The sequence below is a fragment of the Pieris rapae genome, chromosome Z, assembly GCF_905147795.1.
Source record: "Pieris rapae chromosome Z, ilPieRapa1.1, whole genome shotgun sequence".
NCBI lineage: Eukaryota > Metazoa > Arthropoda > Insecta > Lepidoptera > Pieridae > Pieris > Pieris rapae.
In genome coordinates this window covers 9303299-9373893 of record NC_059534.1, presented here as the reverse complement: position 1 = coordinate 9373893, position 70595 = coordinate 9303299, and the positions used below count along the sequence as shown (strand labels likewise).

Below are 70595 nucleotides of genomic sequence, written 5' to 3'. Positions count from 1 at the left end.
TGCTAAAAGGTGCGCTCCATGATGAAATAGTCAAAGTACATTTTATAACAGTGTGGATTGGAAAATTTTATTACTATTTTAAAAATTGTATACACATTTTAAATTCCGCTAGAGCGCTTTCTTTCTGACGCGCAACTGATTGGAACATGTTCTCCCGGTGTAATATTACGATACTATTAGGAACATCCCTCTACTATATTGGATTGGAGTTTCGTTTATCAAACCCTCGAAGCCGCCATTATAATTACCAAGCCGGTTATCCTCTTTTGTAGTGTTTTAGTACCTCAACGTAAACATTATGCTAGCCGCCATTGGAAAATACATTGATCTAGTCTAGTGACTATTTAAGCAAAATAAGCGCTGAGGTATTTGCAAATTTTTGTGTAGAGATTTGTTTAAGATAGCTCCGTTTTTTTGACGCTCTTCTCTGACGAGTTCGGTAATATGTACTGACCACAATTCCATAAAAAATATGTTTTCATTTATATAAAAAATTTAGAATCAGTATGTCTGTTCATCTTTACTTGCCATTAAAATGTAAACAATATATTAATGTAATTAAAATATTTGTTTTGTATTATATGTAATTAGTTAAACTCTAGTTAATAGTAAAAATGTGTTTTTTAGATAGTAGTCATAAGTAAATTAATTTTAGGCACACGAAACTACTCTGTGTAAAACTTGTTAACAACAATAAAGGCTTTATTATTATTATTATATGTAATTGATCCGTCGTATTGAATCCGAGTAAGCGTCAACAAGTGACAATAAGTCAGATATGGTCAACGCATCCTTATACAATCGTTAATAAAAAGCCTAAAGGTAAATATTTCTGTTTAATTGATTACACAAAAAGTCGGCACAAATGAATGTTAACTTCACTATGTTCAACTCAATTCGGCAATGAGGCCATTAACATAAAAATTATTAAACAAAACATTGCGGAAAGTTGAAATAAATTACGACACATGACTTATCCGGATAAAATAAACCATAATAAGGCTCATTAAAAGATTCGACACCTTCGGGCCGTGGCCGGAGGCTTTGGTATAATTAACGGCGGAATCAGTGAGACCCGTCCGCGTCCAACGGACAATGAAGAGGAGGGCACAATGTGTCATCTGCTTTCAACATAATTAAAATCACTTTAAATAACGCCACTAAGCGGCCAACCCTGCGAAGGTTTTATTTTACAAAGTGCTATTAGCATTAAATTTAGTTTTGTGGATGATTATGTCCCGTTCAGGCGAGGGATATTAACCGCGAGCGCTTTTTGTGAATTATCGTTGGGCACCTACTCCCTCGCCTTTTATAACACGCTTGCTCCAATTTTTCACTACTCAGGGTGTTAACTCGAAGGGAGGTCGGGTGGAATAGGAAATCAAAAGAAATTTAATGATGCGCGGAAAGTGGCTCCGTTTTAAAGGACCGAAGCTGAGGATTAGAGCATGCATTCCTTTTATTTGTCCCCCGATCACTCATTGTCCGTTGTTTTAACGCAATATATTTTTTACGCTAATGATTTCATTCGTTTGAATACAAGTAGCAGTTACACCGCTGTACAGTTTTAATTAAGTTTTTCATGAATAATTTTGTCTCGAAACATGTACAAAGGATTCAAAAGAACTTGACTACTGTTTCAATGATTTGTAATTATGATTGAGTGCATTCATAGCAATTTGTTTCATGCGAAATATTCATATAAAAACGCGTACAACCCGCTGGTATATAAATAAACCGCTCTATGCCGTTTTTATATTACGATATAAATCTAATACACCAAAGACTCACTCTTAATTAAGGGTAAATTATAAAAGTGTAATAAAGCCAGAGAGTAATTAAAATTACACGATAAAGCCGAACACGCGAGTGCTACCTACACAGAGTACACACATACCGACAAGGATACATAAAGTTCGTTGAGAACAAGCTTTATCTGAATTATCGGTGGCTAAGATCTGCAAAGAAAAACAATCGAGACCCGGTTGGATTCCTTTAATTTATCTGTCGCTGCTTCAAGACCGTGTTAAGATTCACTGGTTGTAGCATTTTTTCAATTATCGCATCTCATCTTCGCGACTTTGCGACGTTCCCGCTACTGCCCCCAACACGACAGGGGAAAAAAACGTTTAATTCGTTGGTCGTTTTTTCAATACTGACTTATTTAACACCTAACTTTGATGTTAATTTAGAGTTGCCCGAAGTCGAGGTTAAGCGATTGCTAAAGGAAATATGTTTGGATTTTACTGTACGAGAAACGATTTATGTGTGTTGTCATCATTACTATTGTAATTATATATGATCTGCAAACAGATCAGTTCTTAAATTATGTATAAAATCGGCGGTATTCGGAAGGCAATCTTATCTATTGCCTACTAGTAAAATGTCTTATTTTTAATAGATTGGTACCGAATTACATTAAGTATTATAACGATCTATTGTATGGTGTATGTGTATGATGAAAAAAATTTTTTTTTAATATTATAGTTGCTATAACTACTGGTTTAATGTGTTTTGCCAAAATTTGAATTAAGAACTCACTCGAAGTGCGTGACTAAATGATTCTAAGTGCTTCAAACATAAATTATTTTGAAAAACGGCATTTCTATGTCCTTAATGTGCAACTTTCTAGACAAACGTTGAACGGTAAACATTTTTGAAAATTAAATTATATTTTGCATAATAAAATCCTTCGCGAAATTTCACAAAACCTTTTGCGTCCAAATTTTTTCCGGTGATTAAATTAGACGGTGTTAAACTAAATGCGATATAAACAATTGAATTTTTATAAGGAGGTCGTAATTGCGTTAGTTTACCATAGTTAGTTTAATTTAAAGTAATCATTAGAATACTATTACCCCGTAGAGCAAATATTTTAAATATGTTTTGATTAATAAAAAATTTGGAGAATAAAGATATGAGCTTTTTATGTCCATACAGTGGCCTTATGGTCCCGGTAGTGAATCATGCGGCCGTGAGATGGCCTTAGTGGGTATAGCTCACCCGGTACTCTGAATAGCAGTGTCAAACATACCCTTTAGCGCCAAGGATGCGTCAATAGTATTTTAAGTTATATTATATTAGAATTTTGTTTTTCTATGGCTATTATATTCTTGTCTTTCCATGGGCACTCAGGAAGACAGCCGCTAAATCACTTACAGTGAAATTCGCATTTACAGTGTAAATTAGTTCTTCCTCACTTTTAAAAACATCGAAACGTCTACTACGTGGACTGTACATGCCTATGAACGAAAAAGAAATGGTTAAACTCTTTTTATTTACCAAAGAATCGTGCAGTCAGTTATTTATAGAAAAATGGGCAAATGGAATGATTATTATTATTTATTTATTATTAATACCTGATGTTCAGTGATACTCATGGACACTCTAAATGCCAGAGGGCTCGCGAGTGGGTTTCCGGCTTATAAAGAATTGATACACTCTTTTCTAGAAGGACCCTCAGTCGAATTGGTCCTAATACTATTGGTTTCTGAAATACTTTAGTGGGAGCTGGTTATAGAACTGAGTAAAATACTTATATAAGTATTTATGACTCTATTGCATCTCAAACTCGCTTAACATCGAAGCATCATTGATTCCAAATATTAGTTTTCTTTCCTCAGATGTGATGGGCGTAGATCGGGCAAGAAGAACTGGCAAGAAACTTTCCGCCACTATTTGTGGACTCTATTGCATCTCAAACTCGTCTAACATCGAAGCATCATTGATTCCAAAAATTAGTTTTCTTTCCTCAGATGTGATTACTTTTAAAGTATGCTATCGACTCAATTTGATTTATGACCAGCGTCTGTTCCATTTCAGATTGCTGATAACGCTATAATCACTTAGCATTAAACAAAATTTGATTACAGTAGCACTAAAGGTAATTAAACAATGGGTCTGCCCCCTTCAATTACCAACAAGCGGTGCTTAACACATTTGGATAATCGCACTAAATCTGTATAAGCTAGCACGGGACGCAACTTAATTTTGTTCAACATTTGGACCGCTATCGGGGTTACGTTGATTAGAGGATTTGTTATGATACGAAATTAATATATGGAAATAAGGCGTCTATTGTCCACTGACAACTCAAATACCACTGTATAAGAGTTTTGATTAAAGAAATTGGTAAAGTGCAATGACTTTTGTTATAAAAATGCATGTCTCGAATTATTTAAAGAGGTAACAATGTAGCGATTTACAATAATACGTGTATGTATTAATATTAGTTAATGAAATCTTAATGTTGTATTACCCATTATTTCCTACTTATGTTTAATTTTTAAAATACTGTTTAAAAGGAGAGTAGTTATAAGAATTTAAAGTAAATAAGGTTCAACATTAAAATATTAAGAGGCATTAAATTATGAACTTTTCAGCAATTTGCTGTAAAGGTCATAAGAAAAGTTACAAGAAATAGGCATCTATTTAATACCTCCGATGACTGAATAGTCGGGGAATTATCTAGAAAATATTTATAAAAAAAACATAAGATTTGATATAAATTATAAATAACATTTATTCTTATTATGTCGTTGTGATTAATTATTATTATGACATTTGAATGAGTAGGTATTTTAATATGGCTCATTGTGCGATTTTTACCACTCTCATTACAAATAAACAATTTACTATTATTATTACGTCAATAATTTTTTTTATGGTACAGGAGGCAGGCGGGCATTAGTTTCACCTCATGTTAAGTGATACCGCGGCCCATGGACACTCGCCGTGGCCACTCGTCCGTTTAAGAATCTGTATATATAATTTTTGTATATAATAAAAACCCAACCTCAATTTCTAAATGTAAGATAAATTAATATTTAAAACCGCAGTTCATTTCTAACACTAGGTATCCTGTTCACTCAACCCAAACCTCAGATTTTTCTTATTACTTTCCCATCGACAATTCATTATAGTTCATTGTAGGACATCAAGGCAGAATACAAAATATCACCTCGACGTCTGTCGTTCCACAACTAAGCGTTTCTAAAAGCAGTTTTTGCCGCGCAACACCACAATGGTACCAGAAACCAAACGTACCAAAGAAAAGAGCGTACCAGTTCTTAGAAGGCGGCAACGCACTAGCGAGCCTTCTGGTAATGTGAGTGTACATAGACGATGGTATCATTCAACATCTGATGAGCCTCTTGATCGTTTGTCTCGTATTACTAAAAAAACCTTTTTACTAATTATAAAGCCGAATTAATATTATTCGAATTGAAAAATTATTTTGTACTAAGGTCAAAAATAAATGTTTTTGTATTCTTTTTTTTTCATGATCATTTTTAAATATAATAGGCAAGTAAGTGATCGGACTCCAGTGCCTGACACATATCGTCGACTTTTTCGGTCTAAGACATGTCGGTTTCCTCACGGTGTGTTCCTTCACCGTACGAGCAAATGTTAAATGCGCATATAGAAAGAAAGTTCATTGGTGCACAGCCGGGGATCGAACCTACGACCTCAGGTATGAAAGTCGCACGCTGAAGCCACTAGGCCAATATTGCTCGGCCGAAAAAGCGTAGTTAAAACTAAAAGAAACCAACAAACGCTTAAACGATATTCGCGCGGAATCAATCAAATCATTGTGCTTGATGCGAACCTAATCTTAGATGCGTAGGCGTCCTTTTCACATTTATCATCTATTATTAATGCTTCACTTAAAATTTTCAAGTAATGCCACAGAATATGTTTTAAACAAACAATCGGGTGACTTATTATCGCCATTTCATTTGGATACATAATCTCACTCACAGATCGATGTCGGATACAGGTTCCGCGTTGATAAATATCATTGTTCGGATCAGTGGTAGAATGGATGGAGATTCTGAAGTATTTTTAGGTGGGAGACCGAACTGACGTTAACAAATTACATCTGCCTAGGTAGAAACAATATAACGGCGTTTAAGTTATCTAGAGAGTTTTCGTCTAGTAGATAAAGCTTTGTTGTACTAAATTGTCATTATGCTTCTCTCTTATGCCAGATAATATTTCATTGGGCGCGGTCAGGTTCCTATCGACTCGGTCGGCATCGCGCAGTTGCAGCAACTATTTGTTCGCTTATCTACAATACTTTGTTTGAGGTTGATAGGTCAACTTTAAGGTATCTCTCGGAGTCTAATCTACTTGTTCAATTGTTCCTTATGGGATTTAAAGTTCGGCTTTTACAATTCGATAAAGCTTTTTGTGGTACTGTGTTTATTTTTGTGTCGAGAAATCATTGAACTTTAATACGAATATTTGCGTTGTTTATGTGTTTAGTAAAAATGTTATCAAATTTTTTGTATCCGAAAACTTCACGATTTTAATTAAGGTAAAACATTTGAGTACAATTAAAAGATTTGCATTGTTAAAAAAAACGTTACGTTATAAATTGCAATTATATTTTATGTTTAATTACTTATACACGTTCTTTCGTATGTTTCTGAGGGATTTTTGCATAAATTAATTATGTTGCATCTTTAGCGGAAGCAGGGAATTAAATCACATTGGTTTGTTGTTACCTACAGAGCGTTACGAAGATATTTGGAGTAAGAAATCTTTTGACGCCTTGCTCGTTGTAGAGAGTTTGGATAAGGACCGTTAACCAATGCGATGTGTGCTATAATATATTTGCGTATGAATGACTGTTTTGCCTATCACCTTTGACTCCGACTTCTAGAACACAAGAACATAGTGTCTTTCCTGTCTTAGTATTTCTAGATACTTTCTTAAATTTATTATCCTTTATAATTAGGTTAGACTTAAATAACTTATTAGTTAAGGCTAGATCGATCATTAAAAACGTGCCTAACGGTTAACAAAAAACCTATGGTGTGTGTATTTATAGTGCCCCATGTCAGGAAATAAAAAAAAAGTTATATCAACGTGTATATGTTTTTGGGTTAGTAAAGTACAATTTTATAATGGTGTCAGTAAAATTTCTAAGATATATCAACTAATATTATAAATTAAAAAGAATTTGTATTATATAGACTCCAAAACTTAGTTTAAGCTGCTAGTATAGTAGAAAATTAAGTCAACATAGTATTACTAATAAGCCAAAGTTATTAGGCAAGATTATAAGTCATATAAATCTGACTTGCTTTTGTAAACTTTATATTTAAAAAAGGATCGTCGTGCCTCTCAAGAGGTACAGCAATTTGTGGAGTTAACGCACCGGCATCCATCCGACGGGAAAAGAGCGCCAGGTCTCTCGCGACAGCGTCGATCCGATGACCTGGTTCTGCTTGCCGATAGCACTCCCAGCACGACCAAGCAAGGGAACTTAGGAAGAGGTTGGAGAAGGCATTTAATTTAAGGGTGTTCTTAAAAAGCAAAATAAGAATTTGTATTATCATTATTACATTTTAAAGTTTTTAGAAATAAAAGGATTTTAATTATATTGACCAAATAAACCAAGGAAACCGAATTTTTCTGGTTATATTAAGACTTATTTGTTGACTAAATAAATGGGAAATAGCTATAGCTCTGCCTTGGAGTAGACACCATCTTTACTACTTACGCAGTTAATTAACCAACATACATAGTTCTTAATTAAAGGGCCACCTGTCGAGAATTGTTGGATTAACGTTGGTAATCTGCTTTAGCGGTGTTTATTAAAGTAAGTAGGTTTTCCGGATGCTTCTGTATCTAAATGCTTTATTAAAGGACCTTTTTTAATTTCCGACTAAATTATAATTAGTGTGAACACACCATCAGTCCTTCACTGATGAAGATTTATCGACAAAATTTATTTATAATATAAAATATTGTTTAGTTTTTGGTTCGAAGAGAATTTTTTTACAACGCGGAAAAAAATCTTTTATAAAGGTTGAATAAAATGACTTTCACTGCGGGAATCATTTAATATAAAAAACTTAGGTCTCTGTACCTACATTAAGTAACTTAAGCACTGTTACAACATGATTAGTATTTATGAGTTTAGTCATAAACATAAACAAATCTTTAATTTAACTTTTCAGGCCTGTTACTAAGAAAAATCGTTCTTTTATGTTTCTGAAACGGGTTTTCCCACGATTCGTTTTAATTGCGAGGAAATATGCAGAGGTAAGCACCGAACGAGGTGAGCCGATTGAATGGCAAATGTAATGTAAAAAACGCTCTCTTCAAGACAGTTAAAAAATATTAAGAAGAAAGAGTACATTTTCTGAAACTGTATGAAGAAAGCTGTACTTTGACCTATAAATCCCTACTTAAATAAAGACCTTCATGGAGTACTTCTTCTAGCCTGGTGATATCGTATAGCGTTCCCTAGAATAGAGAAACAGTACCCAAGAGTGACTTGTTTAGCGAGAAATGACGTGTTAACTGTAATCTTGGTGACATTAATAAGGATTCATTATTCTGAAGTTCGACGCGGAAGGAAGCCGTAGCCAAGGATTATACCTAGGTCGCACCACGCGTTTACTCATTTAGTAGAAATATATTAATACCTAACTGGAAACTGGTTAGCGTAATTTGATTGAGCGAGGATTTCTAGAATTAGATTTTCAACGTGACTTTATAGTACTATCACATTATATTTTGCATTTGGTTTGCGGGGAATTATTTCATGTTTAATCTTATTTGGGAACAATTCGTAAGTAGACAACCAATGTGACGCAAAAGATAGATAATTATAGAAATTAAAACACAAATTATCTATATTTTATTTAATAATTATAATTGTTGTGTATTGTTTTAGAGGTAAATAAAAAATAACTGTACTCTTTTATGCCTGCTGTTGGCCTAGTGGTTACGGCATACGACTATCATCTCTAAGGTCGCAGGTTCAATCCCCGGCTGCACCAATGGTATTTCATACGGTGAAGGAAACCTTTAGAGCCAAAAAGGTCTCTTTTTGTGTAATACAGTCTTTCGTTAGAAGTTTTTAAATAAAATTAGAAATGAACTTGTTATTCGTAAATTCGATGGAATTTGTGCAATTTGATTTTCCAAGCCTAATATAAATGAAACATTTCCATTGAATCAAACAATATAATAGTCCGCCCTGCACCGGGATTTTCCGGGAAACGTATGAGTTGATTACAATTATCTCGCACAACTGTTTATCGAACACTCCACTGAATGTTGAACGTTTTATCGGAGAAAAAGCATCAATTAAACTCACAATACATGTAGCCACGTAATTTTGAATGGGATTAGAAGCGAGTAATCTGACAGAAGTTGTACAAGATACCATCTCATCCCAACAGTGATATATTACGATCCTACGGCACGGCCCACGTACAGTTTGTGGCGTCCGTAAAAACTAATCACACAACTTTTTACCGGTAGAGAAGCTTGAAGTGATTTGTCAAAAGCAATGCATCATTTGAGAATGGGAATAATTAGTGTCAGCGGTTGCATCCTGGCACGGTCGTACAATAAAGCGCCATTCAAACAAATCATTAATAATACTGAATGCTACTTTTTCTGACGGGTCCACTGTTGTAAATATATGGTTGAGTGGATTCCTAACTAGCTACTTAGACATTTTTTACGGCGACCATTTGGTATATGAAAATGTTACCCGTTATGTCCCATCACTAACGATATATTCATAATTGAACGAAGATATTTGAGGAAAATTCACCGTAAACATATTTTAAAGCTTTCGTCTAAGTCGAATCTATGTACTAATTAACTTAAATAATTATTGACTCTGTGGACGACTGAGTAATAATATGCTTAAAGTTGACTTCAATTTATACAAGAAAACATGTTAAATATGTTAAGGGTATGAACCGCAACACTGTACGATGCGATGTGAATGACCTGAGCTACGTTTCAAGATATGTTTTAATACGCATTTTAATAAAGCTCGCATTGTTTCCTAGAGTGTCGGAACTCGGAATGTATTATGCATAGACAACTAGAGGTCGGAGCGACGAATCGTAAACTTTTTAAATTATGAGGTACTTACAAAATGTACGTTAACAACTAATGCATAACTTTGGTAAGATAAGCGTGGTTTGATAAAATTTTAAATTTTATTTAAGGGATTGTAAATTTATTCGGCATTATATATTCGCTGACCTTGACACCATAGTACAATTGTAAGTGTTAAGTAACAAATAATACATACAATGAACGTCATGGGATGTCGAACCACTGAGATTTTATTCACTAAATTTTACTGTGAATGAAGTAATAAATTTAACACTCTTAGAACCGATTAAAAACCTTAAAAAAAATTATGCTTTAATATAATTTTACTCTAAAGCACTGAATATCTAAATTTGTCTAACTTCAAGTAATCATCAAGCATTGTCTTCACTGGTATCTGACCAACTACCAACTCTCGGAGCGCTGCCGCGAAACTCTGAATGACAAGCAAATTAAACAAAATAAATAGGCCGCACGATAGATCATATAAGTTAGAAATGCGTAAAACTGTCTAGGGTTAAAGAAATTTATTCTTATTAAAAAAACATTACTTAAACTTATTACAGAAACATTCAAAAACTTAAAAGCAATGTTTGTTAAAGTTTAAATAACAATTTAGAAATACACCAATAATCTCGTTGATTTTCCAGAAGGTTGGAATCACACTGCAAGTGCTGAACCTACAAACTATTATAAAGGAAAGGTATTGGGTATTTAAAAGACTAGTAGCAGACACAAACTTATGCCTGTCTTGCCTCGACCTCCATCACGCTCTGTTGCTTTGCGTTTTACTATGACCTAAGTCTTTCCTACTCTAATCACCCAAGACGCCGCCAGGTTGTATGGGACAGGTTTTACCATGTGCCCATGATGAAGTCAATTAAATATTTTTTCGCATATAAAATAACGTTACATATTTTCATTAAAAACGCGTGAGGTGGACTTTCGAACAATAATTTAATTCTAAAACTAATTAACAACAAAGATATTGTTATACTCGTTATAAAACTGTAATCGCACTCTCACAGTACATGTTATACATAAAGAAATTAACATGGCACCCTACAGTGAATCTAGCTGTTTTTCATTCGCAGTTATTATTAAAATAAACATGTATTTTCGAGTTGTTAATTATTACGTTCGCCCATTTAGTATAACATAAAAAGAAATCCTCCTTATAATGTTATTGCCGTCTTATTAACACATAATATTGCTATTTATTATGTTATTTATTAGACTTAATTAGTGCTTGTGTTTTCAGTTAATTTGTAAACAGTTTTTTCATATGAAAAAGTAATCTTATATTATTGTTGGAGATGGGACTGTCTGAACGACAGCAAAAGCTATAGTTCAATGGTGATATACTAATGGTGATGTTAGACCTGGAAAGATTTAATGAATATTATAATAGATATAATAAACAATAATAGGATGAATTTAATGAAAGCGGGTGCGAAAGAATACTCGACAACTCTAGACTAAGCATGGAGTATCACTATGGGCGTTCTCCTGATTCAGTCAATTCAATGTTAAAGTAATTTATTTAATGATTGTATCAATTAATCAATTAATAATATAGTTTATACATTAAACATTTATAATCTATTAATTAAATGTTCACATTTTTTGTCTGCGAAATAAAAATGAAGTGGTCTATAAATAATTCTTTCTGTAATTGATAAATACTCGTAAATACATCGTTTATTTTCCGCAACACGCTGAAATTAATTAAACGTTATAAATATTGTGCTGCAAAAAACACCAATGAAAGAAGTAATAGACGTAGAGAAAAGTTTATTTATACTTAACGAATATCACGGCTTTTTTATGGTAAAGTATCGCCCGTTTTATCCCGCAAACAACGGTGACAAAAAAGGCTTGTTTTATTCGGTTATCCGGCGCATCTTTAGTTACGATGATTAAATTACGAGTTTCATATTAACACGGATATCGGTCTCGCAATTTTGTTATTTGCCTTTGAAATCATTTTTATTAACAAACACACAAAATTTTTATAGCTATTTACTTTAGTCTTTATAGTGATAGCTCCTATCCCAAGTAGGTCACAGTATGTAAAAACATGTACGGGAGTCATACATACCGTTAAGTGTCCTCTCTGAGTCTTACCTTAAGTCACGATAATTGATAAACATAGTTAAGAGAGATGCCCGCACTGTCTCTATCTGGATCGGTAACTCATATTTGAGTATCGTGGTCCGCACAACATTTTTAAACTCGGTCCCTCGAAGAAGCTGGTGTTTTTCTCGCTCAACGAATAAGTATCGCAAAAACGTGAGGAAATGCTGCCATAAATGTCATAGGAATATATAAGCGATTTGGTAATCTTTAAGCCGTAAATTATCTAAAAGAAGATTAATTATATATCTAAACTAGCTGACCTGGAAAACGTCGTTTTGCCATGTATATCATTTATAATTAAAATATTGGGGTTGGTCGTAGACGGTTGAAAATTAGGGGTTATATGTTTTTAATAATGCTGTATCATACATTTTTTTTTAAATCTAAAATTGAAAACAAAAAAATTAGGGGTGGATTACGCTAAACATTTAGGTGGATGAAAAATAGATGTTGTCCGATTCTCAGACCTACACAATATGCACACAAAATTTTATAAGAATCAGGAAAGCCGTTTCGGAGGAGTTTAACCACAAACACCGCGACACGAGAATTTTATATATAAGATAACGAAAAGCGGATTTGGATGCCTCTTCAATTGAAATTCCAAATCTTTATGTCTTACTGATCGGCTGCGTAGAAGGTTTAGAATTAAACATTTACCACATCTAACGAAATAGCTGCATAAATACCCACTCCATCTGTTGATTAACCGCTGTCTCGCTAATTTCATAAAATAAACCAGGATGTTTATTTATCGTTTTATTCGTTTGATATCAAAGCACCAAGATCCGGACGGATTTTTAGGTATTGGCGAGATGGTGACACTGCGATGACATATTTAACGACTCCGAACAAAACAGAAATCTTTCACCTGACTATTTAGCTTTGAATAAAAATAAAACATTTCTCGGAATAACATTGTCAAGTCAACACATCAGAGTAAAGATTATATTTGTCGACGGCATCGGCTACTAAGGGGCGTATATTAGGCACGATCCAAAACCCCAACAGATGTTTTGTACACATCACTTTAGGAAAAAATTTAAGTTCTAACTATAGAGATGTCAGTTTTAGCTTAAAGACATAATGAGCCGATTCCAGTATGGAATAACTCATTTTGTAATTACGCATGTGGACTTTATTTTTGTCTCATTTCTATAATAGATTCTTATATTATTAAAAAATAAACTTGAACTAGTGAACTGTGGAATCGACTACCGGCTGGAATCTTCGACCGACTACGACCTCCAAAAATTCAAAATTCGAGCGTACTCCTTCCTTAAAGGCTGGCAATGCACCCACTAAAAATATGGTGTCTATGGGCTGCGACGACTGCTTTGTTGGGCGTCCCGCAGGCTCGTTTGCCCCCCTTTTAATATAAAAATTATATAAAAAAAAAACAATAAACATTCTCAAGGTCTCCGCCATCTATTTCAGTATGTTTTCTGATAAGTTCTTTATACGCAAGTAGGTGATTAGCCTATAGTTTTTCTTCACCGTACGAGCAAGTATTTAAATGCGGCTTAGAAAATCTGTGCGCAGCCATGATTCGAAGCCATGTCACAGATTATAAACCAATTAATTCCTAATATTCCAATATGAAATATTTTCAAATTTTATTATTTTTATATACAACACAAAACGGGATTGTATATAAAAATAATACATCGGATTATTACATTCTTGTAATAATCCGATGTTAAGTGATACTCATACCCAAAACAAGAGGGCTCGCAAGTGCGTTGCTGGCCTTTTAAGAATTGTTTAACTAAGCTAACACTGCTTACTCTTGATACTTATATGCACATAACAGCAATTAAAAAGAGTTATTATTGAAATTAGGAAGGACCAATAAACACCCAAGACTGCCTTCTGTGACTCAAATATCCTAGATTTTAGCTGATGTAAGGCTCAGTTAGAAAAAGGCTCGTAAGTGCGTTGCCGGTCTATTTAGACTTGGGTATCGAAGCTAACACTACCTGTCCTTAATTCAAGCACAAAACGGCAATTAATAAAAATTATTTTTAAAATAATGGAGACAATAAGGACCCAAGGCAGCCTTCTGTGGCTGACAGAAACCTCATAGATACTTCAATCTCTAGTTTACGATTTATTTAATGTACCAACTACTCACTATTTCGTCTAAATGTTTCTGTATTGAATCTCATGCAATGAACATTTTTAAAGAACGAAATAGTCAATTGGAACAAAAACAACGATGGTCATAAAACCTCAATTTTAAGCACCAAAGCTTAACAAAAGTTTCCAATATTGTAAACATTCGATTAAATTTCTGGTTCTGAACCCTGATTAAAATTTAAATAATCCCGCTTGGAGTAATGAACGTGGAGAAAGGCACAATGCGATATTTGAAACCAACAGCGTGAAGGTTTTGCGAAATATCTACGTACTTAGCTCGCCCGCGGATTCCTTTAAAATGTTATTTTTTTAGTTGATTTTCAATAAAGAATTCCTTACGTTGTTAAAGAATTTTAAGAATTCTTTTTTATACACGCTAATCATAGGTGTCTTGTCTTTTGTTTACGATAGAGAATACTTCTACTTAATACTTCTGAAGTTATAATGTAATATACATAATATATATACCATATAATACCTATCAATTTGTTAGTTATTTCGACTATGTATTTGAACGTTGTTCCCACGAGATACATTCAGTGCGTGCTCCTTTTCACCATGCCTCATGCTGATAGAAGATCTTTGACAAACCGAAACAAATCTTTGATTTAATTTATTTTATTACTTAAGATGTCATATGGAACATGGTGTTGTGTTGGCAGCTCCATAGAAACGTGTAAAACGACAAAACTTGACGATTAAAAAGAGTGGCGGTGAGTTTATTGCCAGTTCTTCTTTAACGTACAACCGCTCTTGATTTGAAAACTGACAGTAAATGTAAAATTAGAAGCATTTATTTCGTAAGGTCCGCAACACACTTACGAGCCCTTTTTAATTTAACTAAAATCTATGATTCAGTCAACCACAGAAGGCGGTCTTGTTTGTATAGTCTTACCGAATTTCAATTATTATTCGTATTAATTGCCTATATTTGCATGTATCAAAGGTAAGTAGTGTTCGTGTTCGTGTTCGAGTTTGTAAGCATGGCACTTTCGGGCCCTCTGACAATGGGCCTATGGGCGGCGGTATCAGGTGAGTCTCCTGCCCATTGGCACCTGTTCAAAACACTCCAAGGAATTCTTAACCAAGATTTCACTGCATTCTATACGCGGCATGCAAGAGTTTCGTGTGGTGTAATTGACGCTATATTAGCAGCTTAATTTATAAGTTTTTCACCTCAGCAAAGAGGATGTGAAGAAATATTTGAAGAGATGGGAAGACTTTTGCTTTATTTAGCAGTAACAATATAGTTTTTTCTTTGAATTATAAGTGTTCATTTTCGTTTGTTCTTTACTTTTCTAACTTTTTCTTTTTGACTATGAACTTATTATTAACATTATATTTTTTATCTACGTAATCTGTTTTGGCTTTGATATTGCCTTTGTTGTATAATAATAAAATATAAGTGATTTGTTTAAAACATGTTAGCTGTGAGATTATTAATTAATAAATATAATCTAAAACTGACTATGCGTTTGGTGTTATAAGTAATTCATGAAGAGAATACATGAGTGTTGAACGTAATTAATTTGTATGGATGTAAAAGGTACACCACAACGATCCTAGGTCCATTCGGTCCGTACGGATTAGTCGCCACCTGCTTTCTCCCACACTGGAAATTTTTCGTCTGCTGCAAAATTCCCTGTTAATATGCAAATTGAGATTAATCTACGTGGAAGATTGCGTTTTAAGGTAACTTTCGCATAAATGACGCTAAATGGAAACCGAGTTCACGGTCTGATTCATTTAATTTTTGTGGAAATTATTGTTTGTTTTAATTGGATTTTTTTTTTCATTTTTTTCATATTTTGACTTTTCATCGAGGTCGTTGCTAACTACAGGATTTTTTTTAAATATTAAAATTTTTCATAATGTCACGCCTACGAGTATCACAGAGTATTTTCGTCTTAGGCCCACGGTATGACAAATATAGACGTCATTACAGTTCACGGGAATTTAACTTGAAATTGCAAAAATGAGTTAACTAAACGCAAAGCTTCAGTGGCAGTAAAATTTTAGATTTATCACACCTACTCGAGACATGTAGTGGGTTCAGATTGTACTCTCATCCTGAGGTCGTAGGTTCGATCGCGTGCTCCACTGGACATTCTTTTGTCGAAAAATTCGTGAGGAAATCGGCTTGCCCTAGACCAACTATAGAGTCGACGTATGTCAGCAACAGGAGGCTGATCACCTATTAAATTGACAAATTATCATGAAACAGATACAGAAATCTGAGGCACCAACCTAAAAAGGTCAGGTTTTTTTATTTATTTTTTCCATAACATCACATATATATATTCTATACATCACAACATATTATTTTTATATGCTGACTGGCGTATAAGGTCTAACCTTTGCATTATTATACAGATGTAACGCAGTATCGTTATTTATTGAAATGCTTCTAAGCTACAGAAGCCTTTCACAAAGAAAAACCACACCCTCTTGCCTATTCCCACTTTTACGTAACTTTCCATTACCCCGTCCACACCATTGAGTATATATATGAATATGATTAGCAAAAAAGTGGGTAAGTAAGGATTAACGACATCACAGTTCTTCGGTAATACGTCAATTATTATATTCAATTCAAATCAGGTGAAAATAACTTTATTCATATAGGTAAACTTTTACACTTATAAACGTTAGAAAGAAGTTAAATTAATTCTAAATTTAAATTTACTACCACTTTGCAAGTCAAGGCCGTAGAGCGAGCAAGATAAAAAACACAATGCTGCATCACCGTACATCTTCGAAAAAAGCGTGTAGCTTCGCGAGAGCAGAGTTTGCCTGGTGGCTTCAGCGTGCGACTCTCATCCCTGAGGTCGTAGGTACGATGTGCACCAATGTACTTTCTTTCTAAGTGCGCATTTAACATTCGCTCAAACGGTGAGGGAAAACATCGTGAGGAAACCGACATGTCTTAGACCCAAACAGTCGACGACGTGTGTCAGGCACTGGACTTTCAGTTTGAAAAATGATCATGAAACAGATTCAGAAATCTGAGGCCAAGACCTAAAGAGGTTGTAGTGCCACTGATTTATTTGTTTAGCTTCGCGAGACTGCCGTCCAAACTCTAGAGTCTTAGTGGGATGCTAAAAAATCATCCTCAATTATACGCTAATTGTTACCTGCAGTAGTCACTTCCTTTAAAAACCCGCTATTGCTCGCTTAATATCTCACGGTATACACAGTAAATATTAGAACTTCATATGTGGAATAAAATGCTATTAGTGCTCATTTAAAATTAATGATCCACCTCATAACATTTAATTACGACAACAATAGGACAAAAGCGTTAATAACGTCTTCATTAACATATTTTAAAATTCAACGCGACTATGGCTAGTTACCACTGTTATAAAATTCCTTTATGTTTGATGGAGTCAAATTTAAATTCTAATGGTGGAATAAAAATAATACGAGTGGAGCAATTCCGCCATGAAATGACCAATTGGTAATGAATGAATGAATGATGTTGATGACCGGTAACGATGATGAATAAAGCAAAGCTCTCAATTGGAATTATGAACTTGAATCTTTAGTATTGGGTTAATAATATATTTCTAATTAAAAAATTAAAATAGGACAAACTTAATATTGGATAAAGTTCAATTTGTTACACACAATCAATGAAACTAGTATAAGTCCAGTTGACGATCCCGATAAAGGCCGCTTGGAGACTCTTCCATTCTGCCGTTGCTCACCCCACTCTTGACCAAATCTTTTAGATTTTCCAATACGTATACGTCCACACGTTCATTTGGTCATAGTGTAAGGTATACAACTCAAGGTCTTCGTGAACTGCTGCTCTTAAATTGTCAGTGTATTCTGACCTGAATATACAATCAGTTACTATGATTGCTACGATATGAGGAGTGAGTAAGCCCATACATACTCTTTGGTGGGATTTAAGTCAAGCAAGCTCTCGATTAGAGTCCTCAAGGCAAAACGCTGCCGTCCAAAACAGAGGCAACGAATTGCAGGGGTGACTGAAGCTGGAATCATGAAGAGAAGTTTAAAGAGCTATCCAAAACCGAGCAGGCTGGATCCTGCGGTACAAGACCATTAATTCAAACCAGTAATTTCTGATATCCATTTTACCTTATGAACTAGAGTTAGAAGACAAGACGGTAAAATATTGAATTATTACACCCGGAATGATTAGAAGTGATTTCTCATTAAATACGAGGATTTAATATTCTTTTTAGTTAATATATAGTTTGAACATTTGAATTAGTGTTCACAGACAAAGTTTTGAGTAAACTGTTAGTTTAGCCTGCTCAAACTTACTCTCTCATCGGTCAAAATCTTGTGAATGTTCTGACAGGGCTAATGTTTATTAGGCCTGTCTACCTAAGTGAAGATTTATTAATTAGCTTCTTCAGGCTTTTAACCAAAAATAATCCATAATTATGATTTTAGATTTTGCATTTAAAAGACCGGCAACGTACTCTCGAGCATTCTAGCAAAGTCCACTGGCGGTGGTATGACTTATCATCAGATGGCCATCTGCCCCTTTGAATCCTATTAAAACCTTTTTTGTCCTATATAATACATAAGACTTCGAATTTCAGCAGTTAAGTAGAACTTCTGATTCCAAGGCAAGAGTTTGGTTGTATAGAACCCCATTATTATTTGATCAGATAAAGCGATAAGGTATAGAGTAGACTGACAGAAAAAGCATATTAGATAATATTAATTACACATTTTCACAGAAATTGATTGGTTATCGCAAATTCCATTGCAAAAATTCATGAAATAAAATGTGTAGCCGTCTACCAACGCGTTTCTGCTAATTGGCCTAATTATTATTTACAAATTAAGACGTATCCCATACGTCAGGGGCAAAACAATGCAGAATTTTAAATTCATGAGAATTCAAATATGCCAGCCGTTGGCATCATCAGCGCTGATTGAAGCCTCGAATTAATTATAGAAATGAAAAAAAAAACACAATTGTTTATTTGAAATTCCAACAAAATAACATTTTGGCGGTATGACAAAACCCATGCTCGACAGAATTGTTTTCCGAATACTAATATGGCTAAAGAAGAAATAAGAATCGCATTATGTTGTGTCGTATTTGTAATATGGACGTCGATAAATCATAGGGAACGAGCACAATCGGCCCGATGACATGGTATGTCTACAAAAAATAATACAAGCTATCATTCAGATGGCCAGGGGAATTGGGTGGGAGTTCGAGCCTTGGTTAGGGCTGACAGGAGACAACTGTGGTTTAATTTTGAATAAAATTTCATTAAATATACTACTACCCTGTTTCCGTAGATCGTCTTGGACTATATTAATTATTCTTTCGCTTATGTTCGGTCCTCAAGAAATTCAAATTCCCTTCAAGAAAAGTACAAATTTTAAAAAGGCCGGCAACGCACTCGCGAGCCCTCTGGCATTGAGAGTGTCCATGGGCGGCGGTATCACTTAACATCAGGTGAGCCTCCTGCCCGTTTGCCCCATGTTCTATAAAAAAAATAATAATCAACATTTCTTACTAATCAAATGACTGATACTTCTTGAAACCTTGTTGAATGTTAAAATTGCTACTAAAATAGGCAACATAGGTCTTCTAAAGTTGAAACGGCACCAGATAATATTAATTGTGCTGTTATATGCTAGTGCTGTTATATTTAGTCTTGGGTGCGTTTTTCCACTTGTCTGTGACGTTACCATTACAGTTTTTTTTTATAGAACAGGGGGCAAACGGATTTATGGTACTCGAGACTGATAAGAACAAACTGTCTTCAGCTCTTTGAAGTTTCACGACTCACTTAAAGCAATTCAATTTATTTATTTAAATGTCGTTTGGATTCTGAATGAAACGATATATATATATCTATGTATATTATATCATTACAATCATTGTTTATCGGCGCTCAAGGATGATACATAATTGCCGTTTGCCCCTGTTCTATAAAAAAAAAAAACAAAAAAAACGAACAGGAGAATTTCTAGTCTTTCTCGCTGGGTTTACACTCGTCATTCTCGTCATCAGGATTTATTTTAATTGTGATCTTTTTCTGCAATAATAAAGATTTTATGAGCCACGTTAAGATACATAAAATATATTCTGATTCTTATTAATAATTAAATAAGGTTGAGGGTAGTCTTTCAATTAGCGTAACGGTACCAACTTTAATAAATCAGGTTTACTTAGTACTTGAAAACGAACTAAATCATTTGAGTTGATGATATCCTCCACGGACGCAGTGGAGGTTACTAATTAAAGTTAAGATAATATGTATAAGGCCGGCAACGTAATCGCGAGCCCTCTGGCACGGAGTGTCCATAGGCGGCGGTATCACTTAACATCAGGTGAGCCTACAGATCGTTTGCCCGCTGTTCTATAAAAAAATACCTGAAAAAGCTTTTAATTATACCAAGGAAATAAATATATATTTGTATACTAAAAGATGCCGATTTTTATATTAAACGTAAAAGCACAGCATGTGGCCAATTGCAGATTACTAAACAAAGAATCATTCGACTTTTATTATATTGTATCTTTTTTTTTATAAGTCTATATAATCTTGCAATCAGTCAGCTAGACTATGAGCAGATGTGTAGAGCCGTTAGGCGTTCAGAGCTATATCTCCATCGAGACTGCTTCTCTCTGTCAACCGTGTCTATCAAGACTTAGGATTTGACGCCTTTTGAGCCTATTTATTAGGTCTGGTATGGTTAGTTGCGTGGCAAGCTTATTAGGATGCATTTCTAGCCTTTTTCTGTACTTCATACATGTCTTGATCTCCTCATTGACAGTCCTGATTTTGAGGTGCTCATGAACCTCCGATGTTTTTATAAACCACGGACAGTTAGATATTTGTTTCAAGATATAATTTTGATTATATTGTATCTAGATTTATTTTTTTGTCTAGTCTCAGTCCAGCCTAGAAATTTAAATCTCTAACAGAACATTCTGGTCTCTTGCCATCCTGTGGTGGAAAGAAGCCACTCCAAGAGTAATTAACTAATCCATTTACTTTTTTTTTAGATTACGTATCAAGATTACTATCGAACTATAATGACATAACATTGTTGTTAGTATAAACAACACTAATAATCCTATTTTATACTCGTTACAATAGAGTAATTTGGACATAAAGCATTTTTTTCTCAAATATACAAGACATGAAAAGTTTTTTAAAACGTAATTATATCGGTGAATTATGCCCAGAAGCCAACCCTGGATGTCAATGTTATAAGCACTAATATGATAACCATGTAGGTACCAGGAATAAATTTAAATTATGAATTTTCAATATTGTTGAATCTCTTTTTGTCAACCTTAGCGGATGACGACCCGATCACGAACAAAATATATTTTAAGATAAATGTTAATATGCATTTTATTTCTAATTTATCTATCTATTGTATCGACGTGAAGAAGATTCGATCTCATCGTTTGTAATTTTGTAATATAAGCTCAACATATTACTGCAACATACAAATTTAAAAATCCATGTTTTCGAATGTTTCTTATCGTTTGTACCTTTGTAATATAAGCTCAACATATTACTGCAACATACAAATTTAAAAATCCATGTTTTCGAATGTTTCTTATCGTTTGTAATTTTGTAATATAAGCTCAACATATTACTGCAACATACAAATTTAAAAATCCATGTTTTCGAAATTCAAATTGTTATCCACGTGGGTCTGGCATTTAAAGTATGCAAACATTCTCTGACAATACCGACTCATTGTTTGTTTCCAAAGAACGAACAAAATCGCAACCAAGATGGAGATGTCCAATATTTTAGATGGCATAGCAGACGCTACGGAATCGGAATTCCTCCTTTGAATTCTTACACCGTGGTAAAATAGAAATAACATTGTAAATAACACATCATAAGGTCCTGATTGCAATAAGCTATGAATACAGAAGGACCGTATGAGGTCTTTTAAACAACTCTTTAGCGAACAGGTATGCAAGTTCCTGTTTCTGATAATTCTGGATTCTCAAATCTTTGAAATATATTTATTCAAACTCCAGTATAATCGCAATGACGCCTGGGTATCACTGATACGTTACTAGATCTACTAAGCTTGTTGTATCCCAAATTGTGTACCGTAGAAATACACACCACGAAGAATTATGACAAAAGATCTAATTTTGACTGGGTTATGCATATAAAATTATGAGCAATCAACACTTAGATTGTTACATTGACTTTTGCTCGTCATCGGCTATTAAGATGTCTTTGTTATAGAAACATGTTGGACTATTTATCCAACACGGTCGAGCTCTGTAAAAATAAGTTTTTTTTTATGTTTGTATTGAACGAATTCTTCGAGTCATTTAATTCTGTAGCGTCGTTCTTATACGGGTCGTTTTGATGTGTTTATTAAGATTGGATGAAGATCTAACAATATATGTTGATGTGACAATGACATGTGATTGGTGCGTGAGAGTGTTAATTGAAATGAGAAGACATCAAGAAGTGAGTCACGAAGACGCCCTCTTCATTAAGAGTAATATAAATGCCAATACTTGATTAAATATTAGGACGTGTCGATAAACATTTCAATGAGAACTTTACTTTGAATTGACATGTATTAAGCCGGGACTCACACGGGACGCATTTAATTATTAATTATATAATTGGAGCTCTTCAGACATACTTGTTTTATACAACAGAGGACAAACGAACAGGCTCTCCTGATGTTGTCATACCGCCCACGAACACGTCTAAGATACTTTTTTCTTGAAGGACCCTAAGCGACCAATGCGGTTGGAAATACTTAAGTGAATACATAGTTAACCGCTTCCAATACGAAGTTCTCTAGAATTCAATATAAATTAAAATAATGCATGGAAATTAAATTTTGCAAAGTTATCAATGCAATGGAATACTTCCAGTTTTTCCTTTAGACAAAAATACTTCGCGAGAGACAAGACCAGCATATAAGAACAATATTAGCTCATGCCTTGCCACGTGACAAATTCGAATGGCGTTATTGGATCACGTCTGTCACTAAGAATTTTTGTTTTCTTGGAACGGAGTTTTTTCAATCACAACGGACGGAGGAGCTACAAACTTAGTTCATATAACGAGTATTGTTATTATAATTAGGCTATATATAATCAGGTCTTATGGCACAGTTGTATAACGAGCTGTGCTTTAGATAACGTCATTATATTTTAAGCTAACTTAAGCTTTGTATTATCAAAATTAATATTATAAAATATTGAAATAATTCATTTCTTTTTCATTCTTTAAATAAACATTCTTAGTTAACATTCTAACTTAACACATCTGTCAGACGTCCTCTATTCCGAGTATGTCCGACTTAGCTCATAATTGCATAGGAACAAGGAAACGAGTACGCTACTAAATCTCTCATTTCTGTTTAAACAGAACGGACTGATAATTGACTATTTCTCACGAATACCAATATAATTCTATCACCCTTTCAACGCTCTTCGTTTGTTTATTTATATTGTGCACGGCTTTCATCTACGATACGTGGGTAAATAATGAATGTAAGACATATTATAAGAATGACGTCACGCCGGACACGACCACTTCAAAGGATTATATTGTTCGTGATTTATGTGTATTTTGTTTGACAACGACCCAATTACGGAAAATTTGTGAAATCATAATGAAATTATTACTAGTACTTGTCTTTGATGTTCTAATTGAATTCACCTAAGTTGGCGGTAATTAAGTTCTAGTTTCCGAGTGATTTAGTATACCGCGGTAACATGTTAATTAAAACCAGCGACACAAATCGAACATCGGAACGGTGTAAAAACACGGTATCTTTTAGTCCATGTTACAAATATCTGTCTAATTGTAAAAAAAAATAGGTCTAATTTTTAGCAAATGTTACAAACGGTGAATACAGAAATCTAGAAAATTAACAACACCGGTTTGTGTTCTGTTGATTTTAAGTAGTTTATTTAATAGAATTAAAAAGAAACTTAACATCAGATGGGCCTCCTGCCCCAGTGTTCTATAATAAAAAATATAAAAAAAAAACTACTTTCACTAACATACTCACGTCTACTGAAAATTTAATTCAAAAATCCGCCACAAATACTTTTACATTTACAAATACATAGTTTCTTTTAAATTGTATAAAATAAACAACTTAGAATCAATACAACACAAACTTGGGGTAAATCTGTAATATCTAATTATTATATGCGGAATCGATGAGACAGTCTTTAGTTGACCGCGAACTTTGCTAAGCACTTGAAATGTTTAGTTATTTATATTATGTAATAAATGTATTTATTTGAAGTTCTTGTGTATTCCAGACAATATTATAAATGTTTAGGTATCACAATTCAATGCATATAGCATTCGAAGATTATTTCAGTCAAAGATCCCGTAATAATTCAATTTGTTAAGAATTTGTTACATTCGTATTCAAACTATAATACAATTCATCACGAAACTACTATAGTTAAGAACTATAGTATATTATATATTCTTAGAAAAGATGACACAGACAGATTACACAATATAGGTAATATAAATTTAGGTTTTCTGTAATTCAACGTTCTTTTAGTATTAAAGCTGGCAACACTAACTTCAGATGACAGTTTTGCAACCTCCGTCAATCTTTGTTAACGTAAAGGTAATTTGAAATGAAAATAAATGATATCAAACTTTGAATATCGTAGTTATTTTATCTGTATTTAAACTGGACTGGACTGAATAGGAGTGCACAGAGTGAAGCAGTTAATTGCGCATTTCTCTTCCTTACGCTTTTGTTTTGATACTTGTGAGTGGGTATGTTAGAGGTTTTTGTTAGGTTGACAAGGAATGAAAATAATAAAATACGAATGTTTATTTTGTGTATTAAATTTTATTGCATCTATTCACACACCTTCTTGTTACGACTTTGAAGCTCACAAAATCCGTCTATAAACAATATTGCTTAATTTAATTTGTGAATGTGTCATGTGATTACGAACAATTAAACATTAAAAACGTAAAACTGTCTAAATTTTTAATATTATCACTAACACATAGGAATATTTACTGATTTATCATATTTTTTTTTCGAATTTTTCACAAATAACTAATTACTATAGTCCGAAAATACGTTCGTTGCACACGCATTTAATTGTTTATTTACATGCGAATCTGGTGATACAGATATTATTGTGTTATCACTCTTACATATTTATGATTACATATTTACTAATAACAGAGACGTATGTATGTACAAAACTATAGACTCAATTTTGGACTTTCAGTCTCTATAATGTTGGAAATATTTTACACTATATAGAAACAAATGTTTATATCACTATACAACTAATTTATTACATTATACAAGGCCATTAAAGACATTTTTCTGAATAGACACATTAAAATAAATTTAAAATTAAAATAGGATATTTTAACATATGAAAAAAGGATTCTTTGCTTAGGAATTAAGACTGGGACATATCCCATATTTTCAATGTTTTTTTAATTAATGACTCACTTTATACTACGGCTGTGTTTATTATAATAATGTGAATTGGGAATAGTGACCCAGCCTCTCATTCATACCAATTCCTTACTAAAGTGTAGTTCGCAGAAACGTTTCATTTTATGTTTAACAAAGACAATGATAGTCGTCTGACTAGAAACAAACAAATCAGATTTCTCAAAATCTGCAATCTGTAGATAATATCTCAAACAAACAGCTATTACTACTGACCTCGTATCAATAAATAAGTATTATAATTCGTATGATAGACGTTTACGAAACTATTACACAATAGAGAAAATTGGACGTAATTAGGCACTAAATATAAGGAGAACATTTTCAAAATAATAATTTACACTCTACATATTAAATAATAGTCTATAATAGTCACGTCTATCTTGTAGAAACGTTACGCGTATTAATACCTATTTTTATTTAATCACTTCATCTCAACCACCTCCAATAATAACTACAGTAACATTTCGCAAGGTCCAATTTGAGTTAGCACCTAGTATTGTCGGTCAGTCGGCGCATTCGCAGCGACGTCGTTTGCGAGTTGTCAACCTCACGGCTCGCCTCTGTCCACTATCACAATTCTAAGCTTCTCTACCGGTGCATAAATTATCACGCATATATACGTATGTATATTTATATTGATATTTACAGGTGTACCGCGTCACTCACGGGCCGGTCGCGTTTATTGTCGGTGCGCCAGGTGCAGACGTGCGGCGAGCGGTCAGGCGCGGGAGGGGGGAGGGGGCTCGGCAAGGGACGACGTGGAGGACGACGACGGGGATGGCGCGGGGGGAGCCGGGGCGGGAGCAGCCAGAGCGAGAGAGCGGGAGTACTCCAGAAGGGCGACATCTGCTGGATGCGTCGGGGGGTAAAGGCCGCGGTAGAGCTCAGGTCGGTATGGATGAGCGAGGCGGGCGGCTGCCGCGGCAGCTGCTGACTGATAGAAGGCAGACGCGGAGGCGGGTGGGGCCGGCACTTCGCCATCTTTACTTGCCATGTCTGCGAGAGACCATATCCTCGGCTTTGCTGATGCGGGCGTGCTTCCCGGCGGCGCTCTTGATGGCAGATGCTGGAACGCTGGATGTATTGGCCGCTCGTATGGCTCAGGTGATTCTGGACCGCTGTCAGCTCGTGATTCAGACCATTCAGATTCAGTCCGTTGACCCAACAAATCTAACCTTTGCTGTGGCCTATCACCATCTTCACTCGAACCAGTGCCGGAGTCTTTTCCATCTATAAAAAAAGTTTGTTTAATAATGTTTCACATTTTAAATCATGTTTTATGAAATCAAATGATTAAATAGTATGTTTCAGAGTGATCAAATTTCAAATCTGGTCACAAAAATACATTACATTATTACATATTATTATGCATTTCTGAAACAAAACACGTCAATAATTTTGAAGAATTTCGCGAATTCTCTATTATTACGATTGCATGAGCCATATATTTATATAATGAAGAGTACATACCCAATCCATCCTTTCCGTCGTTGCTTTTGTGGTCATCGTCATCATTGTTGTTATCATCATCATCTACTCTGTTTCGGGGCTCCCACGTCATTTTGTTCTCCTTCTTCAGACGCCTGCGGGCGTTAGCGAACCACGTTGAAACTTGTGTAAGAGTCATCTTCGTAATTATGGCTAACATTATCTTCTCCCCTTTAGTTGGATATGGATTTTTCTTATGCTCGTTGAGCCATGCCTTTAACGTACTCGTGGTTTCGCGGGTGGCATTTTTCCGCCTTGCTCCATTGAGATCCATTCCATATCTGCTGGCAAAAAATAAATGTTATTATAGAACGTCACAGATCTCTGACTAACTATACCTCTGAATAAAAATTAATCAAAACATTATATATAAATACAGGTGTAGGTACTTGATGTGAACTTATCACGTCCGAAAAGTATACAATGTACGAGAAGAACGAGCAATAAACTACCCGTTGCTCTATTAAATCGCCAAATATTTATTATAAATTGTGCAAGGAACTGCAATAGTAGTAATAATGCTTACATCAAGCTAAATTAATTCGTACGAATATATATTTCATAATAATTTAATTACATACATTTATGAAACAAGGCGAAAGGATAGTCTATTAGTCATTCATATAATAACACTATTTAATTTCAAATATACAAAATAGTATTTCAAATCAACAAAGTACCATCCATAATACCGTGGAAATATTCTGAGAAACAACACGGAGTAATTCGCAAAGTTTTTAAAGGTGGATACAATCAAGCGTAAATGGCCGAGTCCGATTTGGAAGAGCAGATAAGTTGGTTCGTGACCGGGGCGGCAGGCATTGCCGCCTGCCTCCCGTGGCCGCCCCACCAGACCAATGAAAGAGCTAGTGTAATAATTGAAATCGAGATAAACCTCTAGCTACTGTGTCGGCGTTAGGTTGCAGCTTATCTCCCGAACCGTACGCATTCGCTTGCAGGCCACGCAGCCCAACCTATCTTTATTACGTATTTCTCGTATCTATGTTCTATTAAGATTAATTAAATGCTTTAAGTAAACAAAGTGATAGTAGAAGTGAGAATAACAAAGCATTAATTGCGCTTGTTAAAGTTATATCAAAAACAATTTAGTTAACAAAATAAAAATATTCGATTAAATTGAAACGTAGTTGATATCTCGTTTAAGAAGCGAATAAACGTAAAAGTGTATCCATATGCCACCAATGCAGTTGGTAACTGAGAAGGGTGGAAAATAGGGATGAGTAGTATGGGAAATTAATAAAACTGTCACTTAAATCGCAGAAGTGACGGGCATCGCCCCTGTCTAAGAGGGAAGCAATCGATTCGCTACTTTATCAGATAACACAGAGAGCTCCATTTCATTTGACACACCGTACTAAATAAACACGGTCTCTATTGTAACTCCGTTGTTGACTTAATTCTTCTCGCCCCCAACAGAATGAGATTCTCGTAAATAAATATGAAATGGAATATTATTTTGTTTTGTTACCGTTTTCATTAACCCAGCCGACTAGCCTAATTTAATAACGTTTATTCAGCTATTGTCAGCATAAAGCTTCTTGATAATTACACGAAATAAAAGTGCGGATCTTTTGCTCTATTATATAATCAAGTGCAAAAGTTATATTTTAATGACGTCTCCCTGATGAATGAGCTAAACAAGCGCGGAATTGAAGCGATAATACGAAAGTGGAACGACGAAGCTTAGGCATATTCTGCAGACAAAAAAACGTTCATTTATTCACAACGCGCCACTTTCACAGCATCCGCGCTCGCGGGGATGGCAGCGGTTCATTTTTTTATTATTTTTTCCGCCGCAGCGGGTGGTTCGCCCCTGCCTTCAATTAAATCCCTATCTCCAGCCACCTCGCGTTTCCTACTTAAACTCATAAAAATGAGATAAACACAAAATTATTGCTGCCACCTATCGCTGTTGTTATTAAAACGAATCACGCCCGCCCTTCATTTGAATCCTATTTTTGATAATATCAATTTGAGTTTTATCACAAACGTTTTATGAATGGTTTTATTATTTTATCATTGTCTCGTAATTGTATTTAGTCAAAGATTTTAGTAGCATTGACTGCAAATTATGTACATATTCTAGTCTTAATAAAACAATATTTTTTGTTAGCGTGAATCTATTTACGTCGTAGATTTGTTCCTAATTAGATTCAAAAATGTTTTCCTCAACGATAAAGTTTTCAAAATACTTTTAGTGTTTTCAATAACATTTATATTAGAATTATTAAAGTACAAGTGAGAAATGTGTTCTGTATTATAAGGATTCATCGCGTTATTTTTTATCAGGACAGCTTTTTCATTCCAATAGGCTGATTAAACAAAGGTCTTTTGAGTTGCCGCCTTAAAAGGTACAACTAGGATCATGTTACAATTTCGAATTTACCAATGACATCGACTTCAGATGCGTACAGCCAGCGACTAGATACCACAGTTTAGAACCTTCACACCTTGCTATAGGGGCAAACATGCGTTGCTGACTGTTCGCCTATTTCTTCCACATCAACGAGTTTATCAGTCAAATGATACACCGCCTATGAAATTATAGACGTCTTTTAAATCTTGGTGACAGTTTTGTGTTGAAAATTTATCGGGCTTTGTGTAGATGATCGAATTACGTGTCAACTAGGTATCTTGTGTTTCGAGCGAATCAGAAAAAACTATACTTTGTACTTATTACATAATTATTACACAAGCATTATAGTGACTTCGTTTACGCATTGTATACATTTAGATTAAGAATTCTGTGCGGGATTAGGATATTTTTTATGAAAAGAAATTAAAGGAACTAACTGTTAGGTAACTCTTAGCTCTAAGATTGTATATTTGAACCCTGGCTGAAGCCAGACTTCTGGAAAGTGATGGAAGTGTCAGAAGACAGTTCCTGAATAAACATTTACCACATATTAAAAGAACCTGCCATTTACACCTGGTGGCTTACTGTAAATTGATAAAATTTAAAAGATATGTCCAGTTGAAAAAGGCCTACCTTTGCAAATGGAAAAAGGTTATGATCTAAAAGTAATGTAACGGCCGCGGCGTAATTGCTAAGTGTTTTATCATCAATATTGTAAACATTCACGAATTGTAAATCTCATTATTAGACATGTTAATTAAATTTACAACATCTAAAATTAACTCTCGCAAAAAGCAGACGCAATTTTAAATGCAGTATCATGCCAGTACAACAATTTCAATACTTAACCTCCCTAAAATCGCCACTATAATCATTTGTCCGTTTTGGCCGGCATCCAAATTAAGCCGCTAATAACAAAATACAAAACAACAGTACTGCTACAACTCGTACAACCACGGAACAAGCTCTGTACAAAGAGTAAATAACGCTAGAACATTGCCTTTCATGCAACAAATAAATAACAGAGTTCATAAAACCACTGTCCGATAAAGCTAATTATTCGTCGTAGCAATTTACGAATGGACTCACGCAACGACCAATCTGAGGTTATGGTAGTTTTAAAAAGTCCGTATACAGGTACTAAATATTGTTGGGTAGATATGCTGGTTGGGGCGCGGCACGCCAAAAATACATTACGAAGCTCGCAACGCGCTATTAAGGCCTACCGCACGCATTCACGTCGCGATAAACGTCCTGGGCGTATGATATCAGGGGACTAATTGGCCGGTCTCGTGTATAAAAACCCCTAATAGAAACAGTAAAGGGATGCCTGTAATACGAAGCAAGCAGTAATAGCCAGGAATTTCGGACTAAACGCCAATCGGCAAGATAACCTTGGTGCGAAGGGCGTTCTACGGGGCTGACGGCTGGGCGGTGCGCGATGACAAGCCGAGCGTGAAAACCATCAGCCATCTTTGTTTTTGCTTAGGGGGCTGCTTCCCCTTTGAGCGACGAAGTTTTCAGTAATATTTTTACATATTTTACATGTTTTATATAACGTAATATAACTTAACAATCGTGTAATTTTATTAAAACAGCGATCGTTAAAAAATTACGAGTTGTAGCAATTTGCTTAAGTAATTTAGATAAACTCCGTGTGGTGGATTCGTGATCAATAAACTCAAAAATGTTATCTCAACGATTTATTATAAAAATATCAATATGTTCTTAGTTCGATTGGCTTACGAAAACAAGACATAAATTATAACTATTGGTTTTATCAGTGGCAAATTATTTTTCTGTTTCACTTGAGTCTTGACCCCTCCTTGCGTTGTTGATAAGACAGTTTATTGCAACTCGGGCGAGTTTTAATTAATTTAACAATAATAATACAGTAGTGGCGTTCGCTGTAGGTCCGAACTCTGATATCATAATAACGGTTGGTTCACATTGTTCCGCGCCTTGTTAGAAAGTACTCTCACGGTCGCTATATACAAGTGTCAAATTTTATTATTATTTTCAACATACAAATATTATCTGGAACATTTTAAATGAACTGTTATTTCTGTTGCTTTATTTAAAGTATTGTGACCGAATTCTGGAAATAATTAGGTGATTAATTTTAGGTGTCAAATGTGATTTTTATGTAGGCAAAATGTATATGAAAGATAAAATTCCAAGATCAATAAAATTAATCATGTGTGTAGGATGATCTTAGCTTTGTACTGAAATAATTATTAATTAAATGAACCGTTACATTTTTAGTTTGGTATAAATTAAGTACAGTATAAAATATGAAATATTATTCGTTTCATATCAACTATAATTTGATAATATAAAAGCTTTTAAGTTAATATAAATGGAGACCAAAATTTGTGTACCTCCCAGAAGTTATCAATTCTCACTAGATATGTCAACAATTTCTGTTTATCACACATCACTCAACAGTTTATTGAAGTAGTCTATATCTTAGACGTCATTTGTGTCGATGCACGTATATCTGTCTTCATTTTTTTATTGTGCTTTTATTTCATTAGCAAATCTTTGTACTTGTTAAAGAAAGTTTTTTCACTTCACGAAATAATAATCATAGCCCAAATTACGAATCATATGAATTTATCAGTTTTACCTGATTAATAAATCACCAAGAACACTCAAGTCTGTTTAGAATATAATATAAAATAACTAATAAAAATAAAGAACTTTTGTGTTTAAATGACACTACCCTCAAAAAATAACGTCATAAACCATATTGATTATTTGCAAAATAAATAATTAATGAAGCATATTAAGTATCTACTACGAATATATAGTGCCCCTTTAACATTGTACTGCAAAGCCAAGATTCCGTTGAAGACAACGCGCAGATCCGTCTTCAGTTCACTCGCTGTACACTATAATGTTCAAGACCTCACAAGTCGTGTATGTAGACTCGAAAATTAAGTGTCGAGCCCGCGGTTCACTTATCTTAGGTCACAGTTTATTACTCACATGTTATACAGAGAACATTCAATTTTATGAACTTGGGAGGCCAGTTTCGCAATCATATTTGTAACTATCGTTGTGCAAGTTTTTATTAGTTTGATAATAGGAATTAATTTTGTGTAGTATTTTGTAGCGTCTTGTGATAACATTGAGACCTTGAGCTATATAATAAAGAAAAGGTTTGTTATTACAACAATCGGATGTACATAAGTTAAGTTATTAATTTAAAAAAAACGTTTATTATGGAACATAAGATAGGCAGGTATCACTTATTCCACGTCATTAAATTTGAACCTGTAGGCATCCCAACTCATCGGCAAAGAAGACAGAGGGTGTAGGCCGAGAAAAAAGCCGGCGTAAAAACTCTCTTTAAAAAAAAAGCAAATCATCAAACAATACCTATTTTAAAACAAATATAGCAAATTAATTAGAAGTAGCCTGCCCAGCACTAGTCCCATGCCCTTTAATCAACTAGATAATCGCTGACTTTAGTAAGCCTTTTAAGACAGCTTTTCTTCATACATTTCCTAAATTTAATAAAAGGCAGAGTTAAAAAGTCCTCTGGGAATTTATTACAGAAGAGTATCCCTTATCCCAAAAAAGAATTACTAACTTGAGATAGTCTACGGGGAAATTGCAGCCTGCGTTTGTCTTGTCACTGTGTCGATTTTAAAATATTTTAAATATCGAACAGTGACAGAGTGAAGTGATCTTTAAGGTAACCGGATATAAATGAATACATCGAAAAATTGACGTCGTCATAAATTTACCTTTTAAAAGTACATCTTGAAATTGTTGTGTGACCCCGCCGTTATAAGACGACAGTATTTAGTTCAAAATAACATCATTATATTTGGGTAAGTGGGTCAACGCCGAAGATAAATCAATTAGTGTTTTAGTCCATTATCTGTATTCCTATTTAGCTGACCTCTACCTGACTAAATAGACTAATTTTGTTCAATTTGGGAAATGGAATTCACATTACTTGGATAACAAATTTAGAAGCCTCTTATTTGTTGTTGGCGATATAGTCATAATGATTTTTGAGAGTGTGTTTGTAAAACAAAGTATAAAACAATATTCTTTCTCTTTATAATGTAAGCTATTTTGGTTATTTATTAAATGGTTTTTATAACTCAAATGCAAATTAAAATAATACTAAAAGGTTTGTTCAGTTAGATAAAACGCTGGTATGTCATACCAAGGTGTATCTATAGATTACGAATGTCGTGTGCTAATTCGTAGTTCGTCAGAACAACGAAGGTATTATGTACTCGAGACCACATGCAAGCATACTACATATGTTTACAGAGCCGTGCTCGACATATAGGGATTAGATTACCTGTAAAGTGCATTGTTCTATACATAGAATCCTTTTACCATATGAATATGTTGTATGTGCAATATGTGTTCTTTCTATAGTAAAAGCCTTTAAATGTTGTTACTTGTTATATTTATGGCCAGAACTGTTTTGAGTGATACATTTAAATCATAAGCTAAATATACTTTTTTTTGGATTCGCTTATTCTCATGTTTCTGGGTTCATAACAACAGTTATGACATTTTTAGTTGGTAAGTATCGTTGGTACCTCTTAATTTTTTTGTTTAAATATAAGTATTTTATCTGTCTCCCTGCCACAGGCTATATTCGGGACTAATATCAATACTTAATAAGGCATTCTTTTAGGTGATGACTTTTATTTCATTTGGTCTATCTGGCCAAAGAAATGTATGGGGATAGAAGTATGCAGGTTTTTGAACCCATGCAAGCCACAAGATATAACAAAAGTGAAGTGTGCTCTTATATATTCTGCTCACAAATGATAGACATGCGGTCAAACACATGCCCATGTACATAGACCATACGGCTTACATAAGCCGAATGACTGATTCCTACCATGACGTCATTTCGAAAAGATGCATTGGAACACTCTCTTCTAGTTGGATTTTATTGACCGTTCTTCTCTTCCGTTCTACGCGCTTGAATTGTGAACAGTAAATGTAAAATTAGAAGCGTTCTTTTGACGTTCTTGACGTTCATAAGTGTACATTGTGTTACCTATATGAATTTTGATGTTTATTTGAAGGACCGTTAGACGCAAAACCTTATAAAAACTCTCAGTCGTCTACTACAATAAATATAAAAGTGTTATTACTTTTGTTTAACATCCAGCAATGACGAATCCTATCCAAGCCGCTGACCGATAGGAAAAAGGGAAGAGGAAGCGAGCAATGCGTCTAGAATGAAATTAGCCGGTCGATTACTTCAAGTTGGTTGTGGTTTACTAATGGCACGCGCGCGCTTGCTGCATACGTCTGTCTTCATTGATATGCTATAACGCGCACTCTTTATTGTTCCATACTTCGGTAATACACTGGAGGACTGGCAGTTTGAGCTGTAAATCGCTGTCTGTACACGTATTCTCTAACTGGGGACAGTTAGGGCTGCCGATTACTTTTGCACTATGTGTATGAAAGTTGTTGATGTATTTTGTTTTGTCTTGATCTTAAATCTTTGACTTTCCCGTCTTCGTTTGCACCAATGGTTTAGATTATAGATAAAACAGTGGCAGATATTCAGAGCCCAAATAAAGGTCTTTACAAATCAGAACAAAAATTAGATAATATAATGTTGACAAGGCGGTTATATTTACATGAAAAGTGTAGATGAAATAACATTTTAATGGCTTAACATAATAATGTTGTATTATAGATAGATAGATTTTCTTAATTGATTAACTAAGTAAAATAAAATATAAGAAAGTTTAAAAATTTAATTATCCTTGTGGACGGTGGCCATAAACCGGTGTCTTGTTCGCCAGAGGTGATGTCATGTCCGCCGGCCACACAAAACGTGAGACTACGTGAGCAAGTTGACCACGTATGGTGATCTAGATGACGCATTATGTAATTGCTTGATTTCTAGATACACGCGGTATGATAAAAGCGGTGGAACCTATTTCCGTATTTGAAATATATAAATGCTTTTTAATTTAAGCTGTGTAATAGGATTAGCTTTTATACGGGTATTATGTTGCCGTGTAGTTGTTCTGCGGTTATAATATTAGTCTTAAACTTTAAAAAATAGAAAAAAAATGAAAATAAAATTGTATATTTATTATTAGTTTTATTTCTCTAATATTTCACAAATATGGCTGAATAAATGAGACAGTACTTTGATAATGACGACTCGACTTTATTAACGAAGAACATAAAAGAGTAGATCGGGTAGATCGGCATTAACTCAGGCAGAAGTATTTTTGGACCATCGCGTCGTACCAAACCATTTAATGTAGTAATAATATAATTAAATTGTTTTTTCTTTATTATTATATGCGTATAGGTATCTTCTACGTGGCAGATAAGGAGTATGTAAAACTTTAAAACTGCAAGAATTTGACAAAAAACCCTTAATTAAAAATAAAGGAAGCGTAAGTTACAAATCTGCAACAATTTTCTTAAGAAAACAATTTATCATCCAAAACGTCAAAACACAATCACATACATTTTATTCCCTGTGACAAGAACATTCCCCTTTAAAGAACTGTTAAATCAATTTAACAAACTTAACATTCAAATAAAAATACATGAATGAAACCAAAAAAGCAAATCAATCGACGAATTAGCAATCGACCTCATTAAAACGCAACTAAAAGATTATTTAATTATTTCTGCAAACAACCGCGCGTATTGGGAAGTTATAACCATTAAGAGAAAACAATCGCAATTTCTTCCTGTCGTAAATAAACTTCGGAATGAGTAATGATTACTTTGTGTGCACGATATCGGGTGGAGGCCAAATAGATTGATACGTGCGTCGCATCCTGACTCTAGCTTCTAGCGCGAGCTTTCTCCGAAACTCACCCTTCTTCCCACAGCTTTGAGTCGATGTTCCCGTGTACACTAAATAGATAATTTTTAGTTGTTCTTCGACGAAATTCGTCTGGATTGTCGCGTAAGTTGAATTTTCCGTTTGTAATTATGCCGCTGAAGAGCGGAAGTGTATTACGCTTTGTACACTGATCACGCACTACAAGAAGCTAACGGGTGGTAGCTGTTTATGGCGTTCGGCGCGACTGTACCGCAAGGGAGAATTATTATACAATAGAAAGAAAAATTTCATATGCAATATCTAACACTTTCACATAGTCCGGAACGTTTTTCCTTCATTGAAAATCTTTTGAAGTAACCAATACAGTAATTTGGGTATACAGTGTATAGACGAAACAAATGGGCGTCTAAGCGAGGATACTAATAAAAATTACGTCATTTTCACATTAGTCTATTAAGGCATTTCTCTTCGTAGTCTACTTTGATGCCTGTCTGGAAAAGCCCTAACCAATACGTCGACTTGCCACACCGTTCTATCCTCAGTTGTCTTAATGTATTAGAGATGTTGAGACCCATAAATGTCCTAATCGGCACGAGCGTCATAACAGAACATTTCACTGGTAAATCTAGGCATTGATTTCTTGAGCTTTCTGGAACTTCATACAATCGACTGCAATACCGTGTAATCGTATGTAATTCACCACATACAGTTCTATTAATATATCATAATTTCTATGCATGGAGTCACCTTTAGGTAAATTCTTAGAAAATTCCTCTATACTAGTGTGGAATTTGCACATATTCGAATGTCTAATAATGATGGTGTTGATAAGGTAATAACAACATCGGCAGTATTTAAAATATAACAAAGCATTCTAGGCGTATTTTTGTCTAAAGTAAAAATAATATAAATGTCAAGGTAAAACATAACTATTACAGTTTTGTTCAAAAAGACAGCTTTCATGTAAGTAAAAGCTCCAGAGGTTTCTTTTTCTCGCTCCCTACAAATTATATGTGAATTCACGGTGTTTTAACCAGGAACGCGGCTGGCATTGTCACTTACCAGTATTTCGTTGGTTGATCGCAGATTTATGAATATCGAGTGAAAACTATCGGTATTAATATATATCACTTAACATCAGATGAGCCTCCTACCCGTTTGCCTTCTATTCTATAAAAAAAACTCCAGAATCAAGGATTAAATCAATGAAGAGCGTTCAACGAAATAAGGAGTTAATCGTGAAACGTTGGAATCACCGGTCCCAAATAGAGTTACTATAGTCCTTAGCTAGGAGGCCTTCCGGCCTGGCAGTGGTGAGACTTTCATTCATGTAGGACACAGAGCAGGTAGGTACCTTGCACATCCCCAACTCTAGATACAATAAAAAATTAGAGTACGCAAATATTAACGGTTGTTCTCATTTAGAAACGCTGACGAGTAATATTTAATAGATGGTTTGAGGAATAATAATTTCTAAACGAAATCTGTGGAATTAATCCGTTATACTAGTAACATTTCCGCGGCTCCACTAACATGCTTGGACATGCTATGTATAAATTTAATTAGAATATATAATTTAGGAAACATTATTATACAATGACAATCGTTGACCTTAACTTTGGACTACATCGATTTAATTACCGGTAACATTTGTAATTTATCGCTAACAATGTATATTTTCATGCGGAGTAAATGAACAAACGTAGGTTTTATTTGAGTGCCTTGTACAATACAATGTCTAATTAGTTTTCATTTTAATGACTTTTATTTGTAGGAAGTGATTCTCGTTGGTCATTTTCGAAGAGTGATTTTTATGTGTCGTTATTTGATTTTATAGAACTAACAGGCAGGAGGCTCATAGATGTTAAGTGATATCGCCACCCATGGAAACTCTCAATGCCAGAGAGCTCGCAAGTGCGTAGCCGGCCTTTCAAGAATTGATACTATCTTTTTCTGAAGAACCCAAACTCGCATTGATTGCGATGTATGCAATTTAAAAGGTTTTTTATAAAAACAATACGATGAAAATCTTAGTGCGTGAGTATATTAGTGTTTAATTTAAAGTATTTTGGTTGTAAAAGAGACAAATTGTATGTGCATAAATAGATCTTGTTAAACCGCTAATTGTTCGAAGAACTATTTACAATGATTATATGTAAGCAACGTCACCTGTTAAGTAGGCAAAATGTAATTACATGGATTATGGAAACTGGCTTAACAAGTGTATTGAAAAAGTTGCCAAGTACGCGCGAGCTTCGTTTTAAATTGGTTCCGTATCCAATCAACTTTTAAATGAAATTATAATCACTTAAGACTTAATCAATGCCCATGCATACTTAGTTATACGCATAATATTTCCATTTCTACTTACAGTATAAAATTACATCATCAGCAAAAAATGTTATTTAGCTTTTTGTATAGAGAAAATAAGGTGTAATAAAACAGCGTCTGAGACCGTTTAAAAGCCTTCATCAAACGTTGATTTGGCATTGTAATGGAATACTAACGCAGTGGCAAATATATTCAAAGTAATAAAGAAAAATTACTTTTATTTATTATTCCATTTATTCTCTTCATAAATCACATTCTGTTAAGCCCAAGTCTTGGTTCACGTCTTTATAAACAATATGGACATATATATTTCATTCCAAGCAATATTTTTATTTTAAAGTCTATTTTCTAGACGGTATCGTGAAACAGTTAAGTCGTTAATTTGTTCATACATTTTGCAAGAGCAGGTGTTCTGCACATTAGGTATGTTGTTGGTTTTTGTGACAATTACAGCATTTTATTTACCATACTGACATAACATTGACATTGCTCTCTTTCCTAATGACAGGTTAAGGTAAGCCAATAAAAACACTTAACTCGAAGGAGGGTTCGAATTTCAAAAATTTTTTTTTAAGGAACCGTTTAATTAATGATTAAGTAGGCGCCCGCGCATAGAACCGGTGACGCGAGCCGATGGTTGTTTTACGCCAGAACCCAATAACCTATCTCAATCCATTTTTAACCATATAGCCATCTTAATCCAAATGTGGTAAAAATTATGCCAATAATCAATAGAGGGATTGTGATAGCCATCTGTCGATACAAGCTATCCATGGTAAGTCGGTACGGTGCACTGCCACAGAGGTCAAATTTTAGTTTTTATTTCTTTTTTTATTTAGTTGTTATTTTAATTACTAGGTTAAGCCTTGATTTGTTTCAGCTGTCGTGAAATATGTTTAAAAGTATTAAGACAGCGTAAATAACTTAATCATAAGCGCACCCCATGCACACACTCTTACACAACACACATATCAATAATCGTTATACTTAGTTTGTATCTGACTTTATTGATTTTTTCCTTCCTTTGCAAATGAATCTTTAGTATAACTGTAGGAGTATGTAAATAAAAATTAAATTGTGTATTAACAAAATTTTATCAGTGTTTTTTTAATATTGATAGGCAAAATAAAATTATCAATAAAATGCCAAAAATACATACAAAAGAAGGTTGACATATTGCCATGCAAAATGCAAGTTAATAAAAGTATGTTTAAATTAATGTTTAATTTTAATAACAACTATAATACAAAAACCCCCGGCTCTACAAACTTTTAGATTTGGACATTTTTTCTCAAAAAGTTTCACCATACTAGCAAGAGTCAAAAGCGCACTGATCGGTCCATAGCCGTGGATTGAAACCACGAGCTCTGTGATTAGAGTCACACACACATACACAGTCATAGTAAAGCCTACCAATATTGTTCATCATTACTAATAAGAATATATTAATATAAATGAAATCCCCAACAGAATATCAAAAGTGCTTTTAAATTATTTCATCATAAAAGTTAATAGTTGGCTAGATTAATAAAAAACGAATTAAACAACAATAAAAGGTTTAAAGGTGTTAGTTAAGGTCACACCTGCGTTGTGGTCTGATCACCTTATTTAATTACTAATTCCTTGCAGCCCGCTGGCCCGTATCCACTCCTTCCCTCGCCGTTCTCGCAACCGAACCTGGATTCGCCAAAGATAGGCAGAACTCTAAGAGTCGCGAAATACGCTGCAGATAGTCGAATGACTCTACCTGGTAATCTGCTAGTCAAAGCCTCAACCGAACTAATCTTAATTATAGAGACAAATAAGGGCCATCGTCTCGTTAATAAGCAAATTTTTGTCCTTGGCTGTTTCAGCGCATCACACAGTTATCCATCCACGTGGTCTTGGAATGCGAGGCTGTGGCTAACCAACGTACATAAATACTCGGAGCAGTGAGTTCGCTCCTTGAAGCCTGAGTGATTCCCAGGAAACTTATGTACGTCTGGAAGAAGCTAGGCTGGCTTAGTTAGCCAAGGTCGAGGTGCTACGGGTGGAATTTCGTATTCTGCCTAGACGTCCCATGATGAAACTCATCAATTACGTAATAGAAGGTTTACCTAACAATATTTACAGTTGATATTTCTTACAGCTAGTTACAGCTCCTACGACAAAAGATTAAAATAAAATTGCTGTAAGAAGTCATTCGTCTAGAATATAAGTTTATATACAAGGGTATGAATGTACTTGGGAACTATTTGAATGTTAATGTCGGAACTCTTTTGCAGCTGAGTGGAGTTTTGACACCTGCGCTTGAGTAGGGCTTCAAGTTCAGTAAAGTGTGTATGGGTTATAGCCAGAAGTGTTAACGCAAAGTCGGACTACCATGCGTCAAAAATTTACTGACATGCAAAAGCCAAAGTTCTCGCTAAATCTTAATAGCTGATATATTAACACCTTCAAGGAGCGATTATAATGATTTGCAATTACGCTTCAGATACATAAATTAAATATAAACAATTAAGTTCAATACTATATTAATTATTAAATTATCAATTTGTTTAATTAATTATGCCCATTGGTATTATCTTGCTTACTTATAAATGTCATTTAATAAATGATTTTGATTATTTGGAAAATACCTAATTATTCAGAATCTATCCTGACTGACACTCTAGTAAAAAAAGTAAAAAGTACTAAAAAAATGTTGTGTTGGATTACGTAATTATTTATTACGGAAGAATATTCTTTTTTCTATACATATATATAATACTATATAATACAAAATAATAATGCATAGTGTATTGTATTTTTAAAAGGGCAGTTATTTTACTGTAAACTGTTACATAACATCTTACTTCGTTGAACTCACGTTGGTTGCAATTAAAAACATATAAATCATGTTTTGCCCACGCGTTCATACGCTCACTAGAAATAATTTAATGTTTATTACGCATACTCAGAGTTCATTAACGGTTACTTAAACAAATCAAGATTTAAGTACACGAGAAATCCAATAAATTGTGTTTTCTCTTATGTTTGTGATTAAAATAAAATCAAGGAAAAATAAATTCAATTGCATTTCACTTATTTTCCTTATATCACAAGTTTAAGGAAAATTTAAAGGAGTTGTAAAAATAAAACAGTGCCTACTTAGATCTTACAAATTTACGTAGCTACGGCATAGGTAATTACAATTCAATGTGAGGAAATGTGCCAAAGTTGATAAACTATTGCTCACCATTAATATTATTTTACCCAACTTCGAATTTCATTAAAACAAACACGACTGTTCTGCCGACACATATTAATGACCGTTCCGTAATAGAAAAATCATGTTACACACTTAAAATTGATATAAATTGCTAATTATAACAACACGGTCTCGGCTGGGTGGGTTTTAGGAAAAAATAAACTCTACTTGAATTCCTGACTTTTAATTAAAGGGAGCAAAAAGTTTACGTTAAAGGCGCTAAGCTAAGCTTAATGAATCAAATGAATGTTCATATATTGTACCATTTCTCATTGTGTACACTCGTATTAAGTGAACATTCTTCAAAAACGTAGTTAGTGATGTAGTAGCGAAAAAACATTGAACAATGTACGTTTTCCTGAAACAGATTCCGAGAGAATATACTTAATATATTCCGGCTGCCTCGTTGTGAATTTCTTAAACATCGGTCGATTAATTTTTATCATATGAGTAATGAGCCATCAATGAGCGCGCTTCTACCCTAAATAAGCTAAAGACAAAAAATTATATGTCGACGAATTGAAAAAAAAAAACTTTTTATTGCGATTATGAGTTCAAAGGCCTATTCGAAGTATGAAAGTTCTTTTTTGGAAAAGGTGGCGTTCTCTAATTTCAAGATGACTATGTCCTGTGTAATAATTTGGGCCAATAAATTATCTTATTCTTATTTTTTGGTGTTGTATAAAATTCTTGCAGGTATAATCGCTATATACTGGTACTGTTCTCAGCTCGCATTTATCTCAATGAATTACAGCGTATACATAATATCCCAGAAAGCGACGAAGAGTTGATTTAGACTAATTAAGTATTTTTATATTAATTATTAATCATATTTTATTAGATGATAAAAAAAACAGTGGCGCTACAACCTGCATAGGATATAGGATCGAACCTACGACCTCAGATATGAGAGTCGCACGTTGAAGCCACTAGGCCAACACTGCTCTACTGTTATTAGATGATATATCATGCATTTCTTTCTGCTTTTTAAATTCATTGGTAAAATTGTTTAGTTCTTGAATAGTTTGATGGTGTGAAATAAATTGTATAGATTCTTGACTCCCATATTTTCACAATGCATATATACTTTACATTCTATACCTTGAAGCTATAGAATGTAAAGTATGAAATAACAAGAAATAAAGTTAGTATGTCGTTCTCAATTATAACTTGTAGGACAACCAGTCCAAAGCATGACCAATGGCCGCGATAATATTTGCGATATATTGTTAATTTGCATATTGTACCATTCTGTATTATAATTAAGGTCATACATAGAGAACGGTCGTACTAAATACCAGATATTAGGACTATCGTATCAAAAACATTTCAATGTAAAATGTCAACAGGGTTTAATGGTTGATTTTTAGTAGTGACGTGAAACGCAATGAATATGGATTATAATTTTCACCTATCAGTATAACCCACACAATGATTGACTGTTTTATTGATAAAAATATGATTTTTTTGATATCACATATGTTCTAGTAGCTACAATCTGTGTTCAATTTTGATAGAACTAAAACATAAATGATGTCCAAAATATCGTATCAAGATTTTATTATCACGATTCACCACGAAGTTAATAACGTAATGACTTCAATAATATTTTTATCCGTTTTTATAAAAAAAACTCTCGAAATTTATCTACACTAATATCATTGTACTGTTTCAGTTTTATGAGTCTAAATACGGAAATAGCTTCCGTAAATACAAGCTTTACTATTTATACTTAATTTTTTTACTTTAGCATGTCATTCTGCATAATAAGTCCATGTTATTTTGGAATATTTAAGCACTCTGATAGGGAAATAATTTTTACAATCGAGCACATTCCTTAAGGCTTAAACTCACTACAAACCTTTTCTTTATAACACAGACAAAAAATCAGAAACTATAAGAATATTTCTACTTTAATACCTAATTGAACAAGTATCGCATACATAAACTGAATTGTATATATAGCTTTATCAGCCATGATATTCATCGGCTAGTCCGCTACCGACAAACGGCCTATCATATCAATTGAATTACTAATTACAAATGAAATAATTGCCTCCACAACGTTTATGAAAATCGATTTTAAAGTGCGCTTCGTGATAAGGCGCCATGTTCGATGTTACTTGCCGACAAACAGATATCTAACATACTCATATCATATAAACTCATGTTTAATCTTTACAAGTCACCGCTATCAACATAGATATCAGTACGAAATACGAAAATCACAGCCGTTTCAGTAATGCCCGCAGATGGATAGGAGCTAAAAATTCTGAACGAAAATGCCGTCAAAGACTGTTGGGAATTGCTCTTTTTGGAATACACGTGCATTTGAGTGTGAAGTCCGGAGGCGAAGCGTCGAGTTAGTTAAAAATTAATTATGCCAGCTCTAAACACCGTCCTCGGCGTGAATTGGGAAATGAATTTTAGATAAGCGGCTCCAATCGGTTATACTTGATAGGCATTATTCAGAGCCTGTTTAGTTTATTTTCGGATATCATCTCAACGGCGCAATTGTGTTCATAGGTCCGAGCTATAACATCAATAAATTCTAAATTCATAATTGACATTTCCCGTTTCTAGTATGATTAGAACAAAAAGATACGGCGTTTATATAAATACAATTAAGGCAGGCATTCTTATAAATGCATGTCAGCATGAAAATATTTTTAAGCTACACTGTCTACGCAAACGAAGTCAGGCGAGTTAGTACTTGTTACAGTCGGATAGTATTTTATTCGTTAAAAATGGAAGAATTTTTGCAAAAGAAGCAAATTATTCTTCTCGGCGCTGCTGTCAGATCAAGTTTTCCTCTTAAGATTTGGATCGATAATTTATTCAGTTCTAAGACTTGGCTTGTAACTGACACGTATAGGAAAACCAATAAGGCTTGAAAGGAAAATTGGAAATAGCGAAAAATAGCATTATTTCTTTATCACACAGATTATACTATATTTCTAAACAAAGGTAGACTATTGCGATGATACCATCGTTACCATGTAGGTACATACAATTCCACTCTACCTTTTAGTTAAAGATTTTAATTATTGCAAGAATTACAGTACAATAAAAATTATATTGACTTTCACTGTAGGGAAAAATAGATAAATGAGATTAGATATAAGGAATGGATTGGAGAAAGCAACACTAATATATTAATGCAATTTCAAAGGGCACACGAAAATTAGTAAGCTCTTTGCTTGAAGTAAATCGAATTGCAAAAAATACCCTGAATGGTGCATTGTGGAGGTGCGCCGTAAAAGTGTTTTAATCGATCAGACGAATGACGTCCATCGAGGTAATATTGGAGGCTATTTTTGATGAACAGCTCAGTTTTAAACGTGAATCTAGGATTTTTTACAAATTTTAGAATTTTTGCGATTGAAGTATCGTCGTCGTAACATTTATTTTCTCATAATGATTTTTACTTATAACGTTTACAATGTTTCTGTTCACATAGTGCAGATATTTTATTTTATTTTTAGAATAGGGGGCAAACGGGCAGGAGGCTCACCTGATGTTAAGTGATACCGCCGCCCATGGACACTCTCGGTACTAAAGGGCTCGCGAGTGCGTTGCCGGCCTTTTAAGAATTTGTACGCTCTTTTCTTGAAGGACCCTAAGTCGAATTCGTAATTGAATAATTGACTCAATATAAGTTATATGACCTGATTTATCAGTTTTAATATGGCATACAAGTTTAAAGTTTGCTTTATAATAAGTTCAATTCAAGACTTACCCATTAAAAGGATAACCAGCGAATGCAGCATCGTAAGGATGATATACAGTAGGGTAGGGCCAACTCGCGGCACTGGCTGCCAAGTTTTCTTTCAGCTCGATTCCCGCAGCCTGTTGAGTATAATTACATTATAAATATGCTTAACTTAGAATTGGTGGAGGCATATTTTAACACAGTATTTGGTTGTTTATCATGTGTGTATTTATGACTAATTAATTACAGCCAAATTAATTATTTAAACAGAGAGAGGCACATCGAATTGCAAGATATTTTATCATAATGAGATATTTGTACAAAAAAGGCTTTTATTATTATGTATTAATAATTGCAACTGGAAAAGAATTTGACAGATACGAATAAGTGATTACGTAACGGCTTAGATTATGAGCAAATAATTATTTATCTTTTAAAATAAATCGTTAAAAAAATCGTGCTATTTGATTGAAATTTAATTATAATATTATAAAACTCTAAAAAAGATTAAATTTATGAAATTTATCTATACAAAAATCTGATTGATTAACTTACCAAAATATTACATAATATAATAAACAAAATATCAAAACTTATTCAAATAGCCATATATAGCAGAGTAGTTTTACCTGCGCGTGCGCACCTTTCTACTAAAGCGCCTATTAAATTCCTTTCTTACACAGAAGCGTAAATCCATTACCAAAATGGACTATCAAATTGATTTTTGATCGATCGTTTCGTTTCTTAACTAATATTATTTAATGGCTAAAGATACGACATCAATCATTATGGTTTAGACAAATGTCCCTCGTTCGTTGGTAGGTCGTGACCCTTTGATGACTCTTTAGTTACGCATCGTTTACAACACGTTAAAGATTGTATTTCAGTAGTGATGTAAACTTGCATTGTATGTAATTTAAGGAAATATTTGGACAGCTTAGCGTATCAAACAAGGACATTCTGGATTTACACTTAGTAACGTCTTTGAATCTTATCCTTGGTCACAAAGTTGTTATATATTGTGGAAACTATGTTTTGGTATAAATGCAATTTGCAATCAATACTACTAATATTTGTGGATTTTTAAAACAACACATCCTTATATTTTTAATTTTGATTAAATAAAACTCACACACGTATAAAAGAGTGTTTTTTGAGAGCTAAACAATTATAAAGATCTAATCTTTATCTAATCTTTATCTGTTTTAATTAACATTTTGACACAATTAGACCCAGACTCAAATGTTTAATCAGGAATCACGGATTTAATTGCTTTAACTATAATAAGTTGATTTAAAATTTGGAATCTGTATTAATTTTTGGCAACATATTATACCTACTGACGAAGGGGTCCAAAATTTATAGCGACATATTTAAAGTAAGACCGAATCTCTGAATGCGGTCAGCCAGGATAAATCTATCAAAAGATTTTGTTGTTAAACAACTTCATTGGTGGCCGAATCGAAAATCCGATAATAAATTTTACTCAAGTTTGACAGCGTAATCCATACGCTGTTCTTTGTTAGTTCGACCACTTTGGAATAATTCTTCTTTCTGTTAAATAATCGGGGCTCGGTTGACGCGAATCTGCAGTTAGTTTGATTTATTAGATATATTTGCTCGTTTTGTTGATTGGTTGTGACAACCTTATTCACCATTACATTTGAACTCTCCAACATGTAGGAGAAGATGCCTTCAGCATAAAAGTTTTGTACGATTTTTATTGCTATGTGTATAATTTTCGTGTATTAAACACGGAAGACAAATGCAGGCGTAAACCTTTAATATTTTCGTAAGTCCAATTTGTGGACGTCCAAGCAACACGGTCAATATAAATGACTCTTAAGATTTTAGTATCAATGAAACACATGACTCAGTTCTTTAATGTTGGTGAGCAGACCCTGGTTGACCAAGATCGAAATACACCAGGATACAGATAAGCAATTGCTGAAAAGTTATGGACTAAAAATGCTTAAATAAGTTTTGGATATAATTTCCATCAGTACGTTAGGAAATCAAAACTAGATTGATATAATATATGGATCAATAGAGTGCAACTGAAAAAAAATTATACTTCGTTGTGTGTTGTATTATATGTTATACTTGTGTTGTAATGCTAACAATAAATTGAGTAAAACTCGTGAATTCTATATTTAACCGATTATGAATGTGACATCAAACTATTTCATCGATGTATTACAGAGGGTCGAACCAGCTTATAATCCGTTGAATTGTATTTATCACACGCAAGCGGGGTGAGTTATTCGATAGTTACGAAGTCATGTTTTAATTTAGACTGCACTTTGGTTGAGGAAAGCTAAGTTATCTAACATTTTTTTAATACTTCTGTAGATTTACATTAATAGCAGGAAACCAGCTAAATATAATTGTTTTATAGCTCGGATTTCTGTCATTTTTATGCATGGAAACAAATTACACTGTATTGATATTCCATATTGTATTTATATAATTTTAGACTCGTGAGCTGCTAGTACGTGAATAATCGAGATTAACTGTGTAAAGAAATCTTGTTAGTTATGTACCTTAATTCTTTAGCTTATGATTTTCAATAGCATATCAAATTACACGGAATCGGGATTTCTTAAAAAGCACCTTAAGTCAACGTGGCAAGGTTTGATTTTAATCGGTACATTCAGTTGCAATATACGAAAGCGTTTTCGTTAATACGTTAGTAGACAATATTATTCAATTTTTACTATGTGTCAAGTTTTAGATTTTAAAAATGTAATCGTTTAATAGGTAAAATATTGTTAATACCCTTCAGTCCTATATAGTCCTATTGCCGTCATTTTCTTTGTAATCGTATTATTTTCCGCTTATACGTCACAAAAGACGGAAAATATAGATTTTTCTAGTCAATAATAATCAAAACAGTCAAATAAAATTAATTAATTAATTTTGCATTAAGAATCCATCAAACTGTCTGATCCTAGCCGAATTGGCGGCAAATTATGAGTTTCGGATTTTTAAAGCCTTGTAAGCTTTCTGATAGCTTTTTGTTAAACATAACATTACATGAAAATAAAGTTTTTAACTACTATAGCTAAACTAAACTACCTAAACTAGGTTAAAAAAATATAATAATAAAATTCATACATTCGTAATATATTACTTCATCTATATTAAAAATACAAATTGTTAAAGGAAATTAAAAAGCATCTGGTTAAATTAATAAACCATTGTTTTAATACTTTTGTTATAGCATTTATTATTATTATTAGAAGTCATTTTGTCGTCTCCATACTTTTCGGATTCCGTGCGTGAATGCGCTACAAACCAAGGTTATAAAAAGCCGTAGATATAAAATGTGAGAATGGAAAAAAAACATTGATCGCCCCAACTTAACACTTTCGCCAGATATGATAAATGATCGCATCGTGAATGATTAAATCATCTCACGTTTACCTTTTAACACCTCCAAGTTTTACTACTTCGGGTATTATCAATGGATTCTTCATTCCAATCGTATTTGCCACTAGGCGTTTTTATTATTTTAATGTACGTTGAATATGTAACCAACACTTTTTGACATTTTTTTTAAGTCATTTTTAAGCATAATGTGTGCAATAAAAAATCCATGCTATTATTTGTAAGTCTTTAGACGTTTGTTTTATTAAATAATTAGCAGACTCGGCCAAGCGTTGCTGTGGCTAAGGTTTTTGTTTATTACATAGTAGTAAACTATTAAGGGAAACGGTAGGAGAACTTATGTGACTACTTTTAACACAGCGTCATCTGTTAGAATTGTATCAAATAATTAACAAATATTTGCAATATCATATTGCGGGTATAAATTGAGATGTAAGCTATCCAATCTTTTAAGTTAGATCAAATTGCACACGGTGTGCAAATTTGCCTCGGTTCGGTTGATTAGAAGTCCATAGCGGACAAACAACTAACAACAACTAATAAAAATATAATATCTGCATAAGTTCCCGTAAGTAAATTAATGAAATAATTACTATACGATATTTTCGTTAACACTAAGCTTTGGAATCTCTAAGCATTAAGATATTAAGCCCAAAGGAGGTAGAAAACTTTTTGTGACTCACGAATATGCATCATCGGATTATGGTTCTAATTTATAAGTATTCCTTATATCTGGATGGGTATTGTTGGATCTACTTAACGCGATGAAGGATGGTCACAAAGTTTCTTACCGAGACTATTTTGACATCGGATCCTAATTATTATAATGCTTTTTATGGAGGCAAAAGGTTTAATCCCTTTAGACATGTGACTCGATAATATATTGGAATACTCAATGTGTCTATTACGGGCTACTGTGTGATTAAGATTACATCTTACCCTTCAAGGTGTTATCAAGTTCATTAGGGAGAAGGAGACGAGATTTGGCGAACTTTGACTTATGGCAAGAGCTTTTTGACGTAACCTAACTAAGGTCTAGTTTCAAGAGCTGTCAAAACCATTTTATCTGTATGAAGATGAGATTGGGACTCGAGATACGAATTAGATTATGGACCTAAGTGTTATCTCTAATTTCGTCAAAGCATGTTGACAAACTAAGTCTCCTAAAGACTTTGTTCGCGCTTAGATATGTCCCTATGTATTAAGGTTTATGTTAGATCGCTTAAAAATGTATTTTACTAGCTTTATCAGTTACTTTTTCAGATAAAATTTTAGTTCATTGTTAAATCTGATATATAAATTTCTCGTGACACGGTTTTGGAATACAATTCCTCCGAAATAGCTCGACCGATTTTCGTGATGTTTTGGGTGGTTCAAAATACATACAACCCTTAATTTTCATGATCTTTATTTTCTTTACTTTTCTATGATTTCACCGCTATTTTTGTTTAATAAAATATATGTGTTGAACCGATAAAGTTTTATTTTCGGAAAACCAAATAGTATCTGGGGTGTCTCAGCAAAATGGTCCATGTTGGTATGTACTAAAAAGGTAGGCTATGTAAAATCACATTAAGGAGAAACAAAGTTCGTGGGGGCAGTTAGTACCTACAATATAAAATTCACGAGAATTCAAAGATACGAACCACTGTTTTTGTACTTTAGTATTTGACGTCTTGAATTGTTTTTTAGTAATTGCAAACCTACCTTTGTGATGGGTCAAAAAGACCCTTACGTCGAATAGCCCAGTGGGAAAACAAAAGAAAGGCCATCCAAGGGAAATCAAAAAGATGAAATAAAAAAAATAGCGGGAAATGTTGTTGGGGCGAGTGTGAGAGACAAATGGAAGGGTTTGAAGGGAGAATATTAAACATTTTCTCGATTTTTTTAATTGAAAAAAAAAATATTCTCTTAATGAGACGTGCATACTTAAAAACTTAATTAATTGCAAAAATAACTTTTCATAAGCCTTTAAACTTGAACTTTGTAATGGCGATTAATATCCCTTTACGACTTGTTTAAAACGACATTGCTTTTAAATGATAAAAATCTCTTGTCCGCCTTTTTAATATTATACAATGTCTGATTTCCTAGTGATACTGGCTAGATAGTGCTAAAACGTGTCGATAACTTGTTTTGAATGTTTTTACGAGCTGTGTCTTCGTAGTTTTATAGACCCATACAGGGATGATTCATATAAAAAGGTGTGAGAACCAAGCTATGAAACAACAAAACTATATCTTCCAGAAAAAATCACAACCAAACCCTACTCTTTCCTTTTAGTCGGCCAAAACAGACTCTGCAAAGAGCATTATAATAAATTGCTAAACACAGTCATTAAATAATCTCTATTAGTATATTTTCAGTAACACGGCGCCACAATTACGAACTAAATACTGTTTTAAGTAACTATACAGAGGGCGATATTAAGCTCCGAATTAATAAACCCGTTACTGAAACACTGAGGACTCTAGGTGCTGTAAGACTGTTAAAGTGACTAAGAAATTGGAATATAGAAAAATATGCGTAAAACGTAAAAAAATATATCGGCGTATTTATATAATTTTCACCGAATTGTATTTGTTCAGACTAACAGCTTAGAGTAACTCCGAAACTTAAAAATAAATTGTCAAAAATAACCGTCATAATGTTAATAACTTAAAATGTAACACTTACATACGCTAAACATTAAATATGTGTGAAGCGGTTTCAAAACACGTTTTTTGTATCGAATCATTCATAGAAAAAAATGTAACATGCTTTTAAGGTCAAAATGGCACCTGTTGTATTGAGGTTTGTGTTTTGTAATTATAATTAAATAGATTTAGTTCATTAGGCGATCATTTGCATGATAGCAATCATTGAAGTACAACGTGTCAACATGTTCATAATTTATTTTTTTGACATTTATTTGTATGCTTTGAATTTACGAAGTAAAAATTAATGAGGACGATATTTTGTTTCTTCGATAATTTTATTATATATGAGACGTGAACTTGCGAACATATGTAGTGATTACTTTGTTTGTTTTGTAAAAATATGTTCGCGGTACCTTAGTGCTTGCTGTATGCAGAGTTTCTTAAGTAGGAATTTTGGAATCAAATTTGGAAAAATTTAAAGAGTACGCCTGTTAACATTAAATATAAAAACAATATAGCTTCATGACAAATCACTAAATATTAATTGCACAAATAACTTAAGTATTTAATTACACATAATAAGCATAATTATCTCTTCTAAATATAAAAAAAATACTTATTATCGTTTAAACGTTGTGTTGACGATTTCATACGTAAATAAGATTTTTTACATAGTTCCATGCTCTCAAATGTTGGTGAATATCATGGTTATTGTAAATCTGAGTGTCATGATGATTTGACCAAACCAACTGATGATTATTTTACCAAGATACGCAAACAGACTCATTTTACCTTACTCTATTCGTAAATATTAAGTATTTTGGCTGATATTGTTGTTATGAATGTACTCTTTTTAGTACATAACCGCAGATTAACTTATGAGTGTTAAAAGTTATCAGAATTTAAATATTATATGTTTTAAATTTAGGTTCTGTAAAATTTTTTATTATTGTTTCGTATAGAATAACCCACAACAGCTAATCAAAATATATACTTGGTTTCGTAGACTTATGACCGAAAAAAAAGACCAAGGGTAAGAAGGCGGAGAAGATAGATAAGAAAGACATGGATAGAGAGAGAGAGATAAATTAGGAAAAAGTCCGAGGAAGTCCTAACCTGTAAAGGGTACCATCAATACTACTGAAGGAAGTTAAGATATTAGGATAACAATATATAAAACAAATCTAAACTGTATATTTTTTAAATATAATTATACCCAATGGGAGCAAGTAATAATTATCTAAACTTAAAACACTGATTGACGTGAATAATGATTAATAATCGTGAATGTAGGTCAAACGAAAATATTCTTTCGCTACATTTTATGAGCTAGCACGTGCTTACTTCGTATTTAGTAAGCTCAAATAAAACTAAACTATTAATCTAATTTCTTAAGTGTTAACGAAATTTGATTGCCGCTAATTTTAAGTCAGTATTAAACACCTCAAATTTAAGAGATTTCCTTCAAGAACATTTTTTTGCTTTGGTGTGTAGTGTAAGGGCGCTTATCATAGATTTAGAAGTAGATAGTACCGGTGATCCCAGAGCTAATCCTTCCTCGCTCAACAAATAAGTATCGCAATACAGTGAGAAAATATTAAAGGCCACCAAACTTGTAAAATTTACTTGAGTATTTTATTTATCTGTTATTAATAATAATTATTATAAATACTATGTGGGCTAAGAATATTGTAAATCCTGCATGTGTGAGTGTTGGAAATAAAATAAATATGTATATAAATAATATGACTCTTAAACTTTTAGCTTACGAAAATCATTATTATTACCATGTACCTCTAATAGATATTATTATTATAAATAAAGGCTTTTCTGTACATTGCAAGATTCTTACCGTATTAGCATAGAAAGGTGGCTGGTCAGCAGCAAGCGCTGGGAAGTAGGCCGCCATGCCGGCAGCAGCAGCCGCGTCAGGATAAGGTGAACTGTACATAGAGAGAGGAACACCAGACGCGAGCCGCTGGTAGTTGAGAAACTCGTATTGGCAGGAGCAGACCGTCTGGCCTGTGATAGGATCTTGGAAGATGGGGCGGCCGGTGTCACAGCAGCGGGTCGCAGAAGCGGCGGGTGAGCTAGCCCGCCCGGGACCACCGCCGCCCGCCCCGCCACTCATCCCAGCCTGCGCCGGAGGTGGGCTGTTGGAGGCTGTCGATATGGTGCTCTGTAAGTTGTAAATTTTGAAATGCCTTTATGGCTAGATTCCACATTCGCATTTGCAGCACAAAATATCACAGTTAACACAATTAGGAGGCCTCCGTGCGCACAGCGGCATTCGCTCGAGCAAGTTCACGTGGTTATCCATCAGTCTTGACGCATATTAAAATTCGAGCGCGAAAAAATCCACGGTATGATGGGTTATAGATGAGGATTTAACGATTGCAAGGGGTGCAGTATGGGCGTAGCTGCCACCTCATCAGCCCGCAGTTGGTAGGCAAATCGGACACGCTCGCGAAACCCTTTCAATGCATTGTGCGAAGAAATTAGATTATGAAGCGTCTTGACGCTAATGCGATACGATTGAAAAATTTTGAATATGATTACAATAGGATCAGGAGCGCATTATTGTTATAATAGAATTATCTACCTGAATCGATTGCACGGTCGCAGAATAAACATTAAATCGTCCGGACAAAGCGATCCCGTCCCTTACGTCCTCGATTGAGCGTTGCGGATTCATACGTGGATAAATAACTTTCTAAATATTTGTCATTCGAATGAAAAATGGTTCCAGTGACCTAACAAATGCTGCCTCAATAGGATTAGAAACCGAGAAATGCCACCCGCTTATGATACGACCCGTCAGTTAACGAAATTAAGTATTAAACTCCCATTGTGTCCTTTCCGTGTTATTATAGGATATTTCCGGACCAAATATATTGTATTTCGATTATAAATCTTCCATATTGTGATAACGTTGGCATATTCGTTCTGGCGTCAAGCGTGTCGTTCGTAAATGCAGGAGCCTTTGGGAAATGTCGTTTTTAACCTTTTGTTGCGTAATTAGGTTGCGATGTAAACGTAGCTGTCACGACTCGGCCGACGGTGGCTTAGGCGGAGCTGTGCTCGCAGACTTAGGGCTTCCACCCTAAACGGAACGCCATTTTACATAACCTTGTTTGAAAATTCGACCTATCGCGACGCTTTCCATTGCGCCGGTTGAACATTTATTGTGCTGAGGGTATTATCGAGGTAATCCCGAAGCCGTTAAATGTGGAATCCCTGCATTACGTACATTACATACCCTGCATAGTTATTTAATCCTTACTCGCAACACTACGTATACCGCAGGTTTCGGGGCAATAGGTATTGATGCCATATCGTTGTCGATTCGACCTAAACTGATTGTAATAGAGATTAAATTAACCTGCTCGTTTGACGCTGAAATTGACGGCCATACTTTAAGGGATTGAAACGTTCAAATACAAATGAAATAAATATATACACACGACAAAGTCGGCAATGTTTACAAATTGGGGACAGTTAATTTAAAAATCAATAAAATTATAATATAGTTTAATTACGTTATTAAAACCCGGATAGATAATGCAAAGTCAGAAATTTGATAAGCGATAATTTGCCGAGTGCTTTGAGAAGTTGGTTTGCTCACTTCAACGGTACAAGTAATAATTATCACATGTGTTAGCTTTGGATTTCGCACTCGAGGGACGCTCAGGAAATTGCCTCTTATGCACACCATTTGTCGAAGGCCACTTCTCAAATGTTTTTGCTGTGATGATATGCCCGTAAATATTGATAAAGTGTCAATGGGATGTTCGGCACTTGAAAGCAAATGTGTTTTATTTTTTTTTATATATTTAAATTCAGAAATAGTTTTTAATTGACGTCACAGAGTAAAAAAACATGAAGAAACATTCACGAATACAATAAGTTAAAATTTATCTCAAGTAATATATCACTAAGACTGGTTGAGTGGGTGTCTCCTAGTTCGGTTTATCACAACTAAGTTTAATTGTTAGTATGGCAAAACGGTTCGATAAAGGAGTTTTTTTATATTTCAACCTTATCTTTGACATTTTTAGAAATTTATTTTACATGCAATCAAATGTTTGACGAGGTTTTGTCTATTTTGTTTCTATTCATCAATTCGTGTTGTATTACAGTAAGTACTTGTTATATTATTAAATTTCAATAGTACAAGGAATTTTATAATTAGTTTTTTTTACTGGACAGCCTTCTAGAACGATCGCCAGTGCATTACCGTCATAAAGAAATAGTACACCGTTTTCTTGAAGAAACCTATAGTCGAATCGCTACGGAAATACTCAGTGGGCAGCTGATTTCATATTGCTGCGTAATCAATAATATGAATTCCATATGTTTTATATTTGTTATGAGATAAGAAGTTTGGTGTTCTGTTTGCTTTATATGCACAGAAAACTATCCGTATTAATTACTTGCATTGTCTCAATGGTTAAGTATGTCTATTAGATTAAAAAAACGTTGTCATCGCATCCCTTTGAAACATCGAACGGCGCGGATAAAAGTGCCGCATCTTATCTCTTGCAGCCATCTTTTAAAAAACAAACATAAGAAATGTAGGTTTTTTCATTTTTTTATCGTAACCCGCAGGATGTGTTAGAGTCGTTAAGCCCTTTTAAGTGTTAAACCATGTAACAGAATATTCGGGGTCCGATCTATTAAATGTTAATCTAAGAGAAATCGAACGACACGAATTTCGTTAAAGACATCAGCAAAAAATATCGTTGACATTGTGACGGAGCAGGTAGGTTTTTTAGGACGTATTAAATATAACAGATCTTCAGATCGCATCGCTAAATTAGTGACAAAAAAATTTCCGATCCCTATTTGTCAGTTACAATCATTCGTCCCAGTGATTTTGTCCTTTTAAGCATTTTAAATGTTGTTTCTTTTAATTACAGAGGTTTTTGATTGAAAAAATTAATGTTCAATACTTTAACGATCCGTTAAGAAACGATACCTAGTGCTATAAGTAGGTTCTCTCGTTTCATTCCCGTATCGCACCTAACAGCGGAAAAATTACTTCACAACTCATTGCGCAAGGTTACACTACAAATCGGAAAATTTTTGAATATTTGGATAAATTTGTCTTTGTTTTCTTAAAAAATGGTAACCATGGAAACATAGTTACACGGGTGCTTTTGTTTTAAAATAGAGTTCTTGAACATTGAATGATCAAGCATCAAATTCAGCGCAAAAGTGCTTTCGTCTTTTGTTTTTATTTTATAAATTTAAATATTCGAACAATAGTATCGAAGCTATAGTTTGCATATGGGCAGGTTTAAGCTTTATAGAGGAGATTCTGTTCGTCATAGGGACTAAACGGTATGAGGTAATCCCCATCGATGGATAGACATTTACAATCCCTCTCTCAGTCACCTTATACCTTGGGTATTTTCATTTAATATAAAGAGGTTTTCTATTTCATCACTTCCCAGTTATAATATATACCATAAGTTGAGTAAGTATAAAAAATTCTAGCCTTACGAGATATATGAAGAATAATAAGTGTTAATATTTAGTCCAACAACACAGTATAAAAAGTGAGCAGAAAACTAACACTAAATCGATCATGTCATATCGTATGCCTCGGAGCGGTTTTTATAATTTCCTTTTCCAATAAAAACATTGACCTTATCAGGGTAACAGTAGTAAGCTTGCATTAACGTGCATCATACAAAAAACCCTAACAATGAACAACAATCGTGTGAGTCTTAATTAAGCAAGCGTTAACATTAATTAATTTGCTATTTTTTCGCTGGATCGATCTAAGATACATGCAACACTTTCGCCAGATTCAGGGGTCATTGACTCGAGAACACCTTTCGATCAATGTGTTATTGTTAAACGGCTGCGTTTCGGTTATTTACATAAAACTGTGTTTAATTGGACAATTATGGCGCGTCATTATTAGCCATATCCCTTATTTGATAAATTGGCCCACCCCTGGACGCTTAATGCCTTGGAATTCACACCTTAATAAGGGAAGTGAAATATTAAGGAACACCGAACTAAATGATGTATTAGGTTTATTGGTGTATGATGTATGGAAATTTATTTTGTATATTTGGTCGATAGAAACAAGTAACGGTTGATTTTAGCTCTTTCAAACGTGGTTTCGTGTTATGTATTATAAAAAAGTAATCTCGATTTCTACTTAGCACTTAAAGCTGTGGTCAAAAGCTAATTAGGTTGTTAAAATATACAAAAGCTCACGTTCTTGACGGTGCACGTTATGTGTTTTTTGCGTACCTTTTATGGTTTAATGTTATTGAGGCCTAAAATTTGAATTCACAAGCGAATCCACGGTAAAGGAATGCAATTCGAGTCACTCAATCAATCCAAACTTCGGGAACATTTATTGTTGATATGGTCAATTTGTGGCGATTAGGTTGACTGATTCAGGTTTCAATATTAATAACAATACGGGTCTGTTTATATTATTAGTAGACTTTTACTTTAAACTCAGTTGTAGTCACGTCAAATTTATATTAAAACAGAATGAATCGTATTATTTATTATAACGTTCTTATTTTCGCCAATTTTAGAGGCACGATTGTACGTAATATTATATTGGAATCAGCTTAAAAAAAAGTGAATTTTTCTTATTGTATATTAAGTTGCACAAATATACTAGTAGCTGTATTTTGGGTGGTACCACAAAAATGCTTAGAACTGCATTTTAGAGAACGCCATATCGTCTCTAATTAATTATGAATGCTCATTTAATAAGCATAGCACCTAGGCTATTGCGGTCATCTAGGTGGCCGCGGTGGCAGTCCGAATTTATCATAGACGTCATAAAACTCGATAACCCGACACATGTTCAGATCGCATAATGCGAACGCTGAATTATCGAATATTGGCGCCATTAAAGCAGAGCCAATTCAAAACATCCCGTGCTTTTCCCGAACGATCCTTTATTACTCCCTGTCGTTACCTACTAATCGACCACTATTACTAAAATAACTGCGAAATTCAAACCAAACACACGATCGCGGAACACCACATTTAGCCTCACTTAACTCTTAAGCGAATTCAAATAAAAACGGGCGTTGTCATAAAACTCAGTTGTGAATAGCACTTTCATCTAAATGTGTTACATTGTACTGGCTGTTAAGTAAAATAGTTTGAGAAAATAAACTTTGATTAATGTGACCATTGCGTCTTTGATAGCCTAGATTTTGATATAAATTTGGATCAGAACCTTGCGTTACTTAAGACGTTTTATCAATTAATACTTGTAAGTACCGAGCTCTGAACAGAAATGTGTAATTATTGAACACCATATATTCACACGTAATAAGTAGCCGACAAAGGCTATTATCGGCTAATTAAATTTCTTTGAAGTCATAGTAATTATTTGTTAGAATACCGCCTAGGACTGTGAACAATACACAGATAAGATTATAAATCTAAGATATCTAGACACGTTCGATAAATACTTGATTATATGTTTTTTTTAAGATTTACTTTTTACAAAACATTTAATTATTTGTCTATAAATAGATATATCTCTTTAAGCAGTATTATACATAATTTTTTTATTAAAAATTAAATTTTGTAATTTTTTTTTCCTTGTATAAATTTACCGCAACGAAAATTTATTGTAAACTTTGATTCCTAAAACTACCTCGTCTACAGATTGAATGAGACATAATTGTATTTATGAATCTCGGTATCCCGCGGCGTGATGAAGTGACAACTGACACTAATCGAATCCTAACTCTTTTATTTAGAAAAATAATAAAATATACGAATCTTTTAAAGCGGATGGAATATACTGAAGTTGGAAGAAATATCCAAAAATAATCCAGTGATGCTGTTGTGTTATTAGTAGAAGGAGAGTTGCAGCTAAAAGCCAGCAATAGGAGGTGGTATAGCGTGATTCTTATGCCGGAGGCTAAGCCATTTTATTGGCAGCAGAGTCAAAGGAGTAAGTTATAGACCAGTAGGGCATTGGTAGATGACCAGTAAAACTAGGTTTTTCGGTTTTAGTTTCGTAAAGTGCTAGTGTTAATTAATTAATTACACTCATAGAATACATAGCACATATAGACGCTAGTTCAGCTCAAAAGATCTATCTTATTCACTACCATGAATATAGGTACCTATGTCTTCTGCCACGGCATTATCGCCGTGGCATATAAGTGTTAGTTGAATACTGATATTGCAATCAAAGATTGGACAAGTGGCTACTTCATGATGGCCAATCATTAAATACATTATTTGTTTGAAGCGTTCTGCAATTTTGTTGGTCGATACTAGCACAGATTAGACACACCCATAGACAGATTACTGGGCGAAACAATGGGTTGAGAAGGTGATTAAATTTTCAAAGGCATGGTGGTTTCAAAGCCTGGTAGACTATTTAGACCATAAGTTTTGACAACAATTATAAATAAATTGACTGTTTTTAACATGCCATTATGATTATTAATAATAGCTGTGGCATACGTCTGCTCCATAGCATAATGCTCAGCACAGACACACAACTACAACGCACACACATTTCACACTTAAAATGTTGTATTTCTTTCCCTAATACTTCCAAATGACATTTGCATGTCTATTTGTATATGATTATATTTATATACTTAGTAGAGGTTGATGATTTTTTACTGTATCCAGATTCATGACGACATGTGTGGGTTTTCTGTGACTGTCGACTTTTGTTCTTATATGATAAGAAATATATGTATTATATCTTAGATACCGTTGGGTATTTAACTATTTGTAATACGTTTTAAATTTAATTGAATTGAAACTTTCATTCACTATTTGTAAAGCCAAAACTCGGATATTCTTATCTTCGATCAGATTAATAAATACTCTTCAGAGAAACCTACACAAATTTCTTGGAACATATCGGTGTAGTGTCGGCATTAAGTGATCATTTTAGTATAATGTACAGTGCCAGCTGTCTTAGCCGTCTTTACCACATTTCACGCTTGGCTAAAAATTTACACCCTGCACGATTCTTTTTATATAGTATTAATTAACGTTTGACATATTTTTTTATAATTACGACATACGATCTAAGGATCTGGAAATATTACATTTTAGTTTTTATATTTTAAGGTTATGTTAAAGTAGCAACAATGAATACATAACATTTAATTGTTTTTGTTACATATAATGTAAATCAAGAAAATTTTACAAAAAAGGCTTTACTTTTATACGATCAATTAATATCGGTGGTCAACGGAATTCAAATTATTATAATATAATTTTTATGGGATATTAATAAGTGGCCGAAATTTGGCGTTAGACAAAGCTATGTAAAAAGTTTTTAGATTATACTTAAGTTGGGCAGATGAACTGGACCAATTTTTATTAGACCCACGGGCTTATTCGAACAAGTAATGGAATTTAAAAGTCTGATATCGCATTACTTACAGAACAATAGTGAGTACTTAATTGCGTATTTATTCTTTATTTGGAAAAGGTTAGCGTGGAAGTTTAAATTGTGCGAGCAAAAAGGGGTCAGGCTTGGGAGTGCAAACTGCAGAAATGACGAAGATTGTTCATGGCTTATTATTAAATAAATGGCGAGGCATTTTGTTCCCTTTATGAGAGACTGGCGAATTCATTGTAACTGAACTTAACTTAGTTTTATATGCTGCGATTAAATTAATATCGACCGTACGTGTTATTATTGAAGTGAAACTTTTTGGTGTTGGAAAAATGTTACCGGCACATTTTTCGGGTACGCGTCACATTTTTCCGTTACGAGGCATCTTTTTCTCGTTGTTTTTGATTCGATGAGATTCGAAGCCATTAATAACAAACATATATAATAACGATAACAATGATATTAATAATTCTGTAAAAATTAGTTACGTAATTTACAAAAAAATATATAATATATTTCAGAATTTATATTTAGTTGTTTACTTAATTTACAATTTAACTTTACCAATTTCTGTGAAGTTGCATATAGAAGATCAGTTTTGAAAAATAATGCCTAAGTTTCACTTTTTAAGTGTGTACACTAGTACACGCACACATGTTTTACACATTCCTCATACACAAAAATATCAATATTCATATCAGATTATAATAACTTTTTACATTTACATTTTTATATAAGCTGTTGGCTACCTAAATAAAAATTAATATGTATATTATTACCATACTAATATATTTATATATTATAGAGAGGAAATACTAATGTGTTTGAAACTGGACCAATTATACTAGATAAGTATCATAGGCAAAATTTCAAGAAAAAAAATCATGGGAAGATTAGTAAGTTATAAAAGAATTATTATTAAATAGTCTGTTGGCTAATTCAATAAACATTGCTTCCGTACATTATTACAATGAACAGTGATGGCTTACACCGGAACCCAATCTCATATTGTTTTCAATCTGAGATCAGACCGTGACGGTCGATCGATCTGCATCCCAATAACCAAACCCTACGAGACAATCCATTTTTGCCAATGGATAGAATGCCCTTCGCTCTTTACGTACAAATAATATTAAAATATACATGTCTATGTTTAAAACATATCAAACATCTTTTTAATTATTTTAAAAACTGGTGTAAGTTAAAATCTTAAGTTAGGGTATTGGCACTTTCAAACAAAGGTCTATCCACATACACCGATCATAGGTATGGATAGCTTGTATCGACAGATGGCTATTACAATCCATCGATTGGTTATGGTCACACTTTTATCAATATTTAGATTAGGATGTCTATCTCAGATAGTCAAAAATGGATTGAGATAGGTTATTGGGTTTGGGCGTTAGTAGTTTCAGCGTGCGACTTCATCACTGAGGTGGTTTGATTCCCGGCTGCACAATGGAGTTTCTTTCTATGTGCGCTAACATCTGCCCGAACGGTGAAGGATAAAAATATATATAGGAAAGGTGAGGAAACCGGCTTGACTTAGAACCAAAAAGACGACAGGGTATGTCAAGGACGCTGATCACTTGCCTATTAGATTGGCAAATGATCATGAAACTGAAATCCCAGCACCTAAAGTTGGTTGCACCACTGATTTATATTATTACCATTAGTATTAAAGGATCCATATATTATAAACAGAGGAAATACTAATGTAATGAATAAATTTAGAAACTGGACCGCATAATTAATATATATTGCACACGTAACATACTATTTCATTTCTAAAAAAGTACATGGGAAGTCTAGTACTTAGTTAGTAAAAGAAAGCTTTTTCCTAGTTACAAGTGGTTTATATATCAAATTTTATTACCATTAGAATCACGAAATTAATGTTCCTACAACATTGTCATGTGACCCAAATAAGACGTCACTACGTTTGTGTGCAAATGTGATTTGTCGAAAATGATTTAGTAATTTAAAGTCGAGTACATATTATTTAGACAGGAACTTTGGTAGACACTGGTTTATATTACGTTGCGATATGTCGAGAAATTTACGAAACACTTGTAAATTAATTGTTCTATGTTTGATTTAACGCTAATGAAGTCTAAAGTATAGTGGAATAAATAAATAAATAAATAAATAATACTAATGTGTCGTCGTCCAAGGGGAGTAGCTACGGCATATTATGAGGTTTTCGAAATATAAAAAAATACTATTATTTGAAAACTAAATTAAATTTTTTGTTGTAGCTTTAGAGAGGGATTGGAGGACGAATATACCTTATATGGGTAAAACTATATGATAATTAATTTCAACATATTTAGAAGTAAAAGGCCTTATAGATGTCTTCCGGATTTAAACAGTATTCAAGATGTTTACATAATTAATTCAATTATTGTTAAACCAACTCGAAAAAGTATTAGCAGTTTTTTTTAAATATTTGTGCACTACCCTTTGTATTATTACATTTTACATCTCATAATTAACTACTATAGTAATATATAAATTCCTCGCTGACGTAAATGGAGTTATTTATCGTTTATCAAAGGAAGGCACCGGTTTAATTTAGAAATTGCAATGCACGCAGAGGCGGAGGAAGCTGGAATTGCGTAAAGATAAAAGAGCTGCCCAAGGCCTGGTATTCTACACAGGAGAGTTATGAAAAATTCCACCTACAAAGAGGATAGGTCAATTTATAGAATATATCAAATTATTTGTATAGGATAACAACCGATACTACTGGACGCCCAAAAAGGACAGTAATAGCAGCCTATGAACAGTCATTTTGGTGTAACATCGATATGTACCTTCATTACATGTCACGGCGACTGAATCGTTAATAATTTTTCCAAGGCTTTAAATTTTTTTCGTTTTATAATATTTCTTAGTTCTGTAATATTAGTGATAATTAAGTCACAGTACTCCGAGTCGCTTAATATAGTTAATACTCCAAATAATTATCAAGCAAATAATCAACGACAAGTAATTTGTATGTTGAACGTATAAGAGCAAAGTTTATTTACAGAGTAAATCGCGCTATAGCGAGCCAAGGCTCTTAAACGTACGTACAAAAGTTTACAGCCCATTCTTGTTCTTAATTGCTATTTAAATAAAAACCATGAAAGCAATGGGATACGCCTGCTGGGGAAAAATGTAGCGTTCCTCGTATTTTAACGTCGGAGCGTGAATTAAAAAAATGCAATACATTTTTATACCTTTTTACTTTGGTCCCTTTGTTTGAATCAGTGGTTTTGGAGCATTTGTTTCACAATGTCCATAGTGACAATTGCTTATTGTGAGTTTATAAGTTTTAATTACTCTAATTTTTACTGTATCATCCATCTAGTTATATATGACTGAATTGTCTCAGTGCGTTTAATTATTCCAACGTTGGATAAAAACTTGGAACTTTTTATTTAAATAAAAAAAAAACATGTAAGTGTTAATTAATTATAAGCAGGTGATGAGATATTAAAAGCTTATCTATTCAGAAAAATAATTCTATTTTCGGAACGACAGCGGAAGTGTAACGTTGATTTGGATATCATAGATAATAGCTGTATTGTATTATATAATTTTGACATTAATTGAGAGAAATTATGGGTATGTCGACTAAGAACTAAAATTAAACACACGCTCTATGTTCATTATAGTTTGACGACTTAATGTCCAGACATTCACACATGTATGAAAACTTCATGCGCTAAAACTCAACACAGCATTAAAAAATAATTTTATTTTAAACTCTCAATTGTTTAAGAATCCAGGCTCGGTTATACACAAAACAAAACGTCAAAGGAATATAATCCCTGTCTGTATTAGCATTGATATCAAATTCAATCTATCAATTAAGATTTTAAAAACCTTAAGACACTCAACATAAGCTCTGACTTAAGCTTAAGGGCTTCTGAAGAGGCTAAGAAAGGCGTCTGCCCACAATAAAGCTATTAGGTGGCCGGCAATGCTACAGAGAGGAAATAATGAGGATAATCCTCCGAACTAGGGGGCGACGCCTCCACAAACATCTTATCATGTTGATGGGGTGGCACACACACGAACAATCTCTACACAAAACCTTCAAGATTGGTTCAAAAATTAATTATTAATGAGAATTACATTCGTGTTAAACCGCTATTTACATGTGGCTTTTATAGACTAGTATCGCACTGTTACTGTATTATAGTATGCCCTGGTTTGTCCCGAGACAGTTATTTTTTTACATATATTTGGGCCTACGGAACGCCCATAAAAGGCAGTCATCGCAATTCATGAACACCCATTTTTAGCGCGTGCGTTGCTTGGGCTAAGGAGAAATGTACTCAAATTTTGAATCTCTTAATCGGGAGTTGATTCCACCGTTCGCTAGTTCGCAAAATAAGTTTGCAAAACGGACTGTGAAAGACTTCAAGCCACCGAAGTTATTAGTTAAAAATTTACATTAATACTGCAAAAATTAATTCATTTAATTTCTAGCCTATATTAAGGTACATAGATCACATATGTATTACATAGAGTGACTAACGTAATAACGAAGTATGAAGACCCTACATATAGGTTTGAATAAAATGTCATGACGTAATGAAATAGTTTGATCCTTAAGAAATATTCAATAACGATTGACGCAAACGCTAAACACGCAAATATTATATCAGAGTAAACGTTGCTTATAATAAACAATAACTATTATCTTTGGCATCCCGTTTCAATATCCCGCTAACCAACAGATAAGTATAATGAGATCGTATTATTATGAGTACCGTGAAATTTAATATAGTATTATCGGATAACAAATAAGCGAACGTAATCTAATAATACACTAGCTGGCTACTTGTTCTGATTTTTTGAATATCGAAATTGATTTTGCGATAAAATATGATAAATGTTAGTTTGAATGACAAACGATTTTATATTCTCAATATATATATTATTTTGACTTCACACACTTTTTTGTACAATGAATTTAGGCGTAAAACTTTTACAACCATGCAGACGTAAAATGAACGGGAAGATGAAACTCTTTAATATAATAATATTCTTTCAATAATAATAGTTAAGACAAAATATATACTAATTAAAAGAAAATTTCTAAAACTATTCAAAAGCTATTAAACTAAGTATCTTCGCTACTCCGATCCTTAATCTTTAGTCAATCTGCAATACTAAATTTTCTCTATTTTTAAGTTAATAAGTAATAAATAAATGCCTCGCGAATTATAGAATCACTTAGAAACTCAGCGATAAACATATAATATATTAAACAAATATAAACGATAAATTATACTTAAATTAAGGTTTCTTATTTGAAATGTAATCTCAATAAGAAACTAACACAGCTACTGTAAACTGTTTAGAATTAAAATAAGCATTGGATAGTTCTGTCTTCTGTTAAAAACAACTTTGAATAATAATATTCTAATGGTCTAGTACTCTACATAATAAAATACCACCTATATTTTGAAGCCAACTCCAGTATTAAAGCCGTATTGCGCAATTAATTACTCACCATACTCTATAATTATACGAGCTTTGCTTCAAAACTACATAATTGTTCCTTTGACAGGAAAATTGTCTTATAGGGGTGAATATGCAAATAAAGATAGTTTACGATGAAAGAGTAATAATTGTCTATTAAATATTATTAAACCGTTTTTAACCTTTGAGTTGAACTTCGGTTTTATTTATTACGCTTAGAAAAATGTTTTGTAGCGGTAATTTGTGTTCAATATTTATTGGTTTATTCACGTTACCAAATAGGGAGTTAGATTGTTCGGAACTAATAAATACTATATGAGCTATGTATTGTTATATTTATACTAAACATACTTTCAATTAACTTAAAAGGGCCTCTACTTTTATGTATGTCTTACGAGTCTTACTGGTTTGAATGTTGTGGTCTCTACAAGAAATTAGTAATATATTTAGGGTCTGTTTCACAATGTATGGATAAGTAACACTGGCTATGAGACACATAAATTATTCGGATGATAAAAGTTCCGAATAAGAATCTTTTCGAAGCGTTTCATGACGAATAGCGCTATCTGACAGTCTTGAAACGCAATAATAGTGTTTATCCTACCAATAAGTAATAAATAGTTTATTTAAAACTTATCCGGACATTGTGAAACAGACCCTTAATCTATTAATATAGTAAAAACAAATTATTGTTAAGTTTTAATATGCGATAAAAAGCTTTGTGTGTTGGACACAAATGATTTAATCGGATTCCGTAACTGCAAGTTTGCCTGTTTGATATTTGGATTTCTATCAATGGCTGGAATATTCAGGTATTTTAGTTTAGAAGGCATTTTTACAAATGTTTCCTGTTTTGATGCAATGCAATGAGTTTCACGATTACATTTGTATATTTATGAACAAAGTTCCGCGTTAAACTGCGCTGTTATTTCCTATAAATTACATTAATTGTACAACTCTTTCAGAATAATAACAATACAAATAATGTAATTTTAATGAAATTATATTTGACGCGAGCTGTGAAGCATCCCGGGCTCACTGAAATGTGTCATTTCATTCACTATTCGATTTAAATAAAATTGGCTTAAGTTCTAGTTCATTGAATTAATGTGCTTACTTATTTGCGATTGTTCAATGTGTCTAAATACTTGTACCTAATATAACGTTATAATATAAATTGTAGTTTTTTAGCGCTGTTAATTTTTAAAGGTAATTGTTTGGTTATTTACTGTTTTTTCTATACATATTTTATTCTTACATATTTGCCGTATTTAAGACATTAAAAAATTGCCCGAATAGAAAACAATTTGAACAAAATAAAAATAAAATATATTTGCTTATATTTAACTGATTTTATTCATACTTTTATTATTTGAAATATATTTTTAATTTTGTACTGCTTTATTGTTTATAGCTGTAACCAATTTAAAATGAAGTAATGAAAAGCGGAGATTTTAACGCGTAAAACATTTAAAACAATTTAAAAAAAAATCTATAATTTTAAAACCACATCATACCGCACTCAAAATTTTTACATCGCGCAATACAATCTTCAGAATCCCTAAAGAATGTCAGCCTAACCCATAATCTTTACGATTAACTTTAAGGATAACCACGTAAACAAGTAAACAATATCGCTTAGCATAAAATGGGACAGCTCATAGAGCCGTTACCTGATTCGGAGGAGATCCACGAAACGCAAACTGGGAGGTCATTTTCACTAAATCACGTAAATGTCACAGTCACTTCACAGTTTTTGTCACTATTAAAGTCCGATGCATGACCGAATAAGCATTGCGATCGATCGCAAGCAGAGCGGTTGGAGCGAATCGCGTGGTCACGCGCGCGGCGGCGATGGGTAATGCGGTAGCAGCCCGCCAGGTGATAGTAATTGGCGCCGCTGTCCTTCTCTACAGACACCCGTCCCTCTCGGCGCGCACACGCACACTGGCCCCTGTGTGCGAGCGAGCACACTACTGATTGTAACCCTTGAACAAGGAATGCGCTGATTTAGGATTTTAAAGCGCTGTTAGCCCAGTTGCTAGGCTATAAAGTTAGTTTTTCAACTGATTGTTTAGGAGGAACTACTACGTCATGATAAACATATAGTAGATACTGCATTGTAATTGTGACTCCGTGATAATTGTAAAGTTTTAATTTTAATTACATATTGTTTAATTAAAGAATAAATAATTATATGTATTAATAATATAAGGTGCTCTACTCACCGGTAGGCGATGGCTTCATTCAGCGCTAGCAGCTTATCAAAGAATAAAGCGCTTAATTTGTCAAATAGACCGCTTTATTGTGAAGCAAGTCGCACACCTCTCCTTCTTTTCACGCTCGTCGTTTGACCCCGCGCGGCTCCCGACGCTCTCGATTTTTGCGGTGCGATGGGTGGCGCCCGCTTCAGGGGCGGCCCTACGGAGGGGGCAGCCTAAGTGGGGGAATGCACTCCTTTCTTTTTTAAAAGCGTCTCTTTCTTTTCTCGTATTTTTTACGCTGCTGTCGGTATGAAGCGGTCCCTTTTATTTCATTTTCATACTTATATATTGTGATAATTAACAGTGAGGACACGCACGGCGACTCGTAGCTGACTTAATGAAAGCTTTGCATGTGATTTAAGGTAACCGGGGTATTTGTAATTTTTGTTACCGTTTGTTTAGGTATGGATTTCTAGCTGCGGTATACTGTGGTACCAGTCATTCAGAACACAAAATTTGTAAGCGGTTATAGAGTATTAGGGACCTATTTCATGCTCTGTGTGAGTTTACAGACACTGACAATGCGCTCTCACTTTGATTCTATCTTTATCACGTCGCATTGTTTCATACCTTTTATAATATCACTCCTTATTCCAGCTCAATTTCTCATTAAGCGCATAAGCTAAGCAGAGATGATACAATCGTCACAACACTTATATGAAGCCTCACTTATAATTTATGGTATAGTCGGCAGACGCTACAATTAAACAAAAGCATGTGTCGAAAAAGCGCTCGATCGATTCCCTCTTTCTTATCGCGCGAATATTACACAGTGAACGCAAAAAACTCACACAGATATAAAATATTCAAACGGTGTAACATAAAATAAATTATCTTAGGTGTTATTTGTGTGTGTGCCCCCTCCCCTGGGCGGTTACGGGCGACCAATTGGGTCTGTCGGCGCGCGACTCGGCATCATTCGCTCTGATGTTTGCGCTCTTGTAACACGTCACGGCCATTGCTACAATTGCTTATCTAGTACAGGCTAGTTTGAGGCGAAATTGAACAATCTTATTAGAAAACGTATAGGTATAGGGCAGTATTACATGAATAGTTATGACATAACAGTATAACAATGTAACTAGACTAAAACGAAATTGATTGAGAATTGTTTCCGTTGTTAGATATTCCGTTGATAGAGTCTCTTGAAAATTTCTGATTTTTCACGCTATATTAAGTAATTATACGTTTGAATATATAAAATTAAACATATATTTTATAAAAGGTACCTATAGGTATCAGTTATCACACTGAATTTTTTGATTATGATGTCACACACGTATGTATGTTATGATGTATTTAATAGTTTATTTTAACTAAAACTTTGATAGAGCATTGTTTTCGTAGATGTTTCTTTTGAAAAATATCAAGAATTTATTATTTTATATATTATTTATTAATTTTAAGAATTTATCAAGAAATTATAAGTTCGTATACAAATTTAACAATTTTATTAATAAACTATATATCACTAGTAAATGAATAATTATGACATCGACTGTAATACAATTTAACTAAAATTAAACTTGTTTCGTTTCTGTAGTCAAATATAGGTATGTTTCAATGTTCATGTTATTCAAAAGAATGAAAAAATATTTTTTTTCTTTTAGAGCTGTTCGACATGTTTATAAAATAGGAATTAGACATTTAGAATTAATGTTTATTATTTTTATAGAATGAGTAAAAATTTTAATAGTAACAGTTTTAGACTTACCGCTAAGTATAACGTAGAGCAGTGTTGGCCTCTCATACCTGAGGTCGTAGGTTCGATCCCCGGCTGTGCACCAATAGACTTTCTTTCAATGTGCGCATTTAACATTTGGTCGAACGGTGAAGGAAGGGGAAACCGACATGTTTTAGAC

At 33.7% G+C, this 70595-nt stretch overlaps 1 protein-coding gene across 3 annotated transcripts; it reads right to left on the bottom strand.

Annotated features, from left to right (window-relative positions):
- Positions 1-24979: 24979 nt before the first annotated feature.
- On the bottom strand, positions 24980-69427 carry LOC110999047 (homeobox protein caupolican). Of its 3 annotated transcripts, none has more exons than XM_022267929.2 (6): positions 68698-69427; positions 68143-68457; positions 53468-53794; positions 45614-45723; positions 27103-27404; positions 24980-26862 (listed from the first exon to the last, which is right to left on the bottom strand). In XM_022267929.2, the coding sequence occupies exons 2-6, from the start codon at positions 68182-68184 to the stop codon at positions 26351-26353; spliced, it is 1293 nt and encodes a 430-aa protein (XP_022123621.1). In that variant the 5' UTR covers positions 68185-68457; positions 68698-69427; the 3' UTR covers positions 24980-26350. The 3 variants fall into 3 exon arrangements, with proteins under 3 accessions (XP_022123621.1, XP_045490199.1, XP_022123622.1); XM_045634243.1 differs by having other exon boundaries at positions 53468-53778; XM_022267930.2 differs by having other exon boundaries at positions 27103-27401; positions 68698-69424.
- Positions 69428-70595: the final 1168 nt, after the last annotated feature.

Coding starts and splice junctions, on each gene's coding strand:
- LOC110999047 (XM_022267929.2), bottom strand. CDS start 68,184: ATGACCTCCCAGTTTGCGTTTCGTGGATCTCCTCCGAATCAG. Junction 45,724..53,467: donor CACCTTTCTATGCTAATACG/GTAAGAATCTTG, acceptor TATACTCAACAG/GCTGCGGGAATCGAGCTGAA. Junction 26,863..27,102: donor CGACGGAAAGGATGGATTGG/GTATGTACTCTT, acceptor CTTTTTTTATAG/ATGGAAAAGACTCCGGCACT.